The 72,089-nt window shown below is 38.9% G+C and overlaps 3 long non-coding RNA genes across 3 annotated transcripts in view; all 3 read right to left on the bottom strand.

The window, feature by feature from the left end:
* Positions 1 to 2,725, bottom strand: part of LOC131276631 (uncharacterized) — a 9,413-nt gene extending 6,688 nt beyond the window's left edge. The window contains exons 1-2 of the long non-coding RNA XR_009184087.1: positions 2,703 to 2,725; positions 935 to 961 (exon numbers count right to left, since the gene is read on the bottom strand). This is a non-coding gene — a long non-coding RNA (uncharacterized lncRNA). The remainder of the gene's footprint in view (positions 1 to 934; positions 962 to 2,702) is intronic.
* A 22,873-nt stretch (positions 2,726 to 25,598) lies between these two features.
* LOC131276919 (uncharacterized) lies at positions 25,599 to 34,765 on the bottom strand. The gene is made up of 4 exons (XR_009184143.1): positions 34,695 to 34,765; positions 31,927 to 31,950; positions 28,353 to 28,373; positions 25,599 to 25,628 (listed from the first exon to the last, which is right to left on the bottom strand). It is a non-coding gene; the product is annotated as an uncharacterized lncRNA (long non-coding RNA).
* Positions 34,766 to 67,620: 32,855 nt separating this feature from the next.
* Positions 67,621 to 72,089, bottom strand: part of LOC131276734 (uncharacterized) — a 12,150-nt gene continuing 7,681 nt past the window's right edge. Inside the window, exons 4-5 of the long non-coding RNA XR_009184125.2 lie at positions 70,375 to 70,395; positions 67,621 to 67,644 (exon numbers count right to left, since the gene is read on the bottom strand). This is a non-coding gene — a long non-coding RNA (uncharacterized lncRNA). The remainder of the gene's footprint in view (positions 67,645 to 70,374; positions 70,396 to 72,089) is intronic.

Consider the following 72,089-nt stretch of genomic DNA (forward strand, 5'->3'; position numbering starts at 1 on the left):
ACAATATCAAGAACTCATTTTCTGTTACGCGATGGAGTGCTCTTGTTCTGAAAACACTTAAATACACGTCTCATTTTCTCTTCTCTTTGGGCAGTTGCAAATTTGTTTATTCTTTGACTAGCCACTGTGAAACACAGTGCCTTGTCCACAGGTACCAAAGAAGCTATGGCCTGACCAGAGGCCATGTATGTCCTTTGTTCCCATAGCCTCAACATCTTATGCCCTTCGGGAGTGGGTTTTAAAACATTGGCAAGCCTTGAGCCAGGAGACAGCATGACCGCTCTTTCATTGTGGGCATGTGCTCATGCAAAGGCGAGTCCACAGTGGAAATCCAGGGTTGACTTGTTTATCCAAGTGGGAAGTGGTGGCTGTCTTCTTGAGGTGGTGGGGACCATGGAGAGAGCATAGGGTCACCTACACTATTGACAGTGTGGAACACTACGTGAGTATGTGGATGCTGCACAAACTCTGCTGGGAGGAGCAGTTAACGAAGATAAACAAAACAATCTAGCAGCAACTCAGCAAAAGCCCTGATAGCCTGCCTTTGTTGTTTATCAAATACTAAGGGATGTATTTTGTGCAGGGGGCCAGCTCTCCTTTTTCGTTGCAGAGGCAATAAAGGGTGGCCTCACTTTCCCTACGTATTGAGAGCACCAAATGGTATGCGCACATTGGTTTTGGACACCATGGCCCAGGTGGTTGAATTTGGGGCTGGAGTGTGGACTCTGAAGTTCAAAATATTTTTGGTCCAGTAAGGTTGGTGTGTAGACACTCAAACAAGTAAAACTGAAACCTTCATATAAGGGCTAGTATAAATTTAGATCACAACCAAATCTTGGACAGATGTGGAATTGTGTTATTCACTCGCACTATAAAATTGTCTTCCCTAAAAGGAATCATCCAGGTAAATATAAAACACCAAATGGACGCTTACCTAATTTCTTTACCAGGGAGCGCACAGCTGATAAAAAAAAGAAGTGGAAATTAGTGGATAACAGTGAATACAGAACAGTATTTAATATCAAAAGGCATTTCATAAATCGAGCTCTCCATGGAGACGATTTTTCTGGTTGTGACAATCAACATTTCACTATTAGTGAGGACCCGGCTGTGTCTACATAGATATAATAACAAAACCATGTACATGTCCCATGTATAAATTCACAGAAGGACCTAAATGAACACTGTATATGTAGCATTGATCTGTTTGTTTTCATGGATTCCTGAATATTGCCTAAAAACACTTGTCTTTTCCAGGTTCAGCAACTAAACCAACAAAAGCTATTATTGCCACTACTTTTGCCACTCATACTAATGACTCAAGGTTTTCAGATATATGAAAATTTAATACTGATTACAAGTCTATGTCATGAATACCATTATTACACTCTCTAAAATTTCTTTTAATTTCCAAAAAGTTAAAAATGTTTACGAAATCATGAAGCTTCTAATCATCAGAGCTGAAATTTAAACTCAGGCAATCCGAACCTACAGTCTACTCCTCTACAAAATTAATATTAGAACAAATATTCTACATCTTGAGATTAACAAAAATCAATGAGGGAAAGCATGTGGGAATGGATGAATGAATGAATAAAACTTTAAAGAAAAACATGAGGATCACTAGAGGATAAGGGACCCAGATATGACAGCACAGATGGAAGGGATTATCCTGTCAGTAGCTGCAAACACTTCCTGCATTTGGGGGGGAAACGATCTATCATCGTTACTTTTTTAGTTGTCTAGGGCCAGCTCAAAGAACTGGACAGTGTGAACCAACTCCATACATGGCGAGCTGAGTGAGTGCCTGTGCAAGTGCCCCCCGGTGAGCTGAGTGCCTGCGTGGTAACCAAGTGCCAGTGCAGGGGAGTCATGCAGCAAAAGGATAAGGCAACAAAAGAGAGATGAAGAGGAGAGTTCAGGTGAAGCCCAGCCCAGAGCAGGCACTGAGGAGGTACAAGTGACAGGGAATCTCTCTCCACATCAGAGGTCCCCAGGATAGAATGAGGAATCCTGGAAGAGAAAACCAAGAAGAGAACACACAAAGAGAAATAGATACAGAAGATCAAGGAACGAATGGACACAGAAACCCAAAACAACAGGGTAGGGGGGAGAGGGAGAGACAGAAATAAGAAAAGGTTAGTAGGATTTGTCACCTGCACAAGATATTCCTCACTGGTCGGAGAGATCAATAATAGGGTAACTTTGTGTAGGTGAAATGAGGGGATTTATGTGTGATTTCAGTATAATACTTGTGTACACTTCCTATGAAGTTCAAAACTCTTTGCATGTCTAAAGTTATGTGGCATTTCATGGAATTTTTTCCCTTTTTCCTTGTAATGTTTCTCAAGCCCCCAAAACATACTAGACTGTTCATATCTAAATGCACAAGGGATCAGTGAAATCAGAAAGATGAGGTAGATGAAAGAACTCAGAATCCCAGTCCTCATATTGCTCAAACTGACACATCTCAACCTACATTTAACCCCAACAACTATCTCTCTGATGAAATTCACATTTACAATTTTACAAAGAGCCAAAGTTGTTTTCATTGCCACACAACACTATTACACGGCATCAAACAGCATTTCCTGAACACTGAGGTTTGACTTTTCCTTTGGTTAATTTAAAACTTCATTTCTGGTTTGTATTGGATTTTGAAGGACCAAATACTGTGTAAAACAAAAATAAATATCACTCACCTTTCTCTTTTTTCAATTCCTCTGCGTAGAGAAAAGATAAAGGTATAAACAAATATGTGTTAGCATGTGTCTCCATATACTACTTGCAGGTATTCTAGACCAGAAATAATATATTTTTAGTAAAATCAGGATTAACTATAAATGGCTCCGTAAACGGGAATGTTGAGACTAAAATTTTCCATACTTACTAAGCAATGGACAATTTCAAGATGAATTGCAAGAAAATTTCCTGCTTACATTATCAACGTATTAGTGAGGTTCCCAAGGTCCCGCTAGCTCCTCAGCACTTAGGAGCCATTGTGACCCAGGCGTAGGTTTAATTTAATTATCCTACCGCGAAGGGTAAGAATGCATAGATGACATCAAAAAGTATAATCTTCCCCTCTCTAATAATGTCCTCTGTCAACCTCTTTCCTAGGGGTTCAGTAAAAACATCTCCACACGACTTTCTAACCTTCGTGTATCCCTAAAAGGAACTCTTTTCTCCCCATGGAATATGCTTGCTCTGAATCCACTTATAAATCACATCACATTTTCAAATATTTGTGAGGCATTAACATACTAATTCTTTGGCCTGCAACTGTCAAAGATCCTTACTTGACCAGAAGTCCAAATAAATTTTATGCCTGACTATATACCAGGTGTGTTCTTCAGTGTCATATCCTCTCCATCCCATGCCCACCAAGAATTGGGGTGTAAGAGCTGGCGAGCCCTGAGCCCAGACAGAGCATATGCACTGCTCATGGAGGGCATGTGTTCAGGCAAAGGAGAATCCGTAGGGGAAAACCAGAATTGACCTGTAATATTCGTGTGTGAAGGGGTGGCTGCTGGGGACCACTTGAGAGAATATAAATTCACCTACTCAATTTCTTTGGTCACACTCCACTTGGATACAGGATACCCCAAAAATTCTGATGTAAGAAGCATTTAAATATGATAGGAAAACTACCTGAAAGCAAGTCTGCAACTCCACTGCTGACTCCGTTTTTCTGACATCACATCATAGGACAGGTAGTGTGTACAATGGGGCAGTTCTCCAGTGTTATTTCAGAGCCATTAAATGGACACTTACCTTTCCCATGTATTGGAAAACCAAGTCAGATATGCGTTTCGGTTTCTGTCTCCATGCACTAGCCAGCTTAAACTAGGTGTGGAGTGTGGTCTTTGAAATTGAGAATATTTTTGTTCAAATTACTTTGTTGCGTGGAGACTGTATCAGGTAACACAGATTCACCAGGGTTGTAAACTTAGCCCGTAATCTTGTCCTGTACACAGCCTGAATTGTGTTATCATATTTCTCCAAGGAATTGTTTTCCACAAAGGGAAATATGAAATGAATATGAAATGTTCAATTAAAAATTCACACTCTTCGTGGATTTGTTCAGCTTGTAAAAAATTAATTGATATTAGCAGATAAATGAAGTCAAAGGTAAAAATTATCAACAATTCCATTCCTGGATCTCCGGGAATAAGTTAATGATTTTTGGTGTTATGACAACTTATTATGTTTAGTTAGGAGCAGGCAATATAAACGTCAATAAAACTCTGATGCCATATGTAGTAGAACAATTCAGTCAGATGAGGAATTATATTTCTTAGGTTATACTTGAAAGTGTCCAATTAAAAAATTCACAGAAGATGTGGATATCGTGGCCACAGAGTTACTGAGGGTGGGAAGAGGGAAGAAGAGTTGTGGTAAGGGGAGACCTTAAGACTTGGAGTTCTCTTGAGTGATATCGCAGGGACAGATGCTGGGCATTGTATATCCTGCTCGAACCCACTGAATGGACTGAGGGAGAGTGCAATCCACAATGTAAACTACAATCCATGCAGCATAGCAGTGATCCAAAATGTTTTCATTAAATGCAACATATGTACGACGCTAAGAAAAGATGTTGTGGGAGAATTGGGCACTGGGCGGCCTGGGACATATGGATATCTGTTTTATTTTGTAATGTAAGGTTTAGTGGGATCTAGGCATGTTTAATATAGGATAACAGAAACAAAAGCAAGTACAGAAGAAGACCAGGGTGAAAACTAGATAGGTTGAGTTGTTCCATTTTCTATGCAAGCAGTCTTATATATTTCCTTAAATCAATCTTGGGTTTTGCAGGTTCAATAACTAAATCCATGAAAGCTACTTTTACTAAAACTGCTACTGCTTCCATTAATAACTCAAGACATTGAGAGCTTTAGATGCATGAACTTTCTAAAAACGAAATGCCATCATTAGAGGTTTCTTCAAATGGAGAAGAATCATGCCTAACGAGGTGAAAAAGCTTCACAAGATCATGAAAGTTCTAAGAAATAAGCTAGACCCTGAACCGAGACGGTCTGTGTCTAGAGCCCACTTCTTTAAAATGTTAATCTAACGATAACATCTCTCTCTCTGCCTTTGAGATAAAAGACACATGAATGAAGGAATGAATGATTGAATGAATGAATGAACAAATGAAGAAATCATCGTCACAAATAGATAATTTGAGAAATGAAGCAGAGAGTATCAGGACGAGAGGAACACAGGTACAACAGAGAAGATGGAAACAATTATTCTGTCATAGCTATAAACACTCAGCATGTTCTGTTCAGCAGGGCTTTACAACAGCAGTGAGCATTTCTTTACGTGAAAGTTCTGATTTTCCTATGATGACTCCAAAATTCATTTAAAGGATATTAATGGATTTTGAACGATCAAGTATAGCCTAAGATAGGAAGAGATATCACTCACCTTTCTTTTCTTGTATTCCCTCTGCATGAAGAGAAACACAAAATCAAAACATAATTAAACTGGAATGTGACCCCATATGTTACCTGCTGATAACCCAGACCAGAAGTTAGATATTTTGTGAAAAGAACACAATCAGCTCTAAATACGTCTTTCAAATTAAAAGTTTTCAGTATGTTCGCAGGTTAGCGGGAAGCAATGGCCAATTTCATAGTCAATTGTAAGAAAAATTCCTGCTTACAATAGCAATGCCATAGTGTACGTCCCCAGAACGTACGTTTCTAATTTCTCATCACTTCGGTTTTTAGTAAAATTAGTAAAATAAAATGTCTCGTGACCGAGACATGTAAAAATTTACTAACCCTCCTCAGAATGAAAGGAAGCGTAGATGATATCATAACTTATAATCATCCCAAAGATGTTAATGTCCTTTGTCCACATTCTTCCCAGGGGCACAGTATAAACAACTCTACATTAGATTTGTAAGCTCCATGTGACACTCAAAGCATGGCATGTTCTTCTCCCTCTAGTACTAAAACCATTTATAACTCCCTCTCAATTACCGATCTCTTTGTGGAGCACGAACTTACTTATTCTTTGTCGTGAAACTGTCAAAAATTATTCTCTGTACACAAAGTCAATTAAATCTTCTGCCTGACTAAGGACAGGGGTGTTCATCATTCTCATGTCCTCACCATCTCATGCCCTTCAAGAATTGGGTTATGACAACTGTTAAGCCCTGAGCCAGGAGACAGAATGTGCGTGGGGCCCACGGGCATGTGCTCAGGCAAAGGAGAATCCATAGGGGAAAACCACGGTTGACTTGCAATGTCAATGTGGGGAGGGGTTGCTGCCCTCTTCCCTAGGTGGGTACCCCTGAGAGAAGATGAATTCAACATTTCAATTATTTTTGTTGAACTCCACGTGAATATGGGGATAGCCTAAAATCCCTACTGTGAGTTCCACTTAAATAATATAGGGAAAATATTCTGAAAGCAAGTCTGCAAACCACTGCTAACTCTGTTTTGGTGTATGCCATCTTAGGAAGTGTGTTGTTCGTATTGGGCTCTATTCTGTTGTCATTTGAGAGTCAATAAAGGCAGGTTTCCCTTTGCCATGTACTGGAAAACCCAAGAGTTTTTCGCCACTAACATTTCTGTGTTACGGCTGACCCAGGGAAACTGACTCTTCATGGCAGTGTATATTTACTCCTTTACCATGTCCTGGGTAGAAGTTGCAAAGTGTTATTAATTTTACTGGTTAGATTGTCCTCGTTAAAGTGAATAATGAGGTAAATATATGTTGTTAAATTAAAACTCAGCCCATTTTTGAGATTTCCGCTGATGAAAAACAAGTCATAGTGAAAACAGAAATGTACATATTTCAAGAATTCCTTTCATAATGCTACTCAAACAGGTTCCTGATTTCTGGTGTGATGGAAATCAACATTTCATAATGACTTAGGGTCCAGGCTCTATCAGGTCAGTATAACGACAAAAATCATGTTCAGTGCAAATATTCACTGTGATGAGAACTGACATTTTCTACACGATACCTGAAAGTGTCCAATGTATAAATTCACAGGAATAACTGCGGAAAACCTGACCAGTTGAATTGCCCCATTTTGTTTCCATAGAGTCCTGAATATTACCCTAACACCATATTGTCTTGGCCAGGCTTATTTGCTAAAATGAGGAAAGCTATTCTTAACACTGCTACCACTTCTACTAATTATCCAATATATGACAAGTTTTCTTAGATATGTGAACTTGTTAGTACTAATCTTAACACTAACAATAAACATCCCAGTTAGAGTACTTTGAGAAAATAATGCGTGCCATATGAGGTTAAAAATCTTTTTCAAAATCATGGAGGTTTTGAGTAAAATAGCTGGAATATAAAGCCAGATAATCTGGCTCTGGACCCTACTCTCCTAAACAATTAAGGTAATAATCATTTACTTTTCTCTGCAAGGAAAACATACAAAGTAAACGAGGGAATGCACAAAGAAAGCTAGAAAAGGTAAACAAATGAATTAATGAATGAATGGGTAAATGAAGGGCGGAATGAATGAATAAATAAATAATTACCACAAAATAAATCTTAACAGGAAACAGAGAGCACCAGGATAAGTTTGGACCCGGATACCAAGAGCAAGTGAAAGGAATTCTCTTGTCAGCATCTCTAAACACTCTCTGTATTGGGGGTTGGACGCTGTCCGTCATCATCTTTTTGATGGTTGCCTAGTGCAAGGTCCAGGAAGTGGGCACGAGTTGTCACAGACTGCAAATATGCCACAATGATTTAGGAGTTCGCTAATACGTGCAACAGTGTGCAGGTGTAAGGGAGGTGGTTCTCTGGGAATTGTGAATATATTTTGTGTGAATTTTCTTAAATACAAATTTAAATATCCCAAAAAGATAATTTAAAAATTACATAAACAAATAGATGAATGAAGAAGTGTTGCATGGGAGTCATTTCATCACCAGGAAAGTTGTCTTTAAATAGAAAACTGAGTGAGGGTTTTGCTTAATGTCTAAAGAATAAGAACAATCTGAATCCAGTAAAATCTAATGCTGAATATAGTTATGAAGGCTTGACTTATGGATGTATCTACTTATATGAATGAGCGGATCTCCCAAGTGGATTCCATTCCACTTTTCTCTCCATAACCACTTCCCTGTAATCATCTTACTATTTCTTTACACTTCAGTAAAAACGACGTTCGGAAATATAGGTCTATTTTTTTTTTTTCAGTTACGAGATTTTTTTTTTAATCATTCAGTAATTTCCATAATTACTTTCATAAATTAGAGCTAATATGATGTTGTCTTTCAAAATCTAGATTGGCAGTGAGGACATTCTGTTATTCTTTCTCAGCTGATAAAACATCATGCAATGGGTTGGCTTAAAAAATAGGAATTTATTGGTTCACAGTTTTGAGGCTAGGAGAAGTCCAAAATCAAAGAAAAACATCATCAAAGCCATGTGATGCTCTGGGATTGAGTGCTGGCAATCCTTGATCCTTGCCTTTTTGGTCATATGGCACATAGTGGCCTCTCTTGCCTCCTCTGGGTTCCATTGACTTCTGACTTCTTTTTTTTTTTTTTAATGGTTTTTTTAAAAAAATTATTTATTTATTTTTAAAAATTACATTGAAAAAATATGAAGTCCCATTCCACCCCACCGCCCCCACCCCCCACTCCCCCCACAGCAACACTCTCTCCCATCATCGTGACACATCCATTGCACCTGGTAAGTACATCTCTGAGCATCACTGCACCCCTAGTCAATGGTCCACATCATAGCCCACACTCTCACACGTTCCATCCAGTGGGCCCTGGGGGGATCTACAATGTCCCGTAATTGTCCGTGAAGCACCACCCAGGACGTCCCGAAAACGCCTCCACATCTCATCTCTTCCTCCCATTCCCCAAACCCAGCAGCCACCATGGCTACCCTTCCCACACCCACTCCACATTTTCTCTGTGGACATTGGATTGGTTGTGTCCATTGCACATCTATGTCAAGTGGGGGCTTAGATTCCACATGGATACTGGTTGCACTCCTCCTGCTTTCAGTTGTAGACACTCTAGGCTCCATGGTGTGGTAGGTCTATTCTTGATGCTCCTTGGTGGCAGTCTTCAATACTCGGAGCATGCCCAATGGAACATTCTATTTTCTGGGTTTTGCCTACCTACCTTTTGGTCTTGACTGGGATTTCGGCTCCAGAAGAGCCTGGCCAATACATGTCAGTCCTGATAGAATCATGGGTTAATTCAACCTAGAGTGTAGTGTTCTCTCTGCTCCCTGCCCTGCACCTGCTGGGCTCTCATTGACCTACCCATTCCATTCATCACCGCTGCTCTCAACTCCATTACCACATCTTCAGGAAATCTACGACCTGGTGTATAGGCCAAATCCCACAGTTGTGTATTCTTATCGCACCAAGTGCCTTCTTCATGGAAATCGCTAGAATATGAAGTTGGATTTGATTTTGTAAATGCAATTGTGCCTCTATACCGCAATCGAAATCTCAGTGCATTCGGGATACTTCTCCTTTGTTTTCTCTTTCCAAAAATGTTTCTCAAACTCCAAACACAAATCAGCGAGTTTATTTCCACATTACAAGGAATCACGGAACTTGAAAACAATGAGGCAGATGAAAGAACTCAGAGTCCCGGTAATGGCATAGCGCAGGCTGCCTCATCTTAACCTCTACTTAACCCGAACAGTAACTCAATGTTGAGAAATTTACATCTACAAGGTTACAAATAGGCCAACGTTATTTCAGCTGCCACAAAACCCTATTTTACAACATCGGAAAGCACTGCATGATCCCTGAGTTTTGATTTCCCTTTACCATCTTTAAAGTTCAATTTGCGAAGATTCCTGTGTTTTGAATGTTCAAGTACTATCTTAGACAAAAAATAAATATCACTCACCATTGTCTTTCTTTTCTGTTTTCTCTGAATGAAGATAAAAACAGAATTGCGTTAGAAAGTATTCCCATACACTACTTGCAAATAATCAAGACCCGATGTTACCTCTTTTTATTAAAATAAGAAAATGGGCTATAAAGACCCCTGAAAAATTCTAGTTTTACATACCATTTCACCGAAATCTTAAGCAATGGTCTCTTTCACCTTGACTTGTAAGGAAGTTTCTTACTTACATTATCAATGTCATAGTGAGAGTCCCCAAGGTCCCACGGTTCCTCAGCACTTATGTGCCAGCATCAACCCACAGAGAAGTTAAAATTTAATAATGCTCCCCAGAAGGGTAAGAATGCATAGATGATATCCTAAAGCATAATCTTCCCAAATCTGTTAGTTTCCTTTGTAAACAGCCCTCCAAGAGCACAGAAAGAACTTCTCCACACAAGTTTTGCAAGCGTTTACTATGCCCCTAAGGGAAACATATTCCTGTCCTTATGGAATGTCCTTGTTTGAACCCCCTTGCACCTCACCTCTCATTTTCGGATATCTTTGTGGAGCACTTACTGCCTCATTCTTTGGCCTGCCATGGTCAAAGATTCTTGCTTCCCTGTCTACAAGTCCAAATAAAGCTTATGCCTGACTGAAAGCTCTGGTTTTCTCTGTTTTCATGGCGGCACTGTCTCGTGCCCTTCTTGGATTGGGTTGTAAGAAGGAACAGGTGAGCCATTGGCCGAGAGAGAGAATGTCCCCTGGGCCTTGTGGGCCCATGTTAAGGCAAAGGAGAGTGCAGGGGGAAAATGGACTGTTGTCTTGGAATGTCCATGTGCAGAGGGGCGGTTGCCCTCTTGTGCTGGTGGGAGCCCCTGAGGAAACAGGAAGTCACCTCCTGAATTGGTTTTTGCCAGACTCCACGTGAATGTGGAGATATTCCCCAAACCCTGATGTGAGTACCGGTTACATCTGACAGGGAAACAATCTGAGAGCAAGTCTGCAAAGCCATTGCTGACTCCGTTTCCGTGGTATCACATCTTAGGACAGGGAGTGGGTGCAATGGGGCCATTGCTCCAGTGTTATTTCAGAGCCAAGAAATGGGCACTTACCTTTCCCATGTACTGGGAAGACAAGATTGGATGTGCACTTTGGTTTCTGTCTCCATGCCCTACTCAGCTTAATCTAGGTGGCGGGGACTGTGGTCTTTGAAATTGAAAATATTTTTCTTGAAATCACTTTGTTGTGTCGTAACTGTATCAGGTACCCGTGATTCATCACCGTTATAAACTTAGCGGTGAACCCTGTCCTGTACGCAGCCTGAATGGTTCTATCATTTTTCTCCATGGCATTGTCTTCCTCAAAGGGAAATAGGAGGTGAATGTGAAATATTAAATTAAAACCTCATACTTTTCTTTGATAGTTCAGCTGATAAATAATTAATTGACATTAGCAAATAAATGAAAGTCAAAAGGTAAATAATATCAACAATTCCTTTCCTATCTCTCCAGAACAAGTTAATGATTGTTGGTGTCATGACACCATTTTATGATTAGTTAGGAGGAGGCAATGTCAAGGACAATATGACTCCAAAAATCTATGTAGTAGAATAATTCAATGTGATGATGAATTATACTTCCTACTGACACTTTAATGTGTCCCATTAAAAAATTCGCGGAAGACATGGATACAGTGGCCACAGAGTTACTGAGTGCGGGACGAGGGAAGAAGAGTTGTGATATGGGGGGACTTTAAGGACTCAGAGATATCCTGAGCGATATGGAAGGGTCAGATGCTGGGCATTATATATCCTGCTCTAAGCCACTGAATGGACTGAGGGATAGTGCAAACTACAATGTAAATGACAATTCATGCAGCATAGCAGTGCTCCAAAACTTTTTCATTAAATGCAATGAATGTACCACACTAAGAGAAGATGTTGTGGGGAATTGGGCACATGGAGGCCTGGGACATATGGATACCTCTTTTATTTTGTAATTGAGGTTTGTGGGGTCTAGGCATGTTTAAAATAGGATAACAGAAACAAAAGCCATTACAGAAGAAGACCTGGGTGAAAAATAGATAGGTTGAGTTTTTCCAATTTGTAGGCAAGCACTGTTGCATATTTCCTTAAATCAGTCTCGGGTTTGGCAGGTTCGATAACTAAATCCATGAAAGCTATTTTCACTAAAACTCCTACTGCTTCCATTAATAACTCATGATATTGAGAGCTTTAGATGCCAGAACTTTCTAATAACACAAATACCATCATTACAGGCTTCTTACAAATTCAGAAGTATCATGCCTAATGAGGTCAAAAAGCTTTCACAAAATCACAAAGGTTCTAAGAAATAAGCTAGACTTGAACCAAGACCATCTGTGTCTACAACCCACTTCTTTAAAATGTTAATCAAGTGACCACTTCTCTTTCTGTGCCTTGAGATAAAAGAAAAATGAATGAAGGAATGAATGATTGAATGAGTGACTGAATGAACGAATGGATGAACAAATGAAGAAATCAACGTCGTCACAAATAGGTAATTTGAGAAATGAAGCACAGAGCATCAGGAGGAGCGGGAACACAGGTACTACGGAGAAGATGGAAGCGATTACCTGTCGGTAGCTACCAACAAACACTCTGCCTGCTCTGTTCAGCAGGCTTTTACAAGAGCAGTAAGCATTTCTTTACCTGGGAGTTCTGATTTTACTATGATAACTTCAAAATTCCTTTAAGGGATATTAATGGACTTTGAACGATCAGGTACAGGTTAAGATAGAAAGATATGTCACTCACCTTTCTTTTCTTGTATTCCCTCTGCATGAAGAGAAACATAAAAACAAAACGTTATTAAACTAGAAAGTGACCCCATATGCTACCTGCTGATAACCCCGACCAGAAATTAGATATTTGTGAAAAGAAGCCAATCAGCTCTAAATACCTCTTTCAAATTAAAAGTTGCCAGGATGATTACAGGTTCGCAGGAAGCAACGGCCCATTTCATGAGCAATTGTAGGAAAGATTCCTGCTTACAATATCAAAGCCATAGTGTAGGTTCCCCAGGTCAACCTAATTTCTCATCACTTAGGATCCCGCGTGACCGAGACATATGTAAAATTTACTAAGCCTCCACAGAAAGAAAGAAGGCATAGTTGATATCATAACCTATCAAAGATGTTAATGTCCTTTGTCCACCTTCTTCCCAGGGGAACAGTATAAACAAGTCTACATTAGATTTGTAAGCTGCATGTGACACTCAAAGCGTGGCATGTTCTTCTTCCTATATGCCTTAGTACTAAAACCACTTATAACTCACCTCTCAATTTCTGATCTCTTTGTGGAGCATGAACTTACTTATTCTTTGTCCTGTCACAGTCAAAATTATTCTGTGTACACAAAGCCAATTAAGTCTTCTGCCTGACTAAGGACAGGGGTGTTCATCAGTCTCATATCCTCATCATCTAATGCCCTTCAAGAATTGGGTTATGACACCTCTTGAGCCCTGAGCCAGGAGACAGCATGTGCATGGGTTGCACGGGCATGTGCTCAGGCAAAGGAGAATCGATACGGGAAAACCACGGTTGACTTGCAGTGTCAATGTGGGGAGGGGCTGCTGCCCTCTTGGCTAGGTGGGGACCACGGAGAGAAGCTTAATTCAACATTTCAATTGATTTTTGACGCACAACACGTGAATATGGGAATAGCCTAAAATCCCTACTGTGAGAACCACTGAAATACTACAGGGAAAACATTCTCAAAGCAAGTCTGCAAACCACTGCTGACTCTGTTTTGGTGTAACACATCTTAGGAAGGGTACTGTTCATACAGAGCTCTTTTCTGTTTTCATTTGAGAGTCAATAAAGGCAGGATTCCCTTTCCCATGTACTGGAAAAACCCAACACTATGTGCGTTTTGGTATCTGTCTCCATTTCCTTGTCAATTTTGTTTAGATTTGGCAAGATTTTCTCCCCAGTAACTTTGGTGTGTTACGGCTGACCAAGGCAAACTGACTCTTCAGGGCAGTGTAGATTTACTCCTTTACCATGGCCTGGGCAGAAGCTGCCAAGTGTTATTAATTTTGCTGGTTGGGTTGTCTTCCTTAAAGTGAATAATGAAGTAAACATATATTGTTAAATTAAAACGTAACCCATTTTTGAGACTTCTGCTGATTAAAAAATAAATCATACTGAAAATGGAATTGTAAATATATCAAAAATTCTTTTCATAATGCTACTCGAACATGTTCCTGATTTCTGGTGTGATGGATATCAACATTTCATGATTAGTTAGGGTACAGGCTCTGTCAGGTCAATATAACGACAAAAATCATGTTCAGTGCAATAATTCACTGTGATGGGAACTTACATTTTCTACAGATACCTGAAAGTGTCCAATGTATAAATTCACAGGAATAACTGTGGAAAACCTAACTAGTTGAGTTGCCCCATTTTGTTTCCATAGAGTCCTGAATATTACCCTAACGCCATCTGGTCTTGGTCAGGCTTATTTGCTAAAATGAGGAAAGCTATTCTTAAAAATGCTACCACTACTACTAATTATCCAATATATGGCAAGTTTTTTAGATATATGAACTTGTTAGTAGTAATCTTAACACTAACAATAAACATCCCAATTACAGTATTTTGAGAAAATAATGCATGCCTAAGAGGTTAAAAATCTTTTGCAAAATCATGGAGGTTTTGAGTAAAATAGCTGGAATATAAAGCCAGACAATCTGGCTCTAGACCCTACTCCCCTAAACATTTAAGCTAAAAAAACATTTACTTTTCTCTGCAAGGAAAACATACAAAGTAAATGAGAGAATGACCAAAGAAAGCTAGAAAAGGTAAACAAATGAATTAATGAATGAATGGATAAATGAAGGGCTGAATGAATGAATAAATAATTACCACAAAATAAATCTTAACAGGAAACAGAGAGCACCAGGATGAGATGGGACCCAGATACCACAGAGCAAGTGAAAGAAATTCTGTCAGCATCTCTAAACACTCTCTGTTTTGGGGGTTGGACGCTGTCCATCATCATCTTTTTGATGGTTGCCTAGTGCAAGGTCCGGGAAATGGGCAGTACTGGTTGTCACAGGCTGCAAATATGCCACAATGATTTAGGAGTTCGCTAATACGTGCAACAGTGTGCAGGGGTAAGGGAGGTGGTTGTATGGGAATTGCGAATACATTTTGCGTGAATTTTCTTTAATATGAATCTAAAATGTCCCAAAAGGAACGTTTAAAAATTAAATAAACAAATAGATGAATGAAGAAGTGTTGCATGGGAGTCCTTTCCACACCAGGAAAATTTTCATTAAATAGAAAACTGAACGAGGGATTTGCTCAATGACTAAAGAATAAGAACAATCTGAGAACTGGAAATATCAAATGTTGACTATTAAGTTATGAAGGCTTGACATATGGATCTATCTACTTATATGAATGAGCGGATCCCAAGTGGATTCCATTCCACTTTTCTCTCCGTAACCAGTTCCCTGTAATCATCTTACTATTTCTTTGCATTCATTAAAAACGACGTTCGGAAATATAGGTCTATTCTTAATGTTCCTTGGCGGCAGTCTTCGATACTCTGAGCATGCCCAATGGAACATTCTATTTCCTGGGTTTTGCCTACCTACCTTGTGGTCTTGACTGGGATTTCGGCTCTAGAAGAGCCTGGTCAATACATGTCAGTCCTGATAGAATCGTGGGTTAATTCAACCTAGAGTGTAGTGTGCTCTCTGCTCCCTGCCCTGCGCCTGCTGGGCTCTCATTGACCTACCCATTCCATTCATCACTGCTGATCTCAACTCCATTAGCACATCTTCAGGAAATCCATTACCTGGTGTATAGGCCAAATCCCTCAGTTGTGTATTTTTACTGCACCAAGTGCCTTCTTCATGGAAATCGCTAGAATATGAAGTTGGATTTGATTTTGTAAGTGCAATTGTGCCTCTCTACCGCAATCGAAATCTCAGTGCATTCGGGATATTTCTCCTTTGTTTTCTCTTTCCAAAAATGTTTCTCAAACTCCCAAAACAGATCAGTGAGTTTATTTCCACATGACAAGGAATCACAGAACTTGAAAAAAATGAGGCAGATGAAAGAACTCAGAGCCCTGGTAATGGCATAGTGCAGGCTGACTCATCTGAACCTCTACTTAACCCGCACAGTAACTCAGTGTTGAGAAATTTACTTCTACAAGTTTACAAATAGGCCAACGTTATTTCAGCTGCCACAATATCGGAAAGCACTTTATGATCCCTGAGTTTTGATTAACTTTTACCATCTTTAAAGCTCAATTTGTGAAGATTCTTGGGTTTTGAAGGTTCAAGTACTATCTCAGACAAAAAATAAATATCACTCACCATTGTCTTTCTTTTCTGTTTTCTCTGAATGAAGATAAAAACAGAATTGCATTAGAAAGTATTCCCATACTCTACTTGCAAGTAATGAAGACCCGATGTTACCTCTTTTTATTAAAATAAGAAAATGGGCTATAAAGACCCCTGAAAAATTCTAGTTTTCCATACCATTTCACCGAAATCTTAAGCAATGGTCTCTTTCACCTTGTCTTGTAAGGGAGGTTCTTACTTACATTATCAGTGTCATAGTGAGAGTCCCCAAGATCCCACGGTTTCATCAGCAGTTTTGTGCCAGCATCAACCCACAGAGACGTTAAAATTTAATAATGCTCCCCAGAAGGGTAGGAATGCATAGATGATATCCTAAAGCATAATCTTCCCAAATCTGTTAGTTTCCTTTGTAAACATCCCTCCAAGAGCACAGTAAGAACTTCTCCACACAAGTTTTGCAAGCGTTTACTATGCCCCTAAGGGAAACATATTCCTCTCCTTATGGAATGTCCTTGTTTGAACCCCCTTCCTCTTCACCTCTCATTTTCGGATATCTTTGTGGAGCACTTACTGCCTCATTCTTACTGAAAGCTCTGGTTTTCTCTGTTCTCTTGGGGGCACTGTCTCATGCCCTTCTTGGATTGGGGTGTAAGAAGGAACAGGTGAGCCATGAGCCGAGAGACAGAATGTCCCCTGGGCCTTGTGGCCAGGTGTTAAGGCAAAGGAGAGTGCAGGGGGGAAATGCACTGTTGTCTTGGAATGTCCATGTGGGGAGGGGCGGTTGCCCTCTTTGGCCTGTGGGAGTCCCTGAGGAAACAGGAAGTCACCTCATGAATTCGTTTTTGCCAGACTCCGCCTGAATGTGGAGATATTCCCCAAACCCTGATGTGAGTACCGGTTACATCCAATAGGGAAACAATCTGAAAGCAAGTCTGCAAACCCACTGCTGGCTCCGTTTCCGAGGTATCACATCTTAGGACAGGGCGTGCTTGCAATGGGACCGTTGCTCCAGTGTTATTTCAGAGCCAAGAAATGGGCACTTACCTTTCCCATGTACTGGGAAGACAAGATCGAATGTGTACTTTGGTTTCTGTCTCCATGCCCTATTCAGCTTAATCTAGGGGACGGGGAGTGTGGTGTTTGAAACTGAAAATATTTTCTTGAAATTACTTTTTTGTGTCAAAACTGTATCAGGTACCCGTGATTCATCACCGTTGTAAACTTAGCGGTGTACCCTGTCCTGTACCCAGCCTGAATGGTGCTATCATTTTTCTCTATGGCATTGACTTCCTCAAAGGGAAATAGGAGGTGAATGTGAAATATTAAATTAAAACCTCATACTTGTCTTTGATAATTCAGCTGATAAAAATTAATAGACATTAGGAGATAAATGAAAGTCAAAAGGTATATTATATCAACAATTCCTTTCCTAGCTCTCCAGAACAAGTTAATGATTGTTGGTGTCATGACACCATTTTATGATTAGTTAGGAGGAGGCAATGTCAATGACAATATGACTCCAAAAACAAATGCAGTAGAATAATTCAATCTGATGAGGAATTACACTTCCTACATTAAACTTAATATTGTTCAATTTTAAAAATCACGGAAGATGTGGATACAGTGGCCAGAGGTTTAGTGAGCGCAGAAAGACGGAAGAAGAGTCATGATATGGGGGCACTTTAAGGACTTGCAGTTGTTCTGAATTATATGTCACGGTCAGATGCTAGACATTTGTATCCTGCCATAACCCGCTGAATGAACTGAGAGAGAGTGTAAGCTACAGTGTAAACTATAATCCATGCTGTGTGGCTGCGCTCCCAAATATATTCATCAAATGAAAAAAATGTACAACACTAATAAAAGATGTTGTGGGGAAATTGGTTGCCGTGAGGGAGTGGGGTGTATGGATACCAGTTATATTTTTAATGCAATTTCTTGTGTGATCTATGTATCTTTTTAAAAAGATAACCAAAAAAAAAAAAAAAAGAATTAAAGAAAAAAGAACTGGGTGAAAACTAGATAGTTAGACTTGTTCCAGTTTGCCGGTAACTAGAATTGTATATTTTCTTAAATCCATCTTGTGTTTTCCAGGTTCAATAACTAAAATCAGGAAACCTACCTGTACTTCAACTAATACTGCTTCTAATAATAACTCAAGAGATGTGGAGATTTAGATGTATGAACTTTCTAATAACATAAATTCTATCATTATAGTCTCCAAATTCAGAAATATCATAACTTATGTGGTGAAAAATCTTTCAGAAAATAGTGAAACTTCTAATAAATAAGCTAGAATTCTACCAATGCCATCTGAGTCTAGAGCCCACTTCCTTCAAAAGTGAATCTGATAATCACTTACTTTTCTCTGTCTTGAGGATGAATGATTGAATGAGTGAATGAATGGATGGATGGATGAACAAATAAAGAAATAAGCATAGTCACAACTAAATAAATAATTTGAGAAAGGAATCACAGAGCACCAGGAGGGGAGGGAATCCGGGGACTACAGAGAAGATGGAAGCAATCATTCTGTCAGTAGCTACAAACACTCTGCATTTTCTGTTCAGCACTGTTTTACAAGATCAATAAGCATTTCGTTTTCTGTAAGTTCTGGTTTTGCTATGATAATTTTAAAATTCATTTAAGGGATGTTAATGGATTTTGAAAGCTCCAATACAGCCTAAGATAGAAAGAAATATCACTCACCATTCTTTTCTTCTGTTCCTTCTGCATGAATAGAAATATAAAATCAAAATTTCATTATACTAGAAAGTGACCCTATTTGCTATCTGCTGATGAGCCAGACCAGAGATTAGATATTTTGTGAAAACAAGATCATCAGCTCCAAATACCTCTTTCAAATTAAAAGTTGTGAATATGCTTTAAGGTTCATAGGATGCAATGGACAATTTCAAGACCAATTCTAAGAAAAATTCCTGCTTACAATATCAATGTAATAGTGTAGGTTCCCCAGATCCCCCTAATTTCTCCTCACTTAGATTCCCACATGACCTACACATATGTAAAATTTTATTAACCCTCCTCAGAATGGGAGAAAATATAGATATCACAAACGATAATCATCCTAAAGCTGTTAATGTCCTTTGAAAACAACCTTCCTTGGAGTGCATTAAAAACATTTCCACATCTGAATTGTAATCTTCATGTCACCCTCAAAGGAACTCTGTTCTCCTTCCCATGGAATGCCCTTGTTCTGAAACCACTTATCTGTCACCTCTCATTTTCTCATCTCTTTGTGTAGCCCTGGTGATCCACGAGCTAGAAGACAGAATGAATCCTGGCAATTGTGGACATATGCTCAGGCAAAGGAGAATCCATTGCGGAAATCCATGGCTGACTTGCAATGTCCATGCAGGAAGGGGTGAGTGCCCTCTTGGACAATTGGGACCACTTAGAGAGTATGGGGTCACCTACGTGATTGACAGTGGTGCACTTCCACGTGAGTATGGGGATGCCCTCAAAAATCCAAAATGGGAGTCGCCATTAACCGAATCAGGGAAAATAGTCTGGAAGCAATCTGCAAGCCTTGTTCACTCCATTCATGGTGTATCGCATATTAGGAATTATAGTGTGTGCAAGGAGGGGCATTCCTCAGTGTCATCTCAGAGCCAATAATAGGTGGCTCCCATTCCCCATGTACTGGGGAAACTAAATGGCATGTGTATTTTGTTTTTGTTTTTGTTTTCCACGGCCTGGTTAAGTTTAATTTTGGGGTGTAGTTGGGACTTTGAACATCAAAATAATTTTATTCCAGAAACTTTGGTTTGTGGAGAATGGATCAAGTAAAACCTATTCATCAGAGTAGTGCAAATTATTTCTTAACAATTTCCTGCTCAGACCAGAATGGTCTTTGTTTTCTCTGTGAAATCGTCATCCTTAAAGGGATTTACCAGGTCAATATAAAACACTAAATTAAAACTTCACACATTCCTTTGAGAGTTCAGCTGATTGAAAAACTGAATGAAACTTAGCAGGTAATAGTGGAAATAGAAGTGGAACTAATATCATAAATTCCTTTCATAGATCTTCTTGAACAGGTAATGTGTTTTGGTGCTACGGAAATCAACATTTTATGATAAATTAGGACCAGGCTGTGTCTTGTTCAATATAACTGAAAAGAAATTGTGGAGTTGAATAATTTAGTCTGATGATAAATGATATTTCCTACATGATATTTTAATTTGTCCAATTGATCAATTCACAGAAAGACCTGAGGGAAAACCCGATAGTTAGAGTTCATCCATTCTTTTTTTCCTAGTTGCTGAATATTGCCTTAAATCCACCTTGACTTTCTTAGCTAAATAACTGAAACCATCAAGTCTATTATTACTACTTCTACTACCAGTACCATTCATAACTCAATATATGTCAACCTTCTGGATATATGAAATTTTTAATATTGAGTATAACTGTATTCATAAATACCATTATTATAATCTTTTTAAAATAAAAATATGTCATAGGAAATTAAAAATTTTTTGCGTAATCATGATCCTTCTAAGTAATAGAGCTGGAATCTGAACCCAGTTATTCTGAATCTGCAGCCTACTGACCTAAAAATCATATCTAGTAATGTCTTCTCTGCCTTGAGATAAACTAAAATGAATGAGGAAATGAAGGAAAGGATGAATAAACACGAGTAAATAAATTCATAAATAATTAAATAAATGTTAAAAGTTAAGAGAGGGACCCAGGATGAGAGAGGACCAAGATACCGCAAATCAGGTGGTAGGAATTATACATGTTTCAGCTACAAATATTCCCCATTTTAGGGATGGGAGTAGTCCATCGTCATCATTTTTTCAGTTTTCTAAGAGGATCCTATAAAACTGGACAGTAGGAATTGTCACCTGTCTGAAATACACTGCATTAATTTAGGAGTTAAATAATACAGGTAACTGTGTGGTGTTGTAACGGAGGGGGCTATATGAACATTCCCTAAAATTTTTGTGCATTTTTTCTCACATGTAAACCTAAAATTCTCTAAAAGTTATGTTTAAAATATAAATAAACAGCTAACTAAAAAAAATAAAGAAGAGTTAGAGGGAAATCATTCTTCACTGGAAAAATGTAGCTGACTGAAGGATTTGCATAATGACCAAATAATAAATGCAGATTGTGACTTTGAAAAACTTACATTGAATATTAAATGTTAACATGAATTGCCCTTTGGACCTATTTATTTTTATGAGTATATCTCCCAAGGGGATTCCATTTAACTTTTCCCTCTGCAACCATATCACTGTCATCATCTAATCCATTCCCGGTACTCGATACAAATGGCATTTTAAAATATAAACCTATTCATGATGTTCCTTTGCCTGCAGTCCTCAAAACTCTTAGCATACCCAAAGAAACTTTGCATTTTCTGGACTTTGACTACAATCAATTTAGTCTTGTCTGTGTTTTCTGCAGCAGAACTCCCTGGACAATATATGTCAACCTGATAGAAACATGTGTTTGCTCAACCCAGAGTGTAGTGTGCTTTATAGCCCTTGCCCTGCACGTGATGGGCTATCATTGACCTTCCTGTTTTATTCATTAACACTGATCTCAGTTGCATTAGCATTTCTTCAGAAAATCTATGACCTGATGTACAGGCCAAATCCCGCCAGTGTGTATTCTTGTTACACCAAATTCCCTCTTCATGACCCTCATTAGAATATTACTTTGGCATTTATTTTGTATGTGTAATTTTAAATCTATTCCATAATAGAAACTTCACTGCACAGGGGGTTCCTTCCCTTTTTATGTTCATCAATGTTTCTCAAGCACAACCACATACTTGAAAAGTGATGCACAAGGAATGATTGAACTTTCTAGAATGAGGCAGATGAAAGAAATCAGAGTCCCAATCCTCGCAGAGGATAAGCTGACACATCTTAAACTTCATTAGAGACTAAAAACTATTTTTATCTTGAGAAACTTACTTTTATAATTTTACAAGTAGATGAAAGATATTATCTTCACACTCAACACAATTTTAGAACATCAATAAGCAATTCATTTACTGTGAGGACTGATTTTTCTGTAGTTAATTTAAACCTCAAATATAGGTAATATTGGATTTTGAAGTACAAATACTGTGTTAGACAAAAACAAATAGTATCATCATTCTTTTCTATTGTCTGCAATAAAAGAAAAACTTATCAAAAATTATGTTAGAGAGGGAGAGGGGGCTATATGGGGATCTCGTATTTTTTAAATGTAACATTTAAAATAATATAAAGTAGAAATATAAGTTTTAAAAAAAGCATCCCCATAGGCTACCTCCCGATAGTCTAGAACAGTTTCATGTTTTAATAAAAAGAAGAAAACTACCAACTACTACATCTTTAAGACGAAATGTAGTCAACATAATTTCACATACGTAGCAAGCAATAGCCAATTTCATGGTCCTTCGTAATAAACATTCCTGCTTACATTAGGATTGTATTAGTGTGAGTGGCTCAGGTCCTCCTAAGTCTTCAGCACATATGTGCCTGCTTGACCTTAGATATAAGTTAAAGTTTAATAACACTCCACAGAAAGGGAAAATGCATGGATGGTATAAACTATAATCTTCAAAAAGCAGTTAACGTCCCGTGTAAACATCCTTCCTAAGAGTGCTGTAAAAACATCTCCCACCCCATGTGTAAGCTTCACATGACAATATCAAGAACTCGTTTTCTCTTACCCGATGGAGTGCTCTTGTTCTGAAAACACTTAAAAACACGTCTCATTTTCTCATCTCTTTGGGCAGTTGCAAGTTTGTTTATTCTTTGACTAGCCACTGTGAAACACAGTGCCTTGTCCACAAGTACCAAAGAAGCTATGACCTGAGCAGAGGCCATGTATGTCCTTTGTTCCCATAGCCTCAACATCTTATGCCCTTCGGAAGTGGGTTTAAAAACATTGGCAAGCCTTGAGCCAGGAGACAGAATGACCGCTCTGTCATTGTGGGCATGTGTTCATGCAAAGGCGAGTCCACAGTGGAAATCCAGGGTTGACTTGTTTATCCAAGTGGGAAGGGGTGGCTGTCTTCTTGAGGTGGTAGAGACCATGGAGAGAGCATAGGGTCACCTACACTATAGATAGTTGTGGAACTCTACCTGAGTATGTGGATGCTGCACAAACTCTGCTGGGAGGAGCAGTTAACGAAGATAAACAAAACAATCTAGCAGCAACTCGGCAAAAGCCCTGCTAACCTGCCTTTGTTGTTTATCAAATACTAAGGGTTGTATTTTGTGCAAGGCGCCATCTCTCCTTTTTTGTTCCAGAGGCAATAAAGGGTGGCCTCACTTTCCCCACGTATTGGGAGCACCAAATGGTATGCGCACTTTGGTTTCTGACTCCATGGCCTAGGTGGTTGTATTTGGGGCGGGAGTGTGGACATTGAAGTTCAAAATATTTTTGTTCCAGTAAGGTTGGTGTGTGGACACTCAACCAAGTAAAACTGAAACCTTCACATAAGGGCTAGTATAAATTGAGACCACAACCAAATCCTGGACAGATGTGGAATTGTGTTATCATTCACTCGCACTATAAAAATGTCTTCTGTAAAAGGAATCATCCAGGTAAATATAAAACACCAAATGAACGCTTACCTAATTTCTTTACCAGGGAGCGCACATATGATAAAAAAAAGAAGTGGAAATTAGTGGATAAGAGTGAATACAGAACAGTGTTTAATATCAAAAGGCATTTCATAAATCGAGCTCTCCATGGAGATGATTTTTCTGGTTGTGACAATCAACACTTCACTATTAGTGAGGACCAGGCTGTGTCTACATAGATATAATAACAAAACCATGTAGATGTCCCATGTATAAACTCACAGAAGGACCTAAATGAACACTGTATATGTAGCATTGATCCGTTTTGTTTTCATGGATTCCTGAATATTGCCTAAAAAAACTTGTCTTTTCCAGGTTCAGCAACTAAACCAACAAAAGCTATTATTGCCACTACTTTTGCCACTCATACTAATGACACAACAGGACTCAAGATTTTCAGATACACGAAAATTTAATACTGATCATAAGTCTATGTCATAAATACCATTATTACACTCTCTAAAATTTCTTTAATTTCCAAAAAGATAAAAATGTTTACGAAATCATGAAGCTTCTACGCATCAGAGGTGAAATTTAAACTCAGGCTATCTGAACCTACAGTCTACTCCTCAATAAAGTTAATATTATAACAAATTTTCTACATCTTGAGATAAACAAAAATCAATGAGGGAAAACATGTGGGAATGGATGAATGCATGAATGAATAAAACTTTAAAGAAAAACATGAGGATCCCTAGAGGATAAGGGACCCAGATATGACAGCGCAGATGGAAGGGATTATCCTGTCAGTAGCTGCAAACACTTCCTGCATTTGCGGGGGAAACGATCTATCATCGTTACTTTTTTAGTTGTCTAGGGCCAGCTCAAAGAAGTGGATAGTGTGAACCAACTCCATACATGGCGAGCTGAGTGAGTGCCTGTGCAAGTGCCCCCCGTGAGCTGAGTGCCTGCGTGGTAACCAAGTGCCAGTGCAGGGGAGTCATGCAGCAAAAGGATAAGGCAACAAAAGAGAGATGAAGAGGAGAGTTCAGGTGAAGCCCAGCCAAGAGCAGGCACTGAGGTGGTACAAGTGACAGGGAATCTCTCTCCACATCAGAGGTCCCCAGGATAGAATGAGGAATCCTGGAGGAGAAAACCAAGAAGAGAACACACAAAGAGAAATAGATACAGAAGATCAAGGAACGAATGGACACAGAAACCCAAAACAACAGGGTAGGGGGGAGATGGAGGGGCAGAAATAAGAAATGTTAGTAGGATTTGTCACCTGTACGAGATATTCCACACTGATGGGAGAGATCAATAATAGGGTAACTTTGTGTAGGTGAAATGATGGGATTTATGTGTGATTTCACTATAATACTTGTGTACACTTCCTGTGAAGTTCAAAACTCTTTGCATGTCTAAAGCTATGTGGCTTTTCATGGAATTTTTCTCCCTTTTTCCTTCTAATGTTTCTCAAACCCCAAAAACATACTAGACTGTTTATATCTAAATTCTCAAGGAATCAGTGAAATTAGAAAGATGAGTTAGATGAAAGAACTCAGAATCCCAGTCCTCATATTGCTCAAACTGACACATCTCAACCTACATTTAACCCCAAGAACGATCGCTCTGATGAAATTCACATTTACAATTTTACAAAGAGCCAAAGTTATTTTCATTGCCAGACAACACTATTACAGGGCATCAAACATCATTTCCTTAAAACTGAGGTTTGACTTTTCCTTTGGTAAATTTAAAACTCCATTTGTGGTTTGTATTGGATTTTGAAGGACCAAATATTGTGTAAAACAAAAATAAATATCACTCACCTTTCTCTTTTTTCAATTCCTCTGCGTAGAGAAAAGAAAAAGGTAAAAACAAAAATGTGTTAGAATGTGTCTCCATATACTACTTGCAGGTATTCTATACCAGAAATAATATATTTTTAGTAAAATCAGGATTAACTATAAATGGTTCCTTAAAAGGGAATGTTGAGACTAAACTTTCCCATACTTACTAAGCAATGGACAATTTCAAGATGAATTGCAAGAAAATTTCCTGCTTACATTATCAACGTATTAGTGAGGTTCCCAAGGTCCCGCTAGCTCCTCAGCACTTAGGAGCCATCGTGACCCAGGCGTAGGTTTAATTTAATTATCCTACCGAGAAGGGTAAGAATGCATAGATGACATCAAAAAGTATAATCTTCCCCTCTCTAATAATGTCCTCTGTCAACCTCTTTCCTAGGGGCTCAGTAAAAACATGTCCACACGACTTTCTAAGCTTCATGTGTCCCTAAAAGGAACTCTTTTCTCCCATGGAATATCCTTGCTCTGAATCCACTTATAAATCACATCACATTTTCAAATATTTGTGGAGCATTAACATACTAATTCTTTGGCCTGCAACTGTCAAAGATCCTTACTTGAACAGAAGTCCAAATAAATTTTATGCCTCACTAAATACCAGGGGTGTTCTTCCGTGTCATATCTTCACCATCTCATGCCCACCAGGAATTGGGGTGTAAGAGCTGGCGAGCCCTGAGCCCAGACACAGCGTATGCACTGCTCACAGAGGGCATGTGTTCAGGGAAAGGAGAATCCTTAGGGGAAAACCAGAATTGACCTGTAATATTCATGTGTGAATTGGTGGCTGCTGGGGACCACTTGAGAGAATATAAATTCACCTACTCAATTGCTTTGGTCAAACTCCACTTGGATACCGGATACCCCAAAAATTCTGATGTAAGTAGCATTTAAATACAATAGGAAAACTATCTGAAAGCAGCTCTGCAACTCTACTGCTGACTCTGTTTTTCTGATATCACATCATAGGACAGGTAGTGTGTACAATAGGGCAGTTCTCCAGTGTTATTTCAGAGCCATTAAATGGACACTTACATTTCTCAGGTATTGGGAAACCAAATCGGATGTGCGTTTTGGTTTCTGTCGCCATGCACTAGTGAGCTTAAACTAGGGGTGGAGTGTGGTCTTTGAAATTGAAAATATTTTTGTTCAAATTACTTTGTTGTGTGGAGACTGCATCAGGTAACACTGATTCACCAGGGTTGTAAACTTAGCCCATAATCCTGTCCTGTACACAGCCTGAATTGTGTTATCATATTTCTCTAAGAAATTGTCTTCCACAAAGGGAAATATGAAATGAATATGAAAAATGTTCAATTAAAAATTCACACCCGTCTTGGATTAGTTCAGCTTGTAAAAAATTAATTGATATTAGCAGATAAATGAAAGTCAAAAGGTAAAAATTATCAACAATTCCATTCCTGGATCTCCGGGAATAAGATAATGATTTTTGGTGTTATGACAACTTATTATGTTTAGTTAGGAGCAGGCAATATGAACGTCAAGATAACTGTGATACCATATGTAGTAGAACAATTCAGTCTGAGGAGGAATTATATTTCTTAGGTTATACTTGAAAGTGTCCAATTAAAAAATTCACAGAAGATGTGGATATCGTGGCCACAGAGTTACTGAGGGTGGGAAGAGGGAAGAAGAGTTGTGGTATGGGGTGACCTTAAGACTGGGAGTTGTCTTGAGTGATATCGCAGGGACAGATGCTGGACATTATATATCCTGCTCGAACCCACTGAATGGACTGAGGGAGAGTGCAAACCACAATGTAAACTACAATCCATACAGCATAGCAGTGCTCCAAAATGTTTTCATTAAATGCAACATATGTACGACGCTAAGAAAAGATGTTGTGGGAGAACTGGGCACTGGGTGGCCTGGGACATATGGATATCTGTTTTATTTTGTAATGTAAGGTTTAGTGGGATCTAGGCATGTTTAATATAGGATAACAGAAACAAAAGCAAGTACAGAAGAAGACCATGGTGAAAACTAGATAGGTTGAGTCGTTCCATTTTCTTATGCAAACTCTATTGTATATTTCCTTAAATCAATCTTGGGTTTTCCAGGTTCAATAACTAAATCCATGAAAGCTACTTTTACTAAAATTGCTACTGCTTCCCTTAATAACTCAAGATATTGAGAACTGTAGATGCGTGAACTTTCTAATAACACAAATGCCATCATTAGAGGCTTTTTTCAAATTGAGAAGAATCATGTCTAACGATGTGAAAAAGCTTTCACAAGATCATGAATGTTCTAAGAAATAAGCTAGACCCTGAACCAAGAGTGTCTGTGTCTAGAGCCCACTTCTTTAAAATGTTAATCTAACGATCACTTCTCTTTCTCTGCCTTTGAGATAAAAGACACATGAATGAAGGAATGAATGAATGAATGAATGAATGGATGGATGAACACAAGAAGAAATCATCATCACAAATAGATAATTTGAGAAATGAAGAACAGAGCATCAGGAGGAGAGGGAACGCAGGTACAAAAGAGAAGATGGAAACAATTATTCTGTCGGTAGCTATAAACACTCAGCATGTACTGTTCAGCAGGGTTTTATAACACCAGTGAGCATTTGTTTACCTAAGAGTTCTGATTTTCCTATGATGACTCCAAAATTCATTTAAGGGATATTAATGGATTTTGAACGATCAAGTATAGCCTAAGATAGAAAGAGATATCACTCACCTTTCTTTTCTTGTGTTCCCTCTGCATGAAGAGAAACACAACATCAAAACGTAATTAATCTGGAAAGTGACCCCTTATGTTACCTGCTGATAACCCAGACCAGAAGTTAGGCATTTTGTGAAAAGAAGCCAATCAGCTCTAAATACGTCTTTCAAATTAAAAGTTTTCAGTATGTTCACAGGTTCGCAGGAAGCAATGGCCAATTTCATAGTCAATTGTAAGAAAAATTCCTGCTTATAATAGCAATGCTATAGCGTAAGTTCCTCAGAACGGATGTTTCTAAATCTCATCACTTAGGTTTTCAGTAAAATTAGTAAAATAAAATGTCTCGTGACTTAGACATATGTAAAAATTTACTAACCCTCCTCAGAAAGAAAGGAAGCGTAGATGATATCATAACCTATAATCTTCCCACGGATGTTAATATTCTTTGTCCACATTCTTCCCAGGGGCACAGTATAAACAACTCTACATTAGATTTGTAAGCTCCATGTGACACTCAAAGCATGGCATGTTCTTCTCCCTATATGCCCTAGTACTAAAATCATTTATAACTCCCTCTCAATTACCGATCTCTTTGTGGAGCACGAACTCACTTATTCTTTGTCCTGCCACTGTCAAAAATTATTCTCTGTACACAAAGCCAATTAAATCTTCTGCCTGACTAAGGACAGGGGTATTGTCAGTCTCATGTCCTCACCATCTCATGCCCTTCAAGAATTGGGTTATGACAACTGTTGAGCCCTGAGCCAGGAGACAGAATGTGCGTGGGGCCCACGGGCATGTGCTCAGGCAAAGGAGAATCCATACGGGAAAACCACGGTTGATTTGCAGTGTCAATGTGGGGAGGGGCTGCTGCCCTCTTGGCTAGGTGGGTATCCCTGAGAGAAGATGAATTCAACATTTCAATTATTATTGTTGAACTCCACGTGAATATGGGGATAGCCTAAAATCCCTACTGTGAGTTCCACTTAAATAATACAGGGGAAATATTCTGAAAGCAAGTCTGCAAACCACTGCTACCTCTGTTTTGGTTTATGCCATCTTAAGAAGTGTGTTGTTCGTATTGGGCTCTATTCTGTTGTCATTTGAGAGTCAATAAAGGCAGGTTTCCCTTTGCCATGTACTGGAAAACCCAAGAGTTTTTCGCCACTAACATTTCTGTGTTACGGCTGACCCAGGGAAACTGACTCTTCATGGCAGTGTATATTTACTCCTTTACCATGTCCTGGGTAGAAGTTGCAAAGTGTTATTAATTTTACTGGTTAGATTCCTCGTTAAAGTGAATAATGAGGTAAATATATGTTGTTAAATTAAAACTCAGTCCATTTTTGAGATTTCCGCTGATGAAAAACAAGTCATAGTGAAAACAGAAATGTACATATTTCAAGAATTCCTTTCATAATGCAACTCAAACAGGTTCCTGATTTCTGGTGTGATGGAAATCAACATTTCACAATGACTTAGGGTCCAGGCTCTATCAGGTCAACATAACGACAAAAATCATGTTCAGTGCAAATATTCACTGTGATGAGAACTGACATTTTCTACACGATAGCTGAAAGTGTCCAATGTATAAATTCACAGGAATAACTGCGGAAAACCTGACTAGTTGAGTTGCCCCATTTTGTTTCCATAGAGTCCTGAATATTACCCTAACACCATCTTGTCTTGGCCAGGCTTATTTGATAAAATGAGGAAAGCTATTCTCAACACTGCTACCACTACTACGAATTATCCAATACATGGAAAGTTTTCTTAGATATGTGAACTTGTTAGTACTAATCCTAACACTAAAAATAAACATCCCAGTTAGAGTACTTTGTGAAAATAATGCATGCCATATGAGGTTAAAAATCTTTTGCAAAATCATGGAGGTTTTGAGTAAAATAGCTGGAATAGAAACCCAGATAATCTGGCTCTGGGCCCTATTCTCCTAAACGATTAAGCTAATAATCATTTACTTTTCTCTGCAAGGAAAACATACAAAGTAAATGAGAGAATGACCAAAGAAAGCTAGCAAAAGTGAACAAATGAATTAACGAATGAATGGATAAAAATAGGGCTGAATGAATGAATAAATAATTACCACAAAATAAATCTTAACAGGAAACAGAGAGCACCAGGATGAGATGGGACCTGGATACCACAGAACAAGTGAAAGGAATTCTCTTGTCAGCATCTCTAAACACTCTCTGTTTTGGTGGTTGGACGCTGTCCATCAACATCTTTTTGATGGTTGCCTAGTGCAAGGTCCGGAAAACGGGCAGTACGAGTGGTCACAGGCTGCAAATATGCCACAATGATTTAGGAGTTCACTAATACGTGCAACAGTGTGCAGTTGTAACGGAGGTGGTTCTATGGGAATTGCGAATATATTTTATGTGAATTTTCTTAAATATAAATCTAAAATATCCCAAAAAGAACGTTTAAAAATTAAATAAACAAATAGATGAATGAAGAAGTGTTGCATGGGAGTCTTTTCATCACCAAGAAAGTTTTCATTAAATAGAAAACTGAGTGAGGGTTTTGCTTAATGACTAAAGAATAAGAACAATCTGAATCCTGGAAAATAAAATGGTGAATATTAAGTTATAAAGGCTTGACTTATGGATCTATCTATTTATATGCATGAGTGGATCTCCCAAGTGGATTCCATTCCACTTTTCTCTCTGTATCCACTTCCCTGTAATCATCTTACTATTTCTTTACACTTCAGTAAAAACGACGTTCGGAAATATAGGTCTATTCTTGATGCTCCTTGGCGGCAGTCTTCGATACTCTGAGCATGCCCAAAGGAACATTCTATTCTCTGGGTTTTGCCTACCTACCTTGTGGTCTTGACTGGGATTTCGGCTCTAGAAGAGCCTGGTCAATACATGGCAGTCCTGATAGAATCGTGGGTTAATTCAACCCAGAGTGTACTTTGCTCTCTGCTCCCTGCTGTGTGCCTGCTGGGCTCTCATAGAACTACCCATTCCATTCATCACCGCTGATCTCAACTCCATTAGCACATTTTCAGGAAATCTATGACCTGGTGTATAGGCCAAACCCCTCAGTGGTGTATTCTTAATGCGCCAAGTGCCTTCTTCATGGAAATTACTAGAATATGAGTTGGATTTGATATTGTAAATGCAATCGTGCCTCTATACCGCAATCGAAATCTCATTGCATTCGGGATACTTCTCCTTTGTTTTCTCTTTCCAAAAATGTTTCTCAAACCCCAAAAACAGTTCAGTGAGTTTACTTCCACATGACAAGGAACCATGGATCTTGAAAACAATGAGGCAGATGAAAGAACTCAGAGTCCCAATAATCGCAAAGCTCAGGCAGAATCATCTTAACCTACACTTAACACGCATAGTAACTCAGTGTTGAGAAATTTACATCTACAAGGTTACAAATAGACGAAAGTTAGTTCAGCTGCTACGAAACCCTATTTTACAACATCGGAAAGCACTTCATGATCCTTGAGTTTTGATTTCCCTTTACCATCTTTAAAACTCAAGTTGCAAAGATTCTTCAGTTTTGAAGGGTCAAGTCCTATCTGAGACAAAAAATAAATATCACTCACCATTGTCTTTCTTTTCTGTTTTCTCTGAATGAAGATAAAAACAGAATTGCGTTAGAAAGTATTCCCATACTCTACTTGCAAATAATCAAGACCCGATGTTACCTCTTTTTATTAAAATAAGAAAATGGGCTATAAAGACCCCTGAAAAATTCTAGTTTTACATACCATTTCACCGAAATCTTAAGCAATGGTCTCTTTCACCTTGACTTGTAAGGGAGTCTCTTACTTACATTATCAATGTCATAGTGAGAGTCCCCAAGGTCCCACGGTTTCCTCAGCTCTTAGGTGCCAGCAACAACCCGCACAGAAGTTAAAATTTAATAATGCTCCCCAGAAGGGTAAGAATGCATAGATGATATCCTAAAGCATAATCTTCCCAAATCTGTTAGTTTCCTTTGTAAACATCCCTCCAAGAGCACAGTAAGAACTTCTCCACTCAATTTTACAGCGTTTACTATGCCCCTAAAGGTAACATATTCCTCTCCTTATGGAATGTCCTTGTTTGAACCCCCTTCCACCTCACCTCTAATTTTCGGATATCTTTGTGGAGCACTTACTGCCTCATTCTTTGGCCTGCCATGGTCAAAGATTCTTGCTTCCTTGTCTACATGTCCAAATAAAGCTTATGCCTGACTGAAAGCTCTGGTTTTCTCTGTTCTCATGGCGGCACTGTCTCATGCCCTTCTTGGATTGGGTTGTAAGAATGCACAGGTGAGCCATGAGCCGAGAGACAGAATGTCCTCTAGGCCTTGTGGGCACGTGTTAAGGCAAAGGAGAGTGCAGGGGGTAAATGGACTGTTGTCTTGGAATGTCCATATGGGGAGGGGCGGCTGCCCTCTTGGGCCGCTGGGAGCCCCTGAGGAAACAGGAAGTCACCTCATGAATTGGTTTTTGCCAGACTCCGCGTGAATGTGGAGATATTCCCAAAACCTGATGTGAGTACTGGTTACATTCGAGAGGGAAACAATCTGAAAGCAAGTCTGCAAACCCACTGCTGCCTCCGTTTCCGTGGTATCACATCTTAGGCCAGGGAGTGCGTGCAATGGGGCCATTGCTCCAGTGTTATTTCAGAGCCAAGAATGGGCACTTACCTTTCCCATGTACTGGGAAGACAAGATCGGATGTGCACTTTGGTTTCTGTCTCCATGCCCTATTCAGCTTAATCTAGGGGACGGGGAGTGTGGTCTTTGAAATTGAAAATATTTTTCTTGAAATTACTTCGTTGTGTCAAAACTGTATCCGGTACCCGTGATTCATCACCGTTGTAAACTTAGTGGTGAACCCTGTTCTGTACACAGCCTGAATGGTGCTATCATTTTTCTGCATGGCATTGTCTTCCTCAAAGGGAAATAGGAGGTGAATGTGAAATATTAAATTAAAACTTCATACTTGTCTTTGATAGTTCAGCTGATAAACAATTAATTGACATTATCAGATAAATGAAAGTCAAAAGGTAAATAATGTCAACAATTCCTTTCCTAGCTCTCCAGGAACAAGTTAATGATTATTGGTGTCATGACAATATTTTATGATTAGTTAGGAGGAGGCAATGTCAATGACAATATGACTCCTAAAACCTATGTAGTAGAATAATTCAATCTGATGATGAATTATACTTCCTCCTGACACATTAAACTGTCCAATTAAAAAGTTGGCGGAAGACGTGGATACAGTGGCCACAGAGTTACTGAGGGCGCGACGAGGGAAGAAGTGTTGTGATACGGGGGACTTAAGGATGCGGAGTTGACCTGAGCGATATGGCAGGGTCAGAGGCTGGGCATTATATATCCTGCTCGAACCCACTGAATGGACTGCGGGAGAGTGCAAACCACAATGTAAATGACAATCCATGCAGCGTAGCAGTGCTCCAAAATGTTTTCATTAAATGCAATGAATGTACCACAATAAGAGAAGAGTTTGTGGTAGAATTGGGTACTGGGCGGACTGGGACATATGGATACCTCTTTTATTTTGTAACGTGAGATTTTGTGGGGTCTAGGCATGTTTAAAATAGGATAACAGAAACAAAAGCAATTACAGAAGAAGACCTGAGTGAAAACTAGATAGGTTGAGTTGTTCCATTTTGTAGGCAAGCACTGTTGCATATTTCCTTAAATCAGTCTTGGGTTTGGCAGGTTCAATAACTAAATCCATGAAAGCTATTTTCACTAAAACTCCTACTGCTTCCATTAATAACTCAAGACATTGAGAGCTTGAGATGCCAGAACTTTCTAATAACACAAATACCATCATTAGAGGCTTCTTTCAAATTCAGAAGAATCATGCCTAACGAGGTGAAAAAGCTTTCACAAAATCACGAAGGTTCTAAGAAATAAGCTAGACTTGAATCAAGACCGAATGTGTCTAGACCCCACTTCTTTAAAATGTTAATCAAATGACCACTTCTCTTTCTGTGACTTGAGATAAAAGAAAAATGAATGAAGGGATCAATGATTAATGAGTGAATGAATGAATGAATGGATGAACAAATGAAGAAATCAACATCGTCACAAATAGATAATTTGAGAAATGAAGCACAGAGCATCAGGAGGAGAGGGAACGCAGGCACTATGGAGAAGATGGAAGCGATTACCTGTCGGTAGCTAAAACACTCTGCCTGTTCTGTTCAGCAGGTTTTACAAGAGCAGTTAGCATTTCTTTACCTGGGAGTTCTGATTTTACTATGATAACTTCAAAATTCATTTAAGGGATATTAATGGACTTTGATCGATCAAGTATAGCCTAAGATAGAAAGAGATGTCACTTACCTTTCTTTTCTTGTATTCTGTCTGCATGAAGAGAAACATAAAATCAAAACGTTATTAAACTAGAAAGTGACCCCATATGTGACCTGCTGATAACCCCGACCAGAAGTTAGATAGTTTGTGAAAAGAAGCCAATCAGCTCTAAATACCTCTTTCAAATTAAAAGTTGTCAGGATGATCGCAGGTTCGCAGGAAGCAACGGCCCTTTTCATGAGCAATTGTAGGAAAGGTTCCTGCTTACAATATCAAAGCCATAGTGTAGGTTCCCCAGGTCAACCTAATTTCTCATCACTTAGGTTCCCGCATGTCCGAGACATATGTAAAAATTTACTAAGCCTCCACAGAAAGAAAGAAAGCATAGATGATATCATAACCTATAATCTTCCCAAAGATGTTAATGTCTTTTGTCCACCTTCTTCCCAGGGCCACAGTATAAACAACTCTACATTAGATTTGTAAGCTGCATGTGACACTCAAAGCGTGGCATGTTCTTCTCCCTATATGTCCTAGTACTAAAACCACTTATAAGTCACCTCTCAATTTCTGATCTCTTTGTGGAGCACAAACTTACTTATTCTTTGTCCTGTCGCTGTCAAAATTATTCTCTGTACACAAAGCCAATTAAGTCTTCTGCCTGACTAAGGACAGGGGTGTTCATCAGTCTCCTGTCCTCACCATCTCATGCCCTTCAAGAATTGGGTTATGACAACTGTTGAGCCCTGAGCCAGGAGACAGCATGTGCATGGGTGCACGGGCATGTGCTCAGGCAAAGGAGAATCCATACGGGAAAACCATGGTTGACTTGCCTTGTCAATGTGGGGAGGGGCTGCTGCCCTCTTGGCTAGGTGGGGACCAGTGAGAGAAGATGAATTCAACATTTCGATTGATTTTTGATGCACACCACATGAATATGGGGATACCCTAAAATCCCTACTGTGAGACCACTGAAATACTATAGGGAAAACATTCTCAAAGCAAGTCTGCAAACCACTGCTGACTCTGTTTTGGTGTATCCCATCTTAGGAAGTGTATTGTTCATACAGGGCTCTTTTCTGTTGTCATTTGAGAGTCAATAAGGCAGGATTCCCGTTCCCATGTACTGGAAAAACCCAACACTATGTGTGTTTTGGTATCTGTCTCCATTTCCTTGTCAATTTTGTTTAGAGTTGGCAAGATTTTTCTCCCCAGTAACTTTGTTGTGTTACGGCTGACCAAGGGAAACTGACTCTTCAGGGAAGTGTAGATTTACTCCTTTACCATGTCCTGGGCAGAAGCTGCCAAGTGTTATTAATTTTGCTGGTTGGGTTGTCTTCCTTAAAGTGAATAATGAAGTAAACATATATTGTTAAATTAAAACTCAGCCCATTTTTGAGATTTCTGTTGATGAAAAACAAGTCATAGTGAAAATAGAAATGTACATATTTCAAGAATTCCTTTCATAATGCTACAGGAACATGTTCCTGATTTCTGGTGTGATGGAAATCAACATTTCATGATTAGTTAGGGTCCAGGCTCTATCAGGTCAATATAACGACAAAAATCATGTTCAGGGCAATAATTCACTGTGATGAGAACTTACATTTTTACACGATAACTGAAAGTGTCCAATGTATAAATTCACAGGAATAACTGTGGAAAACCAAACCAGTTGAGTTGCCTCATTTTGTTTCCATAGAGTCCTGAATATTACCCTAACACCATTTGGTCTGGGCCAGTCTTATTTGCTAAAAAGAGGAAAGCTACTCTTAACACTGTTAACACTTCTACTAATTATCCAATATATGGCAATTTTTTAGATATGTGAACTTGTTAGTACTAATCTTAACATTAGCAATAAACATCCCAATTACAGTACTTTGAGAAAATAATGCGTACCATAAGAGGTTAAATATCTTTTGCAAAATCATGGAGGTTGTGAGTAAAATAGCTGGAATATAAAGCCAGACAATCTGGCTCTAGACCCTACTCTCCTAAACAATTAAGCTAATAAACATTTACTTTTCTCTGCAAGGAAAACATACAAAGTAAACGAGGGAATGCACAAAGAAAGCCAGAAAAGGTAAAAAAATGAATTAATGAATGAATGGATAAATGAAGGGCTGAATGAATGAATAAATAAGTAATTACCACAAAATAAATCTTAACAGGAAACAGAGAGCACCAGGATGAGATGGGACCTAGATACCACAGAGCAAGTGAAAGAAACTCTTGCCAGCATCTATAAACACTCTCTGTTTTGGGGGTTGGACGCTGTCCATCATCATCTTTTTGATGGTTCCCTATTGCAAGGTCCGGGAAATGGGCAGTAGGAGTTGTCGCAGGCAGAAAATATGCCGCAATGATTTAGGAGTTCGCTAATACGTGCAACAGTGTGCAGGTGTAAGGGAGGTGGTTGTATGGGAATTGCAAATACATTTTGTGTGAATTTTCTTTAATATAATTCTAAAATATCCCAAAAAGAACGTTTAAAAATTAAATAAACAAATGGATGAATGAAGAAGTGTTGCCTGGGAGTCCTTTCCACACCAGGAAAATTTTCATTAAATAGAAAACTGAACGAGGGATTTGCTCAATGACTAAAGAATCAGAACAATCTGAGAACTGGAAAAATCAAATGTTGACTATTACATCATGAAGGCTTGACTTACGGATCTATGTACTTATATGAATGAGCGGATCTCCCAAGTGGATTCCATTCCACATTTCTCTCCATAACCACTTCCCTGTAATCATCTTACTATTTCTTTGCATTCAGTAAAAATGATGTTTGGAAATATAGGTCTATTCTTGATGCTCCTTGGCGGCAGTCTTCGATACTCTGAGCATGCCCAATGGAACATTCTATTTTCTGGGATTTGCCTACGTACCTTGTGGTCTTGACTGGGATTTCGGCTCCAGAAGAGCCTGGTCAATACATGTCTGTCCTGATAGAATTGTGGGATAATTCAACCCAGAGTGTAGTGTGCTCTCTGCTCCCTGCCCTGTCCCTGCTGGGCTCTCATTGACCTACCCATTCCATTCATCACCACTGATCTCATCTCCATTAGCACATCTTCAGGAAATCTATGACCTGGTGTATAGGCCAAATCCCTCAGTTGTGTATTCTTACTGCACCAAATGCCTTCTTCATGGAAATTGCAAGAATATGAAGCTGGATTTGATTTTGTAAATGCAATCGTGCCTCTATACCGCAATCGAAATCTCAGTGCATTCGGGATATTTCTCCTTTGTGTTCTCTTTCCAAATATGTTTGTCAAACTCCAAAAACACATCAGCGAGTTTATTTCCACATGACAAGGAATCAGGGAACTTGAAAACAATGAGGCAGATGAAAGAACTCAGAGTCCCGGTAATGGCATAGCGCAGGCTGACTCATCTTAACTCTACTTAACCCGCACAGTAACTCAGTGTTGAGAAATTAACATCTACAAGGTTACAAATAGGCGAAATTTACTTCAGCTGCCACAAAACCCTATTTTACAACATCGGAAAGCATTCATGATCCCTGAGTTTTGATTTCCCTTTACCATCTCTAAAGCTCAATTTGTGAAGATTCTTGGGTTTTGAAGGTTCAAGTACTATCTCAGACAAAAAATAAATATCACTCACCATTGTCTTTCTTTTCTGTTTTCTCTGAATGAAGATAAAAACAGAATTGCGTTAGAAAGTATTCCCATACACTACTTGCAAATAAACAAGACCCGATGTTACCTCTTTTTATTAAAATAAGAAAATGGGCTATAAAGACCCCTGAAAAATTCTAGTTTTCCATACCATTTCACCGAAATCTTAAGCAATGGTCTCTTTCACCTTGACTTGTAAGGGAGTCTATTACTTACATTATCAATGTCATAGTGAGAGTCCCCAAGGTCCCACGGTTTCCTCAGCTCTTAGGTGCCAGCATCAACCCACACAGAAGTTAAAATTTAATAATGCTCCCCAGAAGGGTAAGAATGCATAGATGATATCCTAAAGCATAATCTTCCCAAATCTGTTAGTTTCCTTTGTAAACATCCCTCCAAGAGCACAGTAAGAACTTCTCCACACAAGTTTTGCAAGCGTTTACTATGCCCCTAAGGGAAACATATTCCTCTCCTTATGGAATGTCCTTGTTTGAACCCCCTTCCACCTCACCTCTCATTTTCGGATATCTTTGTGGAGCACTTACTGCCTCATTCTTTGGCCTGCCATGGTCAAAGATTCTTGCTTCCCTGTCTACAAGTCCAAATGAAGCTTATGACTGACTGAAAGCTCTGGTTTTCTCTGTTCTCATGGCGGCACTGTCTCATGCCCTTCTTGGACTGGGTTGTAAGAAGGAACAGGTGAGCCATGAGTAGAGAGACAGAATGTCCCCTGTGCCTTGTGGGCGCCTGTTAAAGCCAAGGAGAGTGCATGGGGGAAATGGACTGTTGTCTTGGAATGTCCATATGGGGAGGGGCGGCTGCCCTCTTGGGCTGCTGGGAGCCCCTGAGGAAACAGGAAGTCACCTCATGAATTGGTTTTTGCCAGACTCCGCGTGAATGTGGAGATATTCCCCAAACCCTGATGTGAGTACCGGTTACATCCGACAGGGAAACAATCTGAGAGCAAGTCTGGAAACCCACTGCTGACTCCGTTTCCGTGGTATCATATCTTAGGACAAGGAGTGCGTGCAATGGGGCCGTTGCTCCAGTGTTATTTCAGAGCCAAGAAATGGGCAATTAGCTTTCCCATGTACTGGGAAGACAAGATCGGATGTGCACTTTGCTTTCTGTCTCCATGTCCTACTCAGCTCAATCTAGGCGGCGGGGAGTGTGATCTTTGAAACTGAAAATATTTTCTTGAAATTACTTTTTTGTGTCGAAACTTTATCAGGTACCCGTGATTCATCACCATTGTAAACTTAGCGGTGAACCCTTTTCTGTACACAGCCTGAATGGTGCTATCATTTTTCTCTATGGCATTGTCTTCCTTAAAGGGAAATAGGAGGTGAATGTGAAATATTCAATTAAAACCTCAAAATTGTCTTTGATAATTCAGCTGATAAAAATTAATAGGCATTAGGAGATAAATGAAAGTCAAAAGTTATATATTATCCACAATTCCTTTCCTAACTCTCCAGACACGAGGTAATGATTGTTGGTGCCATGACAACATTTTATGATTAGTTAGGAGGAGGCAATGTCAATGACAATATTACTCCAAAAATAAATGCAGTAGAATGAATCAATCTGATGAGGAATTACACTTCCTACATTAAACTTAATATTGTTCAATTTTAAAAATCACGGAAGACGTGGATAGAGGGGCCAGAGGTTTAGTGAGAGCAGGGAGTGCGAAGAAGAGTCATGATATGGGGGCACTTTAAGGACTTGCAGTTGTCCTGAATTATATGTCACGGTCAGATGCTAGATATTATGTATTCTGCCATAACCCGCTGAATGAACTGAGAGAGAGTGTAAACTACAATGTAAACTATAATCCACGCTGTGTGGCTGTGCTCCCAAATATATTCATCAAATGAAATAAATGTACAACACTAATAAAAGATGTTGTGGGGGAATTGGGTGCTGTGGGGGACTGGGGTGTATGGATACCCCTTATATCTTTAATGCAATTTGTTGTGTATCTATGCATCTTTTAAAAAAGATAACCAAAAAAAAAAAAAAGAATTAAAGAAAAAAGAACTGGGTGAAAACTAGATAGAGTTGTTCCAGTTTGTTGCCAAAGAGAATTGTATATTTTCTTAAATCCATCTTGTGTTTTCCAGGTTCAATAACTAAAATCAGGAAAGCTACCAGTACTTCAACTAATACTGCTTCTAATAATAACTGAAGAGATGTGGAGATTTAGATGTATGAACTTTCTAATAACATAAATACAATCATAATAGTCTCCAAATTCAGAAAAATCATTCCTTATGCGGTGAAAAATCTTTCACAAAATCGTGAAACTTCTCATAAAGAAGCTAGAATTCTACCAATGCCATCTGAGTCTAGAGCCCACTTCCTTCAAAAGTGAATCTGATAATCGCTTACTTTTCTCTGTCTTGAGGATGAATGATTGAATGAGCGAATGAATGGATGGATGGATGAACAAATAAAGAAATAAGCATTGTCACAACTAAATAAATAATTTGAGAAAGGAATCACAGAGCACCAGGAGGAGAGGGAACCCGGGGACTACAGAGAAGATGGAAGCAATCATTCTGTCAGTAGCTACAAACACTCTGCATTTTCTGTTCAGCACTGTTTTACAAGATCAATAAGCATTTCTTTATCTGTAAGTTCTGGTTTTGCTATGATAATTTTAAAATTCATTTAAGAGATGTTAATGGATTTTGAAAGCTCCAATACAGCCTAAGATAGAAAGAAATATCACTCACCATTCTTTTCTTCTGTTCCTTCTGCATGAATAGAAATATAAAATCAAAATGTAATTATACTAGAAAGTGACCCTATTTGCTACCTGCTGATGAGCCAGACCAGAGATTAGATATTTTGTGAAAACAAGATCATCAGCTCTAAATACCTCTTTCAAATTAAATGTTGTGGATATGCTGTCAGGTTCATAGGATGCAATGGACAATTTCATGACCAATTCTAAGAAAAATTCTTGCTTACAATATCAATGTAATAGTGTAGGTTCCCCAGATCCCCCTAATTTCTCCTCACTTAGGTTCCCACATGACCTACACACATGTAAAATTTTATTAACCCTCCTGAGATTGGAAGAAAATATAGATATCATAAACGATAATCTTCCTAAAGCTGTTAAAGTCCTTTGAAAACAACCTTCCTTGGAGTGCATTAAAAACATCTCCACGTCTGAATTGTAATCTTCATGTCACCCTCAAAGGAACTCTGTTCTCCTTCCCATGGAATGCCCTTGTTCTGAAACCACTTATCCGTCACCTCTCGTTTTCTCATCTCTTTGTGTAGCCCTGGTGATCCATGAGCTAGAAGACAGAATGAATCCTTGCAATTGTGGGCATATGCTCAGGCAAAGGAGAATCCATTGCGGAAATCCATGGCTGACTTGCAATGTCCATGCTGGAAGGGGTGAGTGCCCTCTTGGACAATTGGGACCACTTAGAGAGTATGGGGTCACCTACATGATTGACAGTGGTGCACTTCCACGTGAGTATGGGGATGCCCTCAAAAATCCATAATGGGAGTTGCCATTAACCAAATCAGGGAAAATGGTCTGGAAGCAATCTGCAAACCTTGTTCACTCCATTCATGCTGTGTCGCATATTAGGAATTATAGTGTGTGCAAGGAGGGGCATTCCCCAGTGTCATCTCAGAGCCAATAATAGGTGGCTCCCATTGCCCATGTACTGGTGAAACTAAATGGCATGTGTATTTTGTTGTTGTTTTTTGTTTTCCACGGCCTGGTTAAGTTTGATTTTGGGGTGTAGTTGGGACTTTGAACATCAAAATAATTTTATTCCAGTAACTTTGGTTTGTGGAGAATGGATCAAGTAAAACCTATTCATCAGAGTACTGCAAATTATTTCTTACCAATTCCCTGTTCAGACCTGAATTGTCTTTGTTTTCTCTGTGAAATCGTCGTCCTTAAGGGATTTACCAGGTCAATATAAAACACTAAATTAAAACTTAACACATTCCTTTGAGAGTTCAGCTGATTGAAAAACTAAATGAAACTTAGCAGGTAATTGTGGAAATAGAAGTGGAACTAATATCATAAATTCCTTTCATAGATCTTCTTGAACAAGTAATGTGTTTTGGTGCTATGGAAATCAACATTTTATGATTAATTAGGACCAGGCTGTGTCTTGTTCAATATAACTGAAAAAAAATTGTGGAGTTGAATAATTTAGTCTGATGATAAATGGTATTTCCTACACAATATTTTAATTTGTCCAATTGATCAATTCACAGAAGGACCTGAGGGAAAACCCGATAGTTAGAGTTCATCCATTCTATTTTTCCTAGTTCCTGAATATTGCCTTAAAACCACCTTGACTTTCCGAGCTAAATAACTGAAACCATCAAGTCTATTATTACTACTTCTACTACCAGTACCATTCATAACTCAATATATATCAATCTTCTGGATATATGAAATTTTTAATATTGAGTATAACTGTATTCATAAATACCATTATTATAGTCTTTTTAAAATTAAAAAATATGCCATAGGAACTTGAAAATCTTTTGCGTAATCATGATCCTCCTAAGTAATAGAGCTGCAATCTGAACCCAGATATTCTGAATCTACAGCCTATGGACCTAGAAACATATCTAGTAATCTCTTTTCTCTGCCTTGAGATAAACTGAAATGACTGAGGAAATGAATGAAAGGATGAATAAACACGAGTAAATAAATTCATAAATAATTAAATAAATGTTAAAAGTTAAGAGAGGGACCCAGGATGAGAGAGGACCAAGGTACCGCAAAGCAGGTAGAAGGAATTATACATTTTTCAGCTACAAATAGTCCCCATTTTAGGAACGGGAGCAGTCCATCATCATCATTTTTTCAGTTTTCTAAAAGGATCCTATAAAACTGGACAGTAGGAATTATTACCTGTCTGAAATACACTGCAATAATTTAGGAGTTAAATAATACAGGTAACTGTGTGTGGTTGTCACGGAGGGGGCTATATGTATATTCCCTATAATTTTTGTGCATTTTTTCTCAAATGTAAACCTAAAATTCTCTAAAAGTTACGTTTAAAATATAAATAAACAGCTAACTAAAAAAAATAAAGAAGAGTTAGAGGGAATTCATTCTTCACTGGAAAAATTTTCATAAAAAATGTAACTGACTGAAGGATTTGCATAATGACCAAATAATAAATGCAGTTTGTGACTCTGAAAAACTTACATTGAATATTAAATGTTAACATGAATTGCCCTTTGGACCTATTTATTTTTATGAGTATATCTCCCAAGGGGATTCCATTTAACTTTTCCCTCTGCAACCATATCACTGTAATCATCTAATCCATTCTTGGTACTAGATACAAATGGCATTTTAAAATATAAACCTATTTATGATGTTCCTTTGCCTGTAGTCCTCAAAATTCTTAGCATACCCAAAGAAACTTTGCCTTTCCTGGACTTTGACTACAATCATTTTAGTCTTGACTGTGTTTTCTGCAGCAGAACTCGCTGGACAATATATGTCAACCTGATAGAAACATGTGTTTGCTCAACCCTGAGTGTAGTGTGCTTTACAGCCCTTGCCCTGCACGTGATGGGCTATCATTGACCTTCCTGTTTTATTCATTAACTCAGTTGCATTAGCATTTCTTCAGAAAATCTATGACCTGATGTACAGGCCAAATCCCGCCAGTGTGCATTCTTGTTACACCAAATTCCCTCTTCATGACCCTCATTAGAATATTACTTTGGTATTTATTTTGTATATGTAATTTTAAATCTATTCCATAATAGAGACTTCACTGCACAGGGGAACCACATACTTGAAAAGTGATGCACAAGGAATGATTGAACTTTATAGAGTGAGGCAGATGAAAGAACTCAGAGTCCCAATCCTCGCAGAGGACAAGCTGACACATCTTAACCTTCATTAGAGACTAAAAACTATTTTTATCTTGAGAAAATTACTTTTACAATTTTACAAGTAGATGAAAGATATTATCTTCACACTCAACACAATTTTAGAACATCAATAAGCAATTCATTTACTGTGAGGACTGATTTTTCTGTAGTTAATTTAAACCTGAAATATAGGTAATATTGGATTTTGAAGTTCAAATACTGTGTAAGACAAAAACAAATAGTATCATCATTCTTTTCTATTGTCTCCAAAAAAAGAAAAACTTATCAAAAATTATGTTAGAGAGGGAGAGGGGGGTATATGGGGATGTCGTATTTTTTAAATGTAACATTTAAAATAAAATAAAGTAGAAAAATAAGTTTTAAAAAAAGCATCCCCAAGGCTACCTCCTGATAGTCTAGAACAGCTTCATGTTTTAATAAAAAGAAGAAAACTACCAAATACTACATCTTTATGACGAAATATAGTCAATATAATTTCACATACGTAGCAAGCAATAACCAATTTTATGGTCCATCGTAATAAACATTCCTGCTTACATTAGGAATGTATTAGTGTGAGTGGCTCAGGTCCTCCTAAGTCTTCAGCACATAGGTGCCTGCTTGACCTTAGATATAAGTTAAAGTTTAATAACACTCCACAGAAGGGAAAAATGGTATAAACTATAATCTTCTAAAAGCAGTTAATGTCCCGTGTAAACATCCTTCCTAAGAGTGCTGTAAAAACATCTCCCACCCCATGTGTAAGCTTCACATGACAATATCAAGAACTCATTTTCTCTTATGCAATGGAGTGCTCTTGTTCTGAAAACACTTAAATACACGTCTCATTTTCTCCTCTCTTTGGGCAGTTGCAAATTTGTTTATTCTTTGACTAGCCACTGTGAAACACAGTGCCTTGTCCACAAGTACCAAAGAAGCTATGGCCTGACCAGAGGCCATGTATGTCCTTTGTTCCCATAGCCTCAACATCTTATGCCCTTCGGGAGTGGGTTTTAAAACATTGGCAAGCCTTGAGCCAGGAGACAGCATGACCGCTCTGTCATTGTGGGCATGTGCTCATGCAAAGTCAAGTCCACAGTGGAAATCCAGAGTTGACTTGTTTATCCAAGTGGGAAGTGGTGGCTGTCTTCTTGAGGTGGTGGGGACCATGGAGAGAGCATAGGGTCACCTACACTATTGACAGTGTGGAACACTATGTGAGTATGTGGATGCTGCACAAACTCTGCTGGGAGGAGCAGTTAACGAAGATAAACAAAACAATCTAGCAGCTACTTGGCAAAAGCCCTGGTAGCCTGCCTTTGTTGTTTATCAAATACTAAGGGATGTATTTTGTGCAGGGGGCCAGCTCTCCTTTTTCGTTGCAGAGGCAATAAAGGGTGGCCTCACTTTCCCTACGTATTGAGAGCACCAAATGGTGTGCGCAATTTGGTTTCTGACACCATGGCCCAGGTGGTTGTATTTGGGGCTGGAGTGTGGACTCTGAAGTTCAAAATATTTTTGGTCCAGTAAGGTTGGTGTGTAGACACTCAAACAAGTAAAACTGAAACCTTCATATAAGGGCTAGTATAAATTTAGACCACAACCAAATCTTGGACAGATGTGGAATTGTGTTATTCACTCGCACTATAAAATTGTCTTCCCTAAAAGGAATCATCCAGGTAAATATAAAACATCAAATGGACGCTTACCTAATTTCTTTACCAGGGAGCGCACAGCTGATAAAAAAAAGAAGTGGAAATTAGTGGATAACAGTGAATACAGAACAGTATTTAATATCAAAAGGCATTTCATAAATCGAGCTCTACATCGTGACGATTTTTCTGGTTATGACAATCAATATTTGACTGTTAGTTAGGACCCGGCTGTGTCTACATAGATATAATAACAAAACCATGTAGATGTCCCATGTATAAATTCACAGAAGGACCTAAATGAACACTGTATATGTAGCATTGATCTGTTTTGTTTTCATGGATTCCTGAATATTGCCTAAAAACACTTGTCTTTTCCAGGATCAGCAACTAAACCAACAAAAGCTATTATTGCCACTACTTTTGCCACTCATACTAATGACACAATAGGACTCAAGATTTTCAGAAATATGAAAATTTAATACTGATTACAAGTCTATGTCATGAATACCATTATTACACTCTCTAAAATTTCTTTTAATTTCCAAAAAGTTAAAAATGTTTACGAAATCATGAACCTTCTAACCATCAGAGCTGAAATTTAACCTCAGGCAATCCGAACCTACAGTCTACTCCTCTACAAAATTAGTATTAGAACAAATATTCTACATCTTGAGATTAACAAAAATCAATGAGGGAAAGCATGTGGGAATGGATGAATGAATGAATAAAACTTTAAAGAAAAACATGAGGATCCCTAGAGAATAAGGGACCCAGATATGACAGCTCAAATGGAAGGGATTATCCTGTCAGTAGCTGCAAACACTTCCTGCATTTGCAGGGGAAACGATCTATCATCATCACTTTTTTGGTTGTCCAGGGCCAGTTCAAAGAACTGGACAGTGTGAACCAACTCCATACATGGTGAGCTGAGTGAGTGCCTGTGCAAGTGCCCCCCGTTGAGCTGAGTGCCTGCGTGGTAACCAAGTGCCAGTGCAGGGTAGTCATGCAGCAAAAGGATAAGGCAACAAAAGAGAGATGAAGAGGAGAGTTCAGGTGAAGCCCAGCCAAGAGCAGGCACTGAGGTGGTACAAGTGACAGGGAAACTCTCTCCACATCATAGGTCCCCAGGATAGAATGAGGAATCCTGGAGGAGAAAACCAAGAAGAGAACACACAAAGAGAAATAGATACAGAAGATCAAGGAACGAATGGACACAGAAACCCAAAACAACAGGGTAGGGGGGAGATGGAGGGGCAGAAATAAGAAATGTTAGTAGGATTTGTCACCTGCACGAGATATTCCACACTGGTGGGAGAGATCAATAATAGGGTAACTTTGTGTAGGTGAAATGAGGGGATTTATGTGTGATTTCAGTATAATACTTGTGTACACTTCCTAGGAAGTTCAAAACTCTTTGCATGTCTAAAGCTATGTGGCATTTCATGGATTTTTTTCCCTTTTTCCTTGTAATGTTTCTCAAGCCCCAAAAACATACTAGACTTCATATCTAAATGCACAAGGAATCAGTGAAATCAGAAAGATGAGGTAGCTGAAAGAATTCAGAATCCCAGTCCTCATATAGCTCAAACTGACACATCTCAACCTCCATTTAACCCCAACAACTATCTCTCTGATGAAATTCACATTTACAATTTTACAAAGAGCCAAAGTTGTTTTCATTGCCACACAACACTATTACACGGCATCAAATGGCATTTCCTTAACACTGAGGTTTGACTTTTCCTTTGGTAAATATAAAACTTCATTTCTGGTTTGTATTGGATTTTGAAGGACCAAATACAGTGTAAAACAAAAATAAATATAACTCACCTTTCTCTTTTCTCAATTCCTCTGCGTAGAGAAAAGAAAAAGGTAAAAACAAAAATGTGTTAGAATGTGTCTCCATATACTACTTGCAGGTATTCTAGACCAGCAATAATATATTTTTAAGAAAATCAGGATTAACTATAAATGGTTCCTTAAAAGGGAATGTTGAGACTAAACTTTCCCATACTTACTAAGCAATGGACAATTTCAAGATGAATTGCAAGAAAATTTCCTGCTTACATTATCAACGTATTAGTGAGGTTCCCAAGGTCCCGCTAGCTCCTCAGCACTTAGGAGCCATCGTGACCCAGGCATAGGTTTAATTTAATTATCCTACCGAGAAGGGTAAGAATGCATAGATGACATCAAAAAGTATAATCTTTCCCTCTCTAATAATGTCCTTTGTCAACCTCTTTCCTAGGGGCGCAGTAAAAACATCTCCACACGACTTTCTAACATTTGTGTATCCCTAAAAGGAACTCTTTTCTCCCCATGGAATATGCTTGCTCTGAATCCACTTATAAATCACATCACATTTTCAAATATTTGTGAAGCATTAACATACTAATTCTTTGGCCTGCAACTGTCAAAGATCCTTACTTGACCAGAAGTCCAAATAAATTTTATGCCTGACTAAATACCAGGTGTGTTCTTCAGTGTCATATCCTCTCCATCCCATGCCCACCAAGAATTGGGGTGTAACAGCTGGCGAGCCCTTAGCCCAGACACAGCATATGCACTGCTCACTGAGGGCATGTGTTCAGGCAAAGGAGAATCCGTAGGGGAAAACCAGAATTGACCTTTAATATTCATGTGTGAAGGGGTGGCTCCTGGGGACCACTTGAGAGAATATAAATTCACCTACTCAATTGCTTTGGTCAAACTCCACTTGGATACAGGATACCCCAAAAATTCTGATGTAAGTAGCATTTAAATACGATAGGAAAACTACCTGAAAGCAAGTCTGCAACTCCACTGCTGACTCCGTTTTTCTGATATCACATCATAGGACCGGTAGTGTTTACAATGGGGCAGTTCTCCAGTGTTATTTCAGAGCCATTAAATGGACACTTACCTTTCTCATATATTGGGAAACCAAATAGGATGTGCATTTTAGTTTCTGTGTCCATGCACTAGTGAGCTTAAACTAGGGGTGGAGTGTGGTCTTTGAAATTGAAAATATTTTTGTTCAAATTACTTTGTTGTGTGGAGACTGTATCAGGTAACAGTGATTCACCAGTGTTGTAAACTTAGCCCATAATCCTGTCCTGTACACTGCCTGAATTGTGTTATCATATTTCTCTAAGGAATTGTTTTCCACAAAGGGAAATATGAAATGAATATGAAATGTTCAATTAAAAATTCACACTCGTCTTGGATTAGTACAGCTTGTAAAAAATTAATTGATATTAGCATATAAATGAAGTCAAAAGGTAAAAATTATCAACAATTCCATTCCTGGATCTCCGGGAACAAGTTAATGATTTTTGGTGTTATGACAACTTATTATGTTTAGTTAGGAGGAGGCAATATAAACGTCAATATAACTCTGATGCCATATGTAGTAGAACAATTCAGTCAGATGAGGAATTATATTTCTTACGTTATAATTGAAAGTGTCCAATTAAAAAATTCACAGAAGTTGTGGATATCGTGGCCACAGAGTTACTGAGGGTGGGAAGAGGGAAGAAGTGTTGTGATATGGGGAGACATTAAGACTTGGAGTTCTCTTGAGTGATATCGCAGGGACAGATGCTGGACATTATATATTCTGCTCGAACCCACTGAATGGACTGAGGGAGAGTGCAATCCACAATGTAAACTACAATCCATGCGGCATAGCAGTGATCCAAAATGTTTTCATTAAATGCAACATATGTACGACGCTAAGAAAAGATGTTGTGGGAGAATTGGGCACTTGGCGGCCTGGGACATATGGATATCTGTTTTATTTTGTAATGTAAGGTTTAGTGGGATCTAGGCATGTTTAATATAGGATAACAGAAACAAAAGCAAGTACAGAAGAAGACCATGGTGAAAACTAGATAGGTTGAGTTGTTCCATTTTCTATGCAAGCAGTCTTGTATATTTCCTTAAATCAATCTTGGTTTTGCAGGTTCAATAACTAAATCCATGAAAGCTACTTTTACTAAAACTGCTACTGCTTCCATTAATAACTCAAGATATTGAGAGCTTTAGATGCGTGAACTTTCTAAAAAAAAAATGCCATCATTAGAGGTTTCTTTCAAATGGAGAAGAATCATGCCTAACGAGGTGAAAAAGCTTTCACAAGATCATGAAAGTTCTAAGAAATAAGCTAGACCCTGAACCGAGACGGTCTGTGTCTAGAGCCCACTTCTTTAAAATGTTAATCTAACGATAACTTCTCTTTCTCTGCCTTTGAGATAAAAGACACATGAATGAAGGAATGAATGATTGAATGAATGAATGAACAAATGAAGAAATCATCGTCACAAATAGATAATTTGAGAAATGAAGCAGAGAGTATCAGGACGAGAGGGAACACAGGTACAACAGAGAAGATGGAAACAATTATTCTGTCATAGCTATAAACACTCAGCATGTTCTGTTCAGCAGGGTTTTACAACAGCAGTGAGCATTTCTTTACCTGAGAGTTCTGATTTTCCTATGATGACTCCAAAATTCATTTAAAGGATATTAATGGATTTTGAACGATCAAGTATAGCCTAAGATAGAAAGAGATATCACTCACCTTTCTTTTCTTGTATTCCCTCTGCATGAAGAGAAACACAAAATCAAAACATAATTAAACTGGAATGTGACCCCATATGTTACCTGCTGATAACCCAGACCAGAAGTTAGGTATTTTGTGAAAAGAACACAATCAGCTCTAAATACGTCTTTCAAATTAAAAGTTTTCAGTATGTTCGCAGATTAGCGGGAAACAATGGCCAATTTCATAGTCAATTGTAAGAAAAATTCCTGCTTACAATAGCAATGCCATAGTGTACGTTCCCCAGAACGTACATTTCTAATTTCTCATCACTTCGGTTTTTAGTAAAATTAGTAAAATAAAATGTCTCGTGACCGAGACATGTAAAAATTTACTAACCCTCCTCAGAATGAAAGGAAGCGTAGATGATATCATAACTTATAATCATCCCAAAGATGTTAATGTCCTTTGTCCACATTCTTCCCAGGGGCACAGTATAAACAACTCTACATTAGATTTGTAAGCTCCATGTGACACTCAAAGCATGGCATGTTCTTCTCCCTCTAGTACTAAAACCATTTATAACTCCCTCTCAATTACCGATCTCTTTGTGGAGCACGAACTTACTTATTCTTTGTCGTGAAACTGTCAAAAATTATTCTCTGTACACAAAGTCAATTAAATCTTCTGCCTGACTAAGGATAGGGGTGTTCATCAGTCTCATGTCCCCACCATCTCATGCCCTTCAAGAATTCGGTTATGACAACTGTTAAGCCCTGAGCCAGGAGACAGAATGTGCATGGGGTGCACGGGCATGTGCTCAGGCAAAGGAGAATCCATAGGGGAAAACCACGGTTGACTTGCAATGTCAATGTGGGGAGGGGTTGCTGCCCTCTTCACTAGGTGGGTACCCCTGAGAGAAGATGAATTCAACATTTCAATTATTTTTGTTGAACTCCACGTGAATATGGGGATAGCCTAAAATCCCTACTGTGAGTTCCACTTAAATAATATAGGGAAAATATTCTGAAAGCAAGTCTGCAAACCACTGCTAACTCTGTTTTGGTGTATGCCATCTTAGGAAGTGTATTGTTCGTATTGGGCTCTATTCTGTTTTCATTTGAGAGTCAATAAAGGCATGTTTCCCTTTGCCATGTACTGGAAAACCCAAGAGTTTTTCGCCACTAACATTTCTGTGTTACGGCTGACCCAGGGAAACTGACTCTTCATGGCAGTGTATATTTACTCCTTTACCATGTCCTGGGTAGAAGTTGCAAAGTGTTATTAATTTTACTGGTTAGATTGTCCTCGTTAAAGTGAATAATGAGGTAAATATATGTTGTTAAATTAAAACTCAGCCCATTTTTGAGATTTCCGCTGATGAAAAACAAGTCATAGTGAAAACAGAAATGTACATATTTCAAGAATTCCTTTCATAATGCTACTCAAACAGGTTCCTGATTTCTGGTGTGATGGAAATCAACATTTCATAATGACTTAGGGTCCAGGCTCTATCAGGTCAGTATAACGACAAAAATCATGTTCAGTGCAATAATTCACTGTGATGAGAACTTACATTTTCTATACGATACCTGAAAGTGTCCAATGTATAAATTCACAGGAATAACTGTGGAAAACCTGACTAGTTGAGTTGCCCCATTTTGTTTCCATAGAGTCCTGAATATTACCCTAACACCATCTTGTCTTGGCCAGGCTTATTTGCTAAAATGAGGAAAGCTATTCTTAACACATGCTACCACTTCTACTAATTATCCAATATATGGCAAATTTTCTTAGATATGTGAACTTGTTAGTACTAATCTTAACACTAACAATAAACATTCCAGTTAGAGTACTTTGAGAAAATAATGCGTGCCATATGAGGTTAAAAATCTTTTTCAAAATCATGGAGGTTTTGAGTAAAATAGCTGGAATATAAAGATAGATAATCTGGCTCTGGACCCTACTCTCCTAAACAATTAAGGTAATAATCATTTACTTTTCTCTGCAAGGAAAACATACAAAGTAAACGAGGGAATGCACAAAGAAAGCTAGAAAAGGTAAACAAATGAATTAATGAATGAATGGGTAAATGAAGGGCGGAATGAATGAATAAATAAATAATTACCACAAAATAAATCTTAACAGGAAACAGAGAGCACCAGGATGAGATTGGACCCGGATACCAAGAGCAAGTGAAAGGAATTCTCTTGTCAGCATCTCTAAACACTCTCTGTATTGGGGGTTGGACGCTGTCCGTCATCATCTTTTTGATGGTTGCCTAGTGCAAGGTCCAGGAAATGGGCAGGAGGAGTTGTCACAGGCTGCAAATATGCCACAATGATTTAGGAGTTCGCTAATACGTGCAACAGTGTGCAGGTGTAAGGGAGGTGGTTCTCTGGGAATTGTGAATATATTTTGTGTGAATTTTCTTAAATACAAATTTAAATATCCCAAAAAGATAATTTAAAAATTACATAAACAAATAGATGAATGAAGAAGTGTTGCATGGGAGACCTTTCATCACCAGGAAAGTTGTCATTAAATAGAAAACTGAGTGAGGGTTTTGCTTAATGTCTAAAGAATAAGAACAACCTGAATCCAGTAAAATCTAATGCTGAATATAGTTATGAAGGCTTGACTTATGGATCTATCTACTTATATGAATGAGCGGATCTCCCAAGTGGATTCCATTCCACTTTTCTCTCCGTAACCACTTCCCTGTAATCATCTTACTATTTCTTTACACTCAGTAAAAACGAAGTTCGGAAATATAGGTCTATTTTTTTTTTTTCCAGTTACGAGATTTTTTTTTTAATCATTCAGTAATTTCCATAATTACTTTCATAAATTAGAGCTAATATGATGTTGTCTTTCAAAATCTAGATTGGCAGTGAGGACATTCTGTTTTTCTTTCTCAGCTGATAAAACATCATGCAATGGGTTGGCTTAAAAAATAGGAATTTATTGGTTCACAGTTTTGAGGCTAGGAGAAGTCCAAAATCAAAGAAAAACATCATCAAAGCCATGTGATGCTCTGGGATTGAGTGCTGGCAATCCTTGATCCTTGCCTTTTTGGTCATATGGCACATAGTGGCCTCTCTTGGCTCCTCTGGGTTCCATTGACTTCTGACTTCTTCTTTTTTATTTTTTTAATGTTTTTTTTAAAAAATTATTTATTTATTTTTAAAAATTACATTAAAAAAATATGAGTTCCCATTCCACCCCACCGCCCCCACCCCCCACTCCCCCCACAGCAACACTCTCTCCCATCATCGTGACACATCCATTGCACCTGTTAAGTACATCTCTGAGCATCACTGCTCCCCTAGTCAATGGTCCACATCATAGCCCACACTCTCCCACGTTCCATCCAGTGGGCCCTGGGGGGATCTACAATGTCCCGTAACTGTCCGTGAAGCACCACCCAGGACATCTCCTCCTCCCGAAAACGCCTCCACATCTCATCTCTTCCTCCCATTCCACAAACCCAGCAGCCACCATGGCTACCCTTCCCATACCCACTCCACATTTTCTCTGTGGACATTGGATTGGTTGTGTCCATTGCACATCTATGTCAAGTGGGGGCTTAGATTCCACATGGATACTGGTTGCACTCCTCCTGCTTTCAGTTGTAGACACTCTAGGCTCCATGGTGTGGTAGGTCTATTCTTGATGCTCCTTGGCAGCAGTCTTCGATACTCTGAGCATGCCCAATGGAACATTCTATTTTCTGGGTTTTGCCTACCTACCTTTTGGTCTTGACTGGGATTTTGGCTCCAGAAAAACCTGGCCAATACATGTCAGTCCTGATAGAATCGTGGGTTAATTCAACCTAGAGTGTAGTGTGCTCTCTGCTCCCTGCCCTGCACCTGCTGGGCTCTCATTGACCTACCCATTCCATTCATCACCGCTGATCTCAACTCCATTACCACATCTTCAGGAAATCTATGACTTGGTGTATAGGCCAAATCCCTAAGTTGTGTATTCTTATCGCACCAGGTGCCTTCTTCATGGAAATCGCTAGAATATGAAGTTGGATTTGATTTTGTAAATGCAATCGTGCCTCTATACCGTAATCGAAATCTCATTGCATTCGGGATACTTCTCCTTTGTTTTCTCTTTCCAAAAATGTTTCTCAAACTCCAAAAACACATCAGCGAGTTTATTTCCACATGACAAGGAATCACGGAACTTGAAAACAATGAGGCAGATGAGAGAACTCAGAGTCCCAGTAATGGCATAGCGCAGGCTGCCTCATCTTAACCTCTACTTAACCCAAACAGTAACTCAGTCTTGAGAAATCTACATCTACAAGGTTACAAATAGGCCAACGTTATTTCAGCTGCCACAAAACCCTATTTTACAACATCGGAAAGCACTTCATGATCCCTGAGTTTTGATTTCCCTTTACCATCTTTAAAGGTCAATTTGCGAAGATTCCTGGGTTTTGAATGTTCAAGTACTATCTTAGAGAAAAAATAAATATCACTCACCATTGTCTTTCTTTTCTGTTTCCTCTGAATGAAGATAAAAACAGAATTGCGTTAGAAAGTATTCCCATACACTACTTGCAAATAATCACGACCCGATGTTACCTCTTATTATTTAAATAAGAAAATGGGCTATAAAGACGCCTGAAAAATTCTAGTTTTCCATACCATTACACCGAAATCTTAAGCAATGGTCTCTTTCACCTTGACTTGTAAGGGAGTCTCTTACTTACATTATCAATGTCATAGTGAGAGTCCCCAAGGTCCCACGGTTCCTCAGCACTTATGTGCCAGCATCAACCCGCACAGAAGTTAAAATTTAATAATGCTCCCCAGAAGGGTAAGAATGCATAGATGATATCCTAAAGCATAATCTTCCCAAATCTGTTAGTTTCCTTTGTAAACATCCCTCCAAGAGCACAGTAAGAACTTCTCCACACAAGTTTTGCAAGCATTTACTATGCCCCTAAGGGAAACATATTCCTCTCCTTATGGAATGTCCTTGTTTGAACCCCCTTGCACCTCACCTCTCATTTTCGGATATCTTTGTGGAGCACTTACTGCCTCATTCTTTGGCCTGCCATGGTCAAAGATTCTTGCTTCCCTGTCTACAAGTCCAAATAAAGCTTATGCCTGACTGAAAGCTCTGGTTTTCTCTCTTTTCATGGCGGCACTGTCTCATGCCCTTCTTGGATTGGGTTGTAAGAAGGAACAGGTGAGCCATTGGCCGAGAGGCAGAATGTCCCCTGGGCCTTGTGGGCACGTGTTAAGGCAAAGGAGAGTGCAGGGGGAAATGGACTGTTGTCTTGGAATGTCCATGTGGGGAGGGGCGGCTGCCCTCTTGGGCCGGTCGAGCCCCTGAGGAAACAGGAAGTCACCTCATGAATTGGTTTTTGCCAGACTCCGCGGGAATGTGGAGATATTAACCAAACCCTGATGTGAGTACCGGTTACATCAGATACGTTATGAAAGCAAGTCTGCAAACCCACTGCTGATTGCGTTTCCGTGGTATCACATCTTAGGACAGGGAGTGCGTGCAATGGGGCCGTTGCTCTAGTGTTATTTCAGAGCCAAGAAATGGGCACTTACCTTTTCCATGTACTGGGTAGACAATATTGGATGTGCACTTTGGTTTTTGTCTCCATGCCCTACTCAGCTTAATCTAGGGGGCGGGGAGCATGGTCTTTGAAATTGAAAATATTTTTCTTGAAATTACTTTGTTGTGTCGAAACTCTATCAGGTATCCGTGATTCATCACCGTTGTAAACTTAGCAGTAAACCCTGTCCTGTACACAGCCTGAATGATGCTATCATTTTTCTCCATGGCATTGTCTTCCTCAAAGGGAAATAGGAGGTGAATGTGAAATATGAAATTAAAACCTCATACTTTTCTTTGATAGTTCAGCTGATAAATAATTAATTGACATTAGCAGATAAATGAGAGTCAAAAGGTAAATAATAGCAACAATTCCTTTCCTAGCTCTCCAGAACATTTTAATGATTGTTGGTCTTATGACAACATTTTATGATTAGTTGGGAGGAGGCAATGTTAACGACACTATTACTCCAAAAATCTATGTAGTAGAATAATTCAATCTGATGATGAATTATACTTCCTACTGACACTTTAATGTGTCCCATTAAAAAATTCGCGGAGGACATGGATACAATGGCCACAGAGTTACTGCGGGCGGGAAGAGGGAAGAAGAGTTGTGATATGGGGGGACCTTAAGGACTCGGAGATATCCTGAGCGATATTGCAGGGTCAGATGCTGGGCATTATATATCCTGCTCTAACCCACTGAATGGACTGAGGGAGAGTGCAAACTACAATGTAAACGACAATTCATGCAGCATAGCAGTGCTCCAAAACGTTTTCATTAAATGCAACGAATGTACCACACTAAGAGAAGATGTTGTGTGAGAATTGGGCACTAGGAGGCCTGGGACATATGGATACTTCTTTTATTTTGTAATGTGAGGTTTTGTGGGGTCTAGGCATGTTTAAAATAGGATAACAGAAACAAAAGCAATTACAGAAGAAGACCTGGGTGAAAAATAGATAGGTTGAGTTGTTCCAATTTGTAGGCAAGCACTGTTGCATATTTCCTTAAATCAGTCTCGGGTTTGACAGGTTCAATACCTAAATCCATGAAAGCTATTTTCACTAAAACTCCTACTGCTTCCATTAATAACTCATGATATTGAGAGCTTTAAATGCCAGAACTTTCTAATAACACAAGTACCATCATTACAGGCTTCTTATAAATTCGGAAGAATCATGCCTAATGAGGTCAAAAAGCTTTCACAAAATCACGAAGGTTCTAAGAAATAAGCTAGACTTGAACCAAGACCGTCTGTGTCTAGAGCCCACTTCTTTAAAATGTTATTCAAATGACCACTTCTCTTCCTGTGCCTTGAGATAAAAGAAAAATGAATGAAGGAATGAATGATTGAATGAGTGACTGAATGAACGAATGGATGAACAAATGAAGCAATCAACATCGTCATAAATAGGTAATTTGAGAAATGAAGCACAGAGCATCAGGAGGAGAGGGAACGCAGGTACTACGGAGAAGATGGAAGCGATTACCTGTCAGTAGCTACCAACACTCTTCCTGTTCTGTTCAGCAGGCTTTTACAAGAGCAGTAAGCATTTCTTTACCTGGGAGTTCTGATTTTGCTATGATAACTTCAAAATTCTTTTAAGGGATATTAATGGACTTTGAACGATCAAGTACAGCCTAAGATAGAAAGAGATGTCACTCACCTTTCCTTTCTTGTATTCCCTCTGCATGAAGAAAAACATAAAAACAAAAAGTTATTAAACTAGAAAGTGACCCCATATGCTACCTGCTGATAACACCGACCAGAAGTTAGATATTTGTCAAAAGAAGCCAATCAGCTCTAAATACCTCTTTCAAATTTAAAGTTGCCAGGATGATCGCAGGTTCGCAGGAAGCAGCGGCCCATTTCATGAGCAATTGTAGGAAAGATTCCTGCTTACAATATCAAAGCCATAGTGTAGGTTCCCCAGATCAACCTAATTTCTCATCACTTAGGATTCCCCGTGACCGAGACATATGTAAAAATTTACTAAGCCTCCACAGAAAGAAAGAAAGCATAGATGATATCATAACCTATCAAAGAAGTTAATGTCCTTTGTCTACCTTCTTCCCAGGGGAACAGTATAAACAACTCTACATTAGATTCGTCAGCTGCATGTGACACTCAAAGCGTGGCATGTTCTTCTTCCTATATGCCTTAGTACTAAAATTACTTAAAACTCACCTCTCAATTTCTGATCTTTTTGTGGAGCATGAACTTACTTATTCTTTGTCCTGTCACAGTCAAAATTATTCTCTGTACACAAAGTCAATTAAGTCTTCTGCCTGACTAAGGACAGGGGTGTTCATCAGTCTCATGTCCTCACCATCTCATGCCCTTCAAGAATTGGATTATGACAACTGTTGAGCCCTGAGCCAGGAGACAGCATGTGCATGGGTTGAACGGGTATGTGCTCAGGCAAAGGAGAATCGATACGGGAAAACAACGGTTGACTGGCAGTGTCAATGTGGGGAGGGGCTGCTGCCCTCTTGGCTAGGTGGGGACTACGGAGAGAAGCTTAATTCAACATTTCGATTGATTTTTGACACACACCACGTGAATATGGGAATAGCCTAAAATCCCTACTGTGAGAACCACTGAAATACTACAGGGAAAACATTCTCAAAGCAAGTCTGCAAACCACTGCTGACTCTGTTTTCGTGTAACACATCTAAGGAAGGGTACTGTTCATACAGGGCTCTTTTCTGTTTTCATTTGAGAGTCAATCAAGGCAGGATTCCCTTTCCCATGTACTGGAAAAACCAACACTATGTACGTTTTGGTATCTGTCTCCATTTCCTTGTCAATTTTGTTTAGAGTTGGCAAGATTTTCTCCCCAGTAACTTTGATGTGTTAACGGCTGACCAAGAAACTGACTCTTCAGGGCAGTGTAGATTTACTCCTTTACCATGTCCTGGGCAGAAGCTGCCAAGTGTTATTAATTTTGCTGGTTGGATTGTCTTCCTTAAAGTGAATAATGAAGTAAACATATATTGTTAAATTAAAACTGAACCCATTTTTGAGACTTCTGCTGATTAAAAAATAAATCATATTGAAAATGCAATTGTACATATATCAAAAATTCCTTTCATAATGCTACTCCAACATGTTCCTGATTTCTGGTGTGATGGATATCAACATTTCATGATTAGTTAGGGTACAGGCACTATCAGGTCAATATAACGACAAAAATCATGTTCAGTGCAATAAATCACTGTGATGAGAACTTACATTTTCTACACGATACCTGAAAGTGTCCAATGTATAAATTCCCAGGAATAACTGCGGAAAACCTAACCAGTTGAGTTGCCCCATTTTGTTTCCATAGAGTCCTGAATATTACCCTAACACCATCTGGTCTTGGTCAGGCTTATTTGCTAAAATGAGGAAAGCTATTCTTAACAATGCTACCGCTACTACTAATTATCCAATATATCGCAAATTTTTTATATATATGAACTTGTTAGTAGTAACCTTAACACTAACAATAAACATCCCAATTACAGTATTTTGAGAAAATAATGCGTGCCATATGAGGTTAAAAATCTTTTGCAAAATCATGGAGGTTTTGAGTAAAATAGCTGGAATATAAAGCCAGACAATCTGGCTCTAGACCCTACTCTCCCAAACATTTAAGCTAATAAACATTTACTTATCTCTGCAAGGAAAACATACAAAGTAAACGAGGGAATGCACAAAGAAAGCTAGAAAAGGTAAACAAATGAATTAATGAATGAATGGGTAAATGAAGGGCGGAATGAATGAATAAATAAGTAATTACCACAAAATAAATCTTAACTGGAAACAGAGCACCGGGATGAGATGGGACCCAGATACCACAGAGCAAGTGAAAGAAATTCTCTTGTCAGCATCTCTAAACACTCTGTGTTTTGGGGGTTGGACGCTGTCCATCATCATCTTTTAGATGGTTGGCTAGTGCAAGGTACGGGAAATGGGCAGGAGGAGTTGTCACAGGCTGCAAATATGCCACAATGATTTAGGAGTTCGCTAATACGTGCATCAGTGTGCAGGTGTAAGGGAGGTGGTTGTATGGGAATTGCGAATACATTTTGTGTGAATTTTCTTTAATATAAATCTAAAATGTCCCAAAAAGAACGTTTAAAAATTAAATAAACAAATAGATGAATGAAGAAGTGTTGCTTGGGAGTCCTTTCCACACCAGGAAAATTTTCATTAAATAGAAAACTGAACGAGGGATTTGCTCAATGACTAAAGAATCAGAACAATCTGAGAACTGGAAAAATCAAATGTTGACTAGTAAGTTATGAAGGCTTGACTTATGGATCTATCTACTTATATGAATGAGTGGATCTCCCAAGTGGATTCCATTCCAGTTTTCTCTCCATAACCACTTCCCTGTAAACATCTTACTATTTCTTTGCATTCAGTAAAAAAGACGTTCGGAAATATAGGTCTATTCTTAATGCTCCTTGGCGGCAGTCTTCGATACTCTGAGCATGCCCAATGGAACATTCTATTTTCTGGGATTTGCCTACGTACCTTGTGGTCTTGACTGGGATTTCTGCTCGAGAAGAGCCTGGTCAATACATGTCAGTCCTGATAGAATCGTGGGTTAATTCAACCGAGACTGTAGTGTGCTCTCTGCTCCCTGCCCTGCGCCTGCTGGGCTCTCATTGACCTACCCATTCCATTCATCACCGCTGATCTCAACTCCATTGGCACATCTTCAGGAAATCTATGACCTGGTGTATAGGCCAAAACCCTCAGTGGTGTATTCTTACTGCACCAAGAGCCTTCTTCATGGAAATTGCTAGAATATGAAGTTGGATTTGATATTGTAAATGCAATCTTGCCTCCATACCGCAATCGAAATCTCATTGCATTCAGGATACTTCTCCTTTGTTTTCTCTTTCCAAAAATGTTTCTCAAACCCCAAAAACAGATCAGTGAGTTTATTTCCACATGACAAGGAACCATGGAACTTGAAAACAATGAGGCAGATGAAAGAACTCAGAGTCCCAAAAATCGCAAAGCTCAGGCAGAATCATCTTAACCTATACTTAACACGCATAGTAACTCAGTGTTGAGAAATTTACATCTACAAGGTTACAAATAGACAATAGTTAGTTCAGCTGCTACGAAACCCTATTTTACAACATCGGAAAGCACTTCAAGATCCTTGAGTTTTGATTTCCCTTTACCATCTTTAAAACTCAAGTTGCAAAGATTCTTCGGTTTTGAAGGGTCAAGTCCTATCTGAGACAAAAAATAAGTATCACTCACCATTGTCTTTCTTTTCTGTTTTCTCTGAATGAAGATAAAACCAGAATTGCGTTACAAAGTATTCCCATACTCTACTTGCAAATAATCAAGACCCGACGTTACCTCTTTTTATTAAAATAAGAAAATGGGCTATAAAGACCCCTGAAAAATTCTAGTTTTCCATACCATTTCACCGCAATCTTAAGCAATGGTCTCTTTCACCTTGACTTGTAAGGGAGTCTCTTACTTACATTATCAATGTCATAGTGAGAGTCCCCAAGGTCCCACGGTTCCTCAGCACTTATGTGCCAGCATCAACCCGCACAGAAGTTAAAATTTAATAATGCTCCCCAGAAGGGTAAGAATGCATAGATGATATCCTAAAGCATAATCTTCCCAAATCTGTTAGTTTCCTTTGTAAACATCCCTCCAAGAGCACATAAGAACTTCTCCACACAAGTTTTGCAAGCATTTACTATGCCCCTAAGGGAAACATATTCCTCTCCTTATGGAATGTCCTTGTTTGAACCCCCTTCCACCTCACCTCTCATTTTCGGATATCTTTGTGGAGCACTTACTGCCTCATTCTTTGGCCTGCCATGGTCAAAGATTCTTGCTTCCCTGTCTACATGTCCGAATAAAGCTTATGCCTGACTGAAAGCTCTGGGTTTCTCTGTTCTCATGGCGGCACTGTCTCATGCCCTTCTTGGATTGGGTTGTAAGAATGCACAGGTGAGCCATGAGCTGAGAGAGAGAATGTCCCCTAGGCCTTGTGGGCACGTGTTAAGGCAAAGGAGAGTGCAGGGGGTAAATGGACTGTTGTCTTGGAACGTCCATGTGGGGAGGGGCGGCTGCTCTCTTGGGCTGGTTGGAGCCCCTGAGGAAACAGGAAGTCACCTCATGAATTGGTTTTTGCCAGACTCTGCGTGAATGTGGAGATATTCCCCAAACCCTGATGTGAGTACCGGTTACATCTGACAGGGAAACAATCTGAGAGCAAGTCTGCAAAGCCATTGCTGACTCCGTTTCCGTGGTATCACATCTTAGGACAGGGAGTGCGTTCAATGGGGCCATTGCTCCAGTGTTATTTCAGAGCCAAGAAATGGGCACTTACCTTTCCCATGTACTGGGAAGACAAGATCGGATGTGCACTTTGCTTTCTGTCTCCATGCCCTACTCAGCTTAATCTAGGGGGCGGGGAGCATGGTCTTTGAAATTGAAAATATTTTTCTTGAAATTACTTCGTTGTGTCAAAACTGTATCAGGTACCCGTGATTCATCACCGTTGTAAACTTAGCGGTGAACCCTGTTCTGTACACAGCCTGAATGGTGCTATCATTTTTCTCCATGGCATTGTCTTCCTCAAAGGGAAATAGGAGGTGAATGTGAAATATTAAATTAAAACTTCATACTTGTCTTTGATAGTTCAGCTGATAAACAATTAATTGACATTATCAGATAAATGAAAGTCAAAAGGTAAATAATGTCAACAATTCCTTTCCTAGCTCTCCAGGAACAAGTTAATGATTATTGGTGTCATGACAATATTTTATGATTAGTTAGGAGGAGGCAATGTCAACGACAATATGACTCCTAAAACCTATGTAGTAGAATTCAATCTGATGATGAATTATACTTCCTCCTGACACATTAAACTGTCCAATTAAAAAGTTGGCGGAAGACGTGGATACAGTGGCCACAGAGTTAATGAGGGCGCGACGAGGGAAGAAGTGTTGTGATACGGGGGACTTAAGGACGCGGAGTTGACCTGAGCGATGTGGCAGGGTCAGAGGCTGGGCATTATATATCCTGCTCGAACCCACTGAATGGACTGCGGGAGAGTGCAAACCACAATGTAAGTGACAATCCATGCAGCGTAGCAGTGCTCCAAAATGTTTTCATTAAATGCAACGAATGTACCACACTAAGAGAAGAGTTTGTGTGAGAATTGGGCACTGGGCAGCCTGGGACATATGGATACCTCTTTTATTTTTTAATGTGAGGCTTTGTGGGGTCTAGGCATGTTTAAAATAGGATAACAGAAACAAAAGCAATTACAGAAGAAGACCTGAGTGAAAACTAGATAGGTTGAGTTGTTCCATTTTGTAGGCAAGCACTGTTGCATATTTCCTTAAATCAGTCTTGGGTTTGGCAGGTTCAATAACTAAATCCATGAAAGCTATTTTCACTAAAACTCCTGCTGCTTCCATTAATAACTCAAGACATTGAGAGCTTGAGATGCCAGAACTTTCTAATAGCACAAATACCATCATTAGAGGCTTCTTTCAAATTCAGAAGAATCATGCCTAACGAGGTGAAAAAGCTTTCACAAAATCACGAAGGTTCTAAGAAATAAGCTAGACTTGAACCAAGACCGAATGTGTCTAGAGCCCATTTCTTTAAAATGTTAATCAAATGACCACTTCTCTTTCTGTGCCTTGAGGTAAAAGAAAAATGAATGAAGGGATCAATGATTGAATGAGTGAATGAATGAATGAATATATGAACAAATGAAGAAATCAACATCGTCACAAATAGATAATTTGAGAAATGAAGCAAGAGCATCAGGAGGAGAGGGAACGCAGGCACTATGGAGAAGATGGAAGCGATTACCTGTCGGTAGCTAAAAACACTCTGCCTGTTCTGTTCAGCAGGTTTTACAAGAGCAGTAAGCATTTCTTTACCTCGGAGTTCTGATTTTGCTATGATGACTTCAAAATTCATTTAAGGGATATTAATGGACTTTGAACGATCAAGTACAGCCTAAGATAGAAAGAGATGTCACTCACCTTTCTTTTCTTGTATTCCGTCTGCATGAAGAGAAACATAAAATCAAAACGTTACTAAACTAGAAAGTGACCCCATATGTGACCTGCTGATAACCCCGACCAGAAGTTAGATATTTTGTGAAAAGAAGCCAATCAGCTCTAAATACCTCTTTCAAATTAAAAGTTGTCAGGATGATCGCAGGTTCGCAGGAAGCAACGGCCCATTTCATGAGCAATTGTAGGAAAGGTTCCTGCTTACAATATCAAAGCCATAGTGTAGGTTCCCCAGGTCAACCTAATTTCTCATCACTTAGGTTCCCGCGTGACCGAGACATATGTAAAAATTTACTAAGCCTCCACAGAAAGAAAGAAAGCATAGATGATATCATAACCTATAATCTTCCCAAAGATGTTAATGTCTTTTGTCCACCTTCTTCCTAGGGCCACAGTATAAACAACTCTACATTAGATTTGTAAGCTGCATGTGACACTCCAAGCGTGGCATGTTCTTCTCCCTATATGCCCTAGTACTAAAACCACTTATAACTCACCTCTCAATTTCTGATCTCTTTGTGGAGCACAAACTTACTTATTCTTTGTCCTGTCGCTGTCAAAATTATTCTCTGTACACAAAGCCAATTAAGTCTTCTGCCTGACTAAGGACAGGGGTGTTCATCAGTCTCCTGTCCTCACCATCTCATGCCCTTCAAGAATTGGGTTATGACACCTCTTGAGACCTGAGCCAGGAGACAGCATGTGCATGGGTGCACGGGCATGTGCTCAGGCAAAGGAGAATCCATACGGGAAAACCACGGTTGACTTGCCTTGTCAATGTGGGGAGGGGCTGCTGCCCTCTTGGCTAGGTGGGGACCAGTGAGAGAAGATGAATTCAACATTTCGATTGATTTTTGTGCACACCACATGAATATGGGGATAGCCTAAAATCCCTACTGTGAGACCACTGAAATACTACAGGGAAAACATTCTCAAAGCAAGTCTGCAAACCACTGCTGACTCTGTTTTGGTGTATCCCATCTTAGGAAGTGTATTGTTCATACAGGGCTCTTTTCTGTTGTCATTTGAGAGTCAATAAGGCAGGATTCCCGTTCCCATGTACTGGAAAAAACCAACACTATGTGTGTTTTGGTATCTGTCTCCATTTCCTTGTCAATTTTGTTTAGAGTTGGCAAGATTTTTCTCCCCAGTAACTTTGGTGTGTTACGGCTGACCAAGGGAAACTGACTCTTCAGGGAAGTGTAGATTTACTCCTTTACCATGTCCTGGGCAGAAGCTGCCAAGTGTTATTAATTTTGCTGGTTGGGTTGTCTTCCTTAAAGTGAATAATGAAGTAAACATATATTGTTAAATTAAAACTCAGCCCATTTTTGAGATTTCTGTTGATGAAAAACAAGTCATAGTGAAAATAGAAATGTACATATTTCAAGAATTCCTTTCATAATGCTACAGGAACATGTTCCTGATTTCTGGTGTGATGGAAATCAACATTTCATGATTAGTTAGGGTCCAGGCTCTATCAGGTCAGTGTAACGACAAAAATCATGTTCAGGGCAATAATTCACTGTGATGAGAACTTACATTTTTTACACGATAACTGAAAGTGTCCAATGTATAAATTCACAGGAATAACTGTGGAAAACCAAACCAGTTGAGTTGCCTCATTTTGTTTCCATAGAGTCCTGAATATTACCCTAACACCATTTGGTCTGGGCCAGTCTTATTTGCTAAAAAGAGGAAAGCTACTCTTAACACTGTTAACACTTCTACTAATTATCCAATATATGGCAATTTTTTAGATATGTGAACTTGTTAGTACTAATCTTAACATTAGCAATAAACATCCCAATTACAGTACTTTGAGAAAATAATGCGTACCATAAGAGGTTAAATATCTTTTGCAAAATCATGGAGGTTGTGAGTAAAATAGCTGGAATATAAAGCCAGACAATCTGGCTCTAGACCCTACTCTCCTAAACAATTAAGCTAATAAACATTTACTTTTCTCTGCAAGGAAAACATACAAAGTAAACGAGGGAATGCACAAAGAAAGCCAGAAAAGGTAAAAAAATGAATTAATGAATGAATGGATAAATGAAGGGCTGAATGAATGAATAAATAAGTAATTACCACAAAATAAATCTTAACAGGAAACAGAGAGCACCAGGATGAGATGGGACCTAGATACCACAGAGCAAGTGAAAGAAACTCTTGCCAGCATCTCTAAATACTCTCTGTTTTGGGGGTCGGATGCTGTCCATCAGCATCTTTTTGATGGTTCCCTATTGCAAGGTCCGGGAAATGGGCAGTAGGAGTTGTCGCAGGCAGAAATTATGCCGCAATGATTTAGGAGTTCGCTAATACGTGCAACAGTGTGCAGGTGTAAGGGAGGTGCTTGTATGGGAATTGCAAATAAATTTTGTGTGAATTTTCTTTAATATAATTCTAAAATATCCCAAAAAGAACGTTTAAAAATTAAATAAACAAATAGATGAATGAAGAAGTGTTGCATGGGAATCCTTTCCACACCAGGAAAATTTTCATTAAATAGAAAACTGAACGAGGGATTTGCTCAATGACTAAAGAATCAGAACAATCTGAGAACTGGAAAAATCAAATGTTGACTATTAAATTATGAAGGCTTGACTTACGGATCTATGTACTTATATGAATGAGCGGATCTCCCAAGTGGATTCCATTCCACTTTTCTCTCCATAACCACTTCCCTGTAATCATCTTACTATTTCTTTGCATTCAGTAAAAATGATGTTTGGAAATATAGGTCTATTCTTAATGCTCCTTGGCGGCAGTCTTCGATACTCTGAGCATGCCCAATGGAACATTCTATTTTCTGGGTTTTGCCTACCTACCTTGTGGCCTTGACAGGGATTTCAGCTCCAGAAGAGCCTGGTCAATACATGGCAGTCCTGATAGAATCGTGGGTTAATTCAACCCAGAGTGTAGTGTGCTCTCTGCTCCCTGCCCTGTCCCTGCTGGGCTCTCATTGACCTACCCATTCCATTCATCACCGCTGATCTCAATTACATTCGGACATCTTCAGGAAATCTATGACCTGGTGTATAGGCCAAATCCCTCAGTTGTGTATTCTTACTGCACCAAATGCCTTCTTCATGGAAATTGCTAGAATATGAAGCTGGATTTGATTTTGTAAATGCAATCGTGCCTCTATACCGCAATCGAAATCTCAGTGCATTCGGGATATTTCTCCTTTGTGTTCTCTTTCCAAATATGTTTCTCAAACTCCAAAAACACATCAGCGAGTTTATTTCCACATGACAAGGAATCAGGGAACTTGAAAACAATGAGGCAGATGAAAGAACTCAGAGTCCCGGTAATGGCATAGCGCAGGCTGACTCATCTTAACCTCTACTTAACCCGCACAGTAACTCAGTGTTGAGAAATTAACATCTACAAGTTTACAAATAGGCGAAATTTACTTCAGCTGCCACAAAACCCTATTTTACAATATGGGAAAGCATTCATGATCCCTGAGTTTTGATTTCCCTTTACCATCTCTAAAGCTCAATTTGTGAAGATTCATGGGTTTTGAAGGTTCAAGTACTATCTCGGACAAAAAATAAATATCACTCACCATTGTCTTTCTTTTCTGTTTTCTCTGAATGAAGATAAAAACAGAATTGCGTTAGAAAGTATTCCCATACTCTGGTTGCAAATAATCAAGACCCGATGTTACCTCTTTTTATTAAAATAAGAAAATGGGCTATAAAGACCCCTGAAAAATTCTAGTTTTCCATACCATTTCACCGAAATCTTAAGCAATGGTCTCTTTCACCTTGACTTGTAAGGGAGTCTCTTACTTACATTATCAATGTCATAGTGAGAGTCCCCAAGGTGCTACGGTTTCTTCAGCTCTTAGGTGCCAGCATCAACCCACACAGAAGTTAAAATTTAATAATGCTCCCCAGAAGGGTAAGAATGCATAGATGATATCCTAAAGCATAATCTTCCCAAATCTGTTAGTTTCCTTTGTAAAAAGCCCTCCAAGAGCACAGTAAGAACTTCTCCACACAAGTTTTGCAAGCGTTTACTATGCCCCTAAGGGAAACATATTCCTCTCCTTATGGAATGTCCTTGTTTGAACCCCCTTCCACCTCACCTCTCATTTTCGGATATCTTTGTCTAGCACTTACTGCCTCATTCTTTGGCCTGCCATGGTCAAAGATTCTTGCTTCCCTGTCTACAACTCCAAATGAAGCTTATGACTGACTGAAAGCTCTGGTTTTCTCTGTTCTCATGGCGGCACAGTCTCATGCCATTCTTGGACTGGGTTGTAAGAAGGAACAGGTGAGCCATGAACCGAGAGACAGAATGTCCCCTGGGCCTTGTGGGCACCTGTTAAGGCCAAGGAGAGTGCAGGGGGGAAATGGACTGTTGTCTTGGAATGTCCATATGGGGAGGGGCGGCTGCCCTCTTGGGCTGGTGGAAGCCCCTGAGGAAACAGGAAGTCACCTCATGAATTGGTTTTTGCCAGACTCCGCGTGAATGTGGAGATATTCCCCAAACCCTGATGTGAGTACCGGTTACATCTGACAGGGAAACAATCTGAGAGCAAGTCTGCAAACCCACTGCTGACTGCATTTCCGTGGTAGCACATCTTAGGACAGGGAGTGCTTGCAATGGGACCGTTGCTCCAGTGTTATTTCAGAGCCAAGAAATGGGCAATTAGCTTTCCCATGTACTGGGAAGACAAGATCGGATGTGCACTTTGCTTTCTGTCTCCATGTCCTACTAAGCTTAATCTAGGCGTCGGGGAGTGTGATCTTTGAAACTGAAAATATTTTCTTGAAATTACTTTTTTGTGTCGAAACTGTATCAGGTACACGTGATTCATCACCATTATAAACTTAGCGGTGAACCCTGTTCTGTACACAGCCTGAATGGTGCTTTCATTTTTCTCCATGGCATTGTCTTCCTCAAAGGGAAATAGGAGGTGAATGTGAAATATTCAATTAAAACCTCAAAATTGTCTTTGATAATTCAGCTCATAATAATTAATAGACATTAGGAGATAAATGAAAGTCAAAAGTTATATAATATCAACAATTCCTTTACTAACTCTCCAGACACAAGGTAATGATTGTTGGTGTCATGACAACATTTTATGATTAGTTAGGAGGAGGCAATGTCAATGATAATATTACTCCAAAAATAAATGCAGTAGAATAATTCAATCTGATGAGGAATTACACTTCCTACATTAAAATTAATATTGTTCAATTTTAAAAATCACGGAAGACGTGGATACAGTGGACAGAGGTTTAGTGAGAGCAGGGAGAGGGAAGAAGAGTCATGATATGGGGGCATTTTAAGGACTTGCAGTTGTCCTGAATTATATGTCACGGTCAGATGCTAGATATTATGTATCCTGCCATAACCCGCTGAATGAACTGAGAGAGAGTGTAAACTACAATGTAAACTATAATCCATGCTGTGTGGCTGTGCTCCCAAATATATTCATCAAATGAAATAAATGTACAACACTAATAAAAGATGTTGTGGGGGAATTGGGTGCTGTGGGGGAGTGGGCTGTATGGATACCCCTTATATTTTTAATACAATTTGTTGTGTATCTATGCATCTTTTAAAAAAGATAACCAAAAAAAAAAAAAGAATTAAAGAAAAAAGAACTGGGTGAAAACTAGATAGAGTTGTTCCAGTTTGTTGCCAAAGAAAATTGTATATTTTCTTAAATCCATCTTGTGTTTTCCAGGTTCAATAACTAAAATCAGGAAAGCTACCAGTACTTCACCTAATACTGCTTCTAATAATAACTGAAGAGATGTGGAGATTTAGATGTTTGAACCTTCTAATAACATAAATACAATCATTATAGTCTCCAAATTCAGAAAAATCATACCTTATGTGGTGAAAAATCTTTCACAAAATCGTGAAACTTCTCATAAATAAGCTAGAATTCTACCAAGGCCATCTGAGTCTAGAGCCCACTTCCTTCAATAGTGAATCTGATAATCGCTTACTTTTCTCTGTCTTGAGGATGAATGATTGAATGAGCGAATGAATGGATGGATGGATGAACAAATAAAGAAATAAGCATTGTCACAACTAAATAAATAATTTGAGAAAGGAATCACAGAGCACCAGGAGGAGAGGGAACCGGGGGACTACAGAGAAGATGGAAGCAATCATTCCGTCAGTAGCTACAAACACTCTGCATTTTCTGTTCAGCACTGTTTTACAAGATCAATAAGCATTTCTTTATCTGTAAGTTCTGGTTTTGCTATGATAATTTTAAAATTCATTTAAGAGATGTTAATGGATTTTGAAAGCTCCAATACAGCCTAAGATAGAAAGAAATATCACTCACCATTCTTTTCTTCTGTTCCTTCTGCATGAATAGAAATATAAAATCAAAATGTAATTATACTAGAAAGTGACCCTATTTGCTACCTGCTGATGAGCCAGACCAGAGATTAGATATTTTGTGAAAACAAGATCATCAGCTCTAAATACCTCTTTCAAATTAAATGTTGTGGATATGCTGTCAGGTTCATAGGATGCAATGGACAATTTCATGACCAATTCTAAGAAAAATTCTTGCTTACAATATCAATGTAATAGTGTAGGTTCCCCAGATCCCCCTAATTTCTCCTCACTTAGGTTCCCACATGACCTACACACATGTAAAATTTTATTAACCCTCCTGAGATTGGAAGAAAATATAGATATCATAAACGATAATCTTCCTAAAGCTGTTAAAGTCCTTTGAAAACAAACTTCCTTGGAGTGCATTAAAAACATCTCCACATCTGAATTGTAATCTTCATGTCACCCTCGAAGGAACTCTGTTCTCCTTCCCATGGAATGCCCTTGTTCTGAAACCACTTGTCCGTCACCTCTTGTTTTCTCATCTCTTTGTGTAGCCCTGGTGATCCATGAGCTAGAAGACCGAATGAATCCTGGCAATTGTGGGCATATGCTCAGGCAAAGGAGAATCCATTGCGGAAATCCATGGCTGACTTGCAATGTCCATGCTGGAAGGGGTGAGTGCCCTCTTGGACAATTGGGACCACTTAGAGAGTATGGGGTCACCTACGTGATTGACAGTGGTGGACTTCCACGTGAGTATGGGGATGCCCTCAAAAATCCATAATGGGAGTTGCCATTAACCAAATCAGGGAAAATGGTCTGGAAGCAATCTGCAAACCTTGTTCACTCTATTCATGCTGTATCGCATATTAGGAATTATAGTGTGTGCAAGGAGGGGCATTCCCCAGTGTCATCTCAGAGCCAATAATAGGTGGCTCCCATTGCCCATGTACTGGTGAAACTAAATGGCATGTGTATTTTGTTTTTTTTTTTGTTTTCCACGGCCTGGTTAAGTTTGATTTTGGGGTTTAGTTGGGACTTTGAACATCAAAATAATTTTATTCCAGTAACTTTGGTTTGTGGAGAATGGATCAAGTAAAACCTATTCATCAGAGTACTGCAAATTATTTCTTACCAATTCCCTGTTCAGACCTGAATTGTGTTTGTTTTCTCTGTGAAATCGTCGTCCTTAAAGGGATTTACCAGGTCAATATAAAACACTAAATTAAAACTTAACACATTCCTTTGAGAGTTCAGCTGATTCAAAAACTAAATGAAACTTAGCAGGTAATAGTGGAAATAGAAGTGGAACTAATATCATAAATTCCTTTCATAGATCTTGAACAAGGAATGTGTTTTGGTGCTATGGAAATCAACATTTTATGATTAATTAGGACCAGGCTGTGTCTTGTTCAATATAAGTGAAAAAAAATTGTGGAGTTGAATAATTTAGTCTGATGATAAATGATATTTCCTACATGATATTTTAATTTGTCCAATTGATCACTTCACAGAAGGATCTGAGGGAAAACCCGATAGTTAGAGTTCATCTATTCTATTTTTCCTAGTTCCTGAATATTGCCTTAAAACCACCTTGACTTTCCCAGCTAAATAACTGAAACCATCAAGTCTATTATTACTCCTTCTACTACCAGTACCATTCATAACTCAATATATATCAATCTTCTGGATATATGAAATTTTTAATATTGA

This window comes from Dasypus novemcinctus, chromosome 30 (assembly GCF_030445035.2).
Source record: "Dasypus novemcinctus isolate mDasNov1 chromosome 30, mDasNov1.1.hap2, whole genome shotgun sequence".
Lineage (NCBI taxonomy): Eukaryota > Metazoa > Chordata > Mammalia > Cingulata > Dasypodidae > Dasypus > Dasypus novemcinctus.